Source organism: Pinus tabuliformis, chromosome 7, assembly GCF_031772625.1.
Source record: "Pinus tabuliformis cultivar Carrire ecotype Pingquan chromosome 7, CPIR1, whole genome shotgun sequence".
NCBI lineage: Eukaryota > Viridiplantae > Streptophyta > Pinopsida > Pinales > Pinaceae > Pinus > Pinus tabuliformis.
Genome location: NC_142293.1, coordinates 175,033,694 through 175,105,782, shown reverse-complemented (window position 1 = coordinate 175,105,782; position 72,089 = coordinate 175,033,694). Strand labels below are relative to the sequence as shown.

The 72,089-nt window shown below is 35.2% G+C and overlaps 1 protein-coding gene and 1 long non-coding RNA gene across 3 annotated transcripts; both read left to right on the top strand.

The window, feature by feature from the left end:
• Positions 1–35,660: 35,660 nt before the first annotated feature.
• On the top strand, positions 35,661–39,465 carry LOC149246408 (uncharacterized). 2 transcript variants are annotated; one of them, XM_089455686.1, is made up of 5 exons: positions 35,661–35,753; positions 35,861–35,915; positions 36,758–36,812; positions 38,365–38,412; positions 38,741–39,465. In XM_089455686.1, the coding sequence occupies exons 2-5, from the start codon at positions 35,895–35,897 to the stop codon at positions 39,316–39,318; spliced, it is 702 nt and encodes a 233-aa protein (XP_089311812.1). In that variant the 5' UTR covers positions 35,661–35,753; positions 35,861–35,894; the 3' UTR covers positions 39,319–39,465. The 2 variants fall into 2 exon arrangements, with proteins under 2 accessions (XP_089311812.1, XP_089311811.1); XM_089455685.1 differs by lacking the exons at positions 35,661–35,753; positions 35,861–35,915; positions 36,758–36,812 and having other exon boundaries at positions 37,177–38,412.
• Positions 39,466–61,903: 22,438 nt separating this feature from the next.
• LOC149246407 (uncharacterized) lies at positions 61,904–62,416 on the top strand. The gene is made up of 2 exons (XR_016265561.1): positions 61,904–62,128; positions 62,256–62,416. It is a non-coding gene; the product is annotated as an uncharacterized LOC149246407 (long non-coding RNA).
• Positions 62,417–72,089: the final 9,673 nt, after the last annotated feature.

The following is a 72,089-nucleotide window of genomic DNA, read 5'->3' as shown; positions in this document are numbered from 1 at the left end:
AAATAAAACAAAACAAAAAAAATTACAATTAAAAAAAAATACAATCGGCTTGCCCCAGGGTGGCCAGGTGGTAACAATCTGATTCCCGGAATTGACCGGCGGCCCCCCACAGGCGGCAGAGGGCGAGGCCCATTGTATTTTATTTTATTTTTTTAAATAAAATATTGAAATGGTAAAAAAAATTAAGCTTTTATTTAAAAAAAATAAAAATAAAAATGCTTATCGTTTTTTTTTTTTAAATTAAAATATATATATATATATATATATATATATATATATATATATATATATATATATTTAAAGGTTTAAAATAAAAGATTTATGTTTAAAAAAAGAAATTAAATGTTTATGTTTTAAAAAATTCAAATAAAAGAGCATAATTTTTATTTTAAATAAATACATATATATTTTAAATATATATATATATATATATATATATATATATATATATATATATGTTTATTTTTTTAAATAAAAAATGCCACAATTTCTTTTGTTTTAAGCAAAATATATATATATAATCTTTATTTTTTCTTTTAAATAAAAAAAATGCACACAATTTTCTTTTAAACAAAAAATATATATTTTTTAAAATTTAGTTGCTTTTTGGTTTTTTTTTTGAATTTGAGATTATTTTTCTTTTTTTGGTTTTTTTTAAATGTTTTTAATCTTAGTTTTAGTAGTTTTTAAATTTTTTTGGGGTTAATTTTCTATTTATTTTTTTAATTTACTTTTTTTTAGTTTTTTTTGTTAATGTTTTTCTTTAATTTTTCTACTTTTACTTACTTACTTTTATAGTTTTTTTTTTTTTAATTTCCAAATTATTTTATGGTTTACAAGATATTTTTTTTTTTACATTTTTTTTGAAAATATTTTTTCGTATTATTTATTTTTTTATTGTTTTTTCTTGGCTTTTTAATTATTATAGGTTACTTTGTCTTTTTTAACAATTTTATAATTGATTTTTTTTTGTTAATTTTTTGTTTTATGCTTGATATTTTTTTTGTGTTTTTATATATTTGATTTTTTTTGTTTTTTTTTTAATTTTATGTTTTGTTTTTAATATATATTTATTTAGGTTTTGTTATTTTTTTAACTTGGAAAAAAAAAAAAATTGTTATTCCAGCATCAACACTTTTAGTTTTGCGGCTATTTTTTGCACAAAAAAATGGTTTTCATTGCCGTTTTTAAAACATGTTGAAATTTTACCCTAGAAAAATAATTGTTACTCGAGCATCAACACTTTTCGTTTTGAAGGTGTTTTTTTGCACAAAAAATTGGTTTTCACTGCCATTTTTAAAACATGTTAAAAATTTACCCTAAAATAATAATAATAATAATAATAATAAAATAAAATTGTTATTCCAGCATCAACACTTTTCGTTTTTAGCACTATTTTTCATGTTTTTTTCTATTTTTCATGTTTTTTGGGGGTTTTAGCTAGAGTTCTTGTTTTGAGTTTATAGTTCCCGTTTCAAAGTTTACAATGTTTCTATGTTTGGGAATAATTTTAATCATATAAACATAGACTTGATACAAGGAATCCTTAGAAAAATTCCATCTCCCCTCTGACCCTCTTAAAAATTGGGCTTCAAACTTAAGTCCAACAACTACAGAAATGTGGACTAGTTATGGTTGATTACTAAGGTGGATCTTTTTATTAGAAATTGGTCATATAGATGGCTCTTGAGATTAGGTACTCTAATTTTATGCAAAGCAGTGCTAGAACCTATTCATGTTTATTGGAGGCTTGGCTCCCTTTGGGTATCCTAGAAAAAATAAGATAGTTCTCTCTCATATATCTTTGGGCTAGAAAATTTGGTCATCAACCTTTCACTCTCACAAGGCTAGTCTTCTATTTCTCTCCCAAAGGCTTTTGGCGGTTGGGGCTTAAAAAATATAAAATGGTTTCCAAAGCCTTAGCCACAAAGGGTGCTTGGAAGCTCATAAATGGTGAAGGTCTGTGGTCACAAGTTATGGAAAAGAAGTATATTAATCCTTCCTTTGTTCTAGACTAGTGGAGGTCTCCATGCTAATCTGTGTCGAATGACTCTATTGTATGGAGGGTCATGATAAACTCCATTGATCTCATAAAATTATGACTATAATAGAAAATTGGAGATGACTCCAATGTGTTCATTGTAAAATCCTTGGATTAGAAGCAAGGATAACCATTTTCTTCCAATTCCCCTCATCAATCAGTGAAATGAGCAAGGAATATACTATTTAGACCAAGCCTCAAAAAAACCAAGGAAATCTAAGTTGTTGAACCTAGAAATGCACTCGTACTCTTCATCTGAAAAGGGATTTTGTTGACTAGTGGAATCAATATGTCTCACTACTTGATCTGAGTTTTGTCTCCCTCTCTCTAGTGGAGGATCAACTAGTCTGGTCTTTGGCCCCCTCTGGTCTATACAACCCAAAATTTAGGTATATAGCCCTAGCTCATCCTCATGTTGATCTCCCTCCTCCGTGGTGGGAAAAAAAACTTTGGAAGCTTAGTTTCCCACCAAAGTCCAAATTATTCATGTGGCTACTTATAAGAAATAAATCTCCTACATGGGATATCCTCCAAAAAGGTTCCTTTCAGACCTTTGACAAGTGTCCCCTCTTCCTAAATGATACTAAATCGATTCCACACATTTTCATCCATTTCCCCTTTTCCAAAAATGTATGGAAGGAATTGAAAAGAAGTGTTAGAATGGATCTTGTTTGGGATGGGACCTCAATGAGGATTGCTTAAAGAATTATATAGAAAAAAATACATAGCATCTCTCAGAGCCCTTATTCTATTTTTATTTTAGGGAATATAGCTTGAAATAAACATAGTTCTTTTCAAAGAGCAGTGTCAATCATATCTAAGAGTTGCTCTAAACAACCTAGCAATCTAGAACTCTCTCCTTCCAAATAAAATAAATAAAGACCCCAAAGATAGGATTCCTACCATCATTAATAAGAATAATCCATGGGCCTTTTTATGGGGCTTCTCAGCACTCTCCATCAGTGGGAGGTGTATGGGGTCGTTATATCTATAAAAATCACACTACATCTTCTCATGTAGCATTGGGCACTATACAAACAACTTAGTTGAACTCTTCAAAATCACACTACATCTCTTTCTCATGTAGCATTGGGAAGTATACAAACAACTTTGTTGAACTCTTCACTTTAAAGTTTCTTTTACAATTGGTTGAACACAAGTAGATCAGAGAATAATTTTATATGGGGATTCTCAGATAGTGATAAAATGGATGAATGGAAGCTCTAGATTAAGGAATCACAATCTCTTTCCATTATATCAAAATATTATACTCAGAATTCAACATTTTTCACACAAATCTTTTACTCATGTTTAAAAGTAAGAAAATCAAGAATCATATCATCTATCAAAAAAATGGATTGGAAATGGCTATAGGTATCTGGAAAATTGAATAAAATCAAGAAGGCTTGCTCCACCTTCTCTAGCTACACCCATGAGACTTATTAACAAAATTCCATGATGCTATAGTTACTTTCTGTGAACTCGCTGGATCACTTGTGGACAAGTTTATATGTGGTAGCATTTTTCTATTTATATACAACACCCTTTATATATAATGGAAAATATTGTGGTCTTTGAATATATGGCTGATACAAAATAACATACGTATAGGATATTTTGCTCCCATGCACCAGAAGGGAATTAAAAACGCTTTGTATGGTAGTTCTACATGACATTATATTTGGACTTTCTCCTTCATCATGGAGTATTCATGGGACCGCTGAGATATGTAATTTATGCATACCTTCTCTGGGTTTGTTATGTTGTATCTGCCTTTTAAGGCATACTTTTTTGGGCAAAAAGACACCTAAATGTTGGATAGCATCCACGCCATGTATTTTATGTATTTCATCTATAAGTAGAATAGAGACATTTTCCTTAGGAAAAAAATGTAGAATCTCAAAAATGTTTTGTTTATATTTGTCTTTTTTTAATTGTATACACCACTTGGTTAATAATAGGGAAATTGTGCAAATGTTGTTCTTGCGAAATTGAATAATGATAAGAATAATAGACAAATAAAAGCATAGAAAAAACATAAAAGTTATAATAAGTATTTTATTAACACTTTTAATTTATGCCATAAATTTCATAGATAAAATAAATATTCAATGGGTACACAATTTGATTAGGTCAAAAATTTCATAAATCAAGACTTCAACAAGAAAGTGTGAAAACACATTATGCATTGATATATCAACATGTATTTGGTAATATGGACATGTATATTTTGATCCTTCAAATAATGGAAATCAAGCACATATATGTTGGCATTTTGACTCAGATTTGGCATTCTGACACAGGGTGTTGTCCTTGATGGCAACTCACTCAGACGACATATCACAGTTCAGCAGGTTAACAGCACAGAGTTACAGATCAGACTTCACAGAATGAGGAAAGAGAGGTATACGCAAGTTCACCTTGACAAAGTAGCATATACACGTGGGTTAACAAACCAAAAGGAGTGTATACGTACACATGCACTTTCACAGAATGAAAGGTGCGTATATCTTGGAAAACTAAGTTTTGGTCCAAGGTATTTGGTCCATGGTATTTTGATCCATGGTATTGGTCCAAGATATATGGTCCGAGGTATTGACCCTAAGTATTTGGTCCAAGGTATTGGTCCTAAGTGGTTTTGGTCCATGGTATTGAGTAAGGCCTAAGACTATAAAAGGATGAGAAGATCATTAGGCAAAGGCACTCAAGAATTGAATATCTGATGAAGAGCAAGATCTAGTATACAGGTTATTGGGTTATGGTGCATAGCTGGATCTGAACCAAGGATGAACCTTAGCACTTGATGAAGGATAAGATCTAATGTTGGGTCAAGATCTTAAGGCTTGAAGTGAATTATCTTTATGTGGTTTGATCATTTATCTGAATAACTGGCGCATGTTGTAGTCTATAAATATGATGATCTGGGTATAACTGAAGTTTGGAATTGTTGTAATGTTTAAATCATCATTTACAGATCTGTACGCAGGTTCACTTTAGAAAAGGCACGTATACACGCTGGTTCTGCATATCAAAATAGCGTATACATCTTAAATTTGATTTGCAGATCTGTACGCAGGTTCGCCTTGAGAAAAGAGCGTATGCACGTAGGTTCGACACATGGAAGTAGCATATACCTTATAAAATATGTTTTAGCTGCTTATGTTTGTTGTTGCAGTGTTCTAGGTTCTGGCTTGGGTTCTACTAACTGCATTCTAAAAGATCATATTGAAGGGTTATCAAAGTGATTGATTGATTCAGTTGTGGTTGGTGCAAAGGAGATTGGTTGATGCAAATATATTTGATGATTGAATGATGTTATTGATGGATCCAGTCTGAAAATTTATAAAACATGGTCCCTAGAAGAAAAGAGAAGGTTGTAGCCTTCTGCAAGTAGAAGCCTCCGTACTGGTATAAGACTGCACTAGTACAAAAATTGTAAAAAGAAGTTTCTTATTATTAAAAGAAGATAGAGACGATTGCAGTAAGTGGTTTTCAACCACATTGGGTTTCCACCTTATATCTTGTGTTCATGTGTGTGATTGTCTGTTCTATTTTTTACTGCACCTGGTTACTGTTTATATGGTTCTAATGCACTGATTAAAGATCAACATATGATGAATTAACTAAATCATAAGTTTGTTGGATATACGCTAGTTTCCTTAAACACAGTTGTGTATATACGCAAGTTTCATTAACTGAAGTAGCGTATATGACTCTGATTATGGAAGTGAAAAGTTATTGACTTGCTAACACTGATTCACCCCCCCCAGTATTATTTCCAACAATTGGTATCAGAGAAGGTCCTCAAGAAGAAGCTTGATCGCTTGAAGGAAGATTTATCATCATGAGTAATCAAGAAAGAGAGGGATCCATCAGACCTCCAATCTTTGATGGAAGCAACTTCATTTATTGGAAGGTAAGAACCACAGCCTATCTTCAATCTCTTGGAATAGATGTATGGGAAATTGTGGAAGGAGGATATACATTTCCATCAGCAATTCCTACAGATGCAGCAGGTAAAAAGCAATATGAAACCAATGCCAAGGCTGTCAATACATTATTGGGAAGTCTATCACACTCAGAGTTTGTCAAAGTTATGCAGTTCAAATCCACAAAGAAATATGGGACAAAATCGTTCTAAGCTATGAAGGAGACTCTCAGGTAAAACGTGCAAAACTGCAAACTCTCAGAATTCAATATGAAACTCTCAAGATGCATAATGATGAAAGTATAGCTAGTTACTTCTTACGTATAGATGAGATTGTTAATTGCATGAATAATTTGGGTGAAGAGATAAAAGAAGTTACTTTAGTTGAAAAGGTTTTAAGATCCTTGTCTACTAAGTTTGAATCAAAAGTATCTACCATAGAAGAAAAGCAGGATCTTCAGACTATTACTATGACACAGCTGCACAGAATCTTAACTCCTTTCAAGATGAGAAAAGGAGGTCCATCAAATATGAGAGAAGCCGCATTTAAAGCTTCAGGAAAAGAAGAACTCAATGAATCAGGACATATTTCAGAAGGAGAAGAAGAAGCAAACTTTGTCAAGAACCTTCAACAGGGTTCCGGAAGATTCAGAGGTAAACTACCTTTCAAATGTTTTGCTTGTGGAAGAGTCGGTCATTATGCTGCCAAATGTCCTCATAAAGATAAGTTTGATAAAGGTAAGGAATCTGCAAAATGGAATAGAAAACACAGTGTAGGTAAGAAGAGCTACTATACGCATGCAAATAGCGATGGTTTATCAATCAGTGATGAAGATGAAAATAGTAATGACTATAGACTTCTGATGGCTTTTGAAGATGATGATTTCTTGGATGCTTTAGATGAGGATGACCTTTATGAAGAAACCTCTAAACTCAAAATCTGTTTAGCAGAAAAGAATATGATTATAGATACTTTGACATTCCAACTTGCTGAAAGAGAAAAACACAATGAAAAACTAGAATGTGAAATTTTGGGTCTAATAAAGGATATTGAGAAAACAAAAGCTCTCAATCTTAGATTTGCTAAAGGATCAAAAACCTTAAATGAAATTATCAAAGTGCAGCGTTCTCCTTTGATAAAGACATGTCTTGGATATATTGAAGAAGCATCTCAAGCACAGAAGCTGCCAACCTCCACTAAAAGCTATCTTGATGCAACAAAGAGCAATGAACAGCTTGACAATCATCAGCAAAGGCATAAAGCAGATCACTAGGTAAATTAGGCTCAATTTACTTCAAGGATGAATAGAAGCTAAAACCAGCCTCATATAAATCATACTCAATCTGCTTCAAGAATGAATATCAATAGAAACTATAATCACCAGGTCAGTAGATTCGATAATCGCAGGAACTTCTTTAATGGCCAATGTTTTTCATGTCATAACTTTGGACACAAAGCTGCTCAATGTGTTGCTTACAAGACCATCATTACTAGAGAAGCACGAAATCAAAGGAATGTGACAGGGATCATGAAAAGGTCCTACAATAACTTTTCTCTTCTTGAAAATGAAATAGAATGCTCTATCTGTAACAACTTTGGTCATGAAGAATCTGAATGTAGGAGTAAATTTCGGCAAACATCTCAGAAGGAGCAAACTCCATTAATACCCAAAATATGGAGAAAGAAAGAACCACAAATAGAAAGATGTGGCATAGACTTGTATGCAGAAGGACAAGAAAATCAGTGGTACATCGACAGTGGATGCTCAAAACACATGACAAGTGACAAAGAAAAACTTCACTCATATAATGCCTTAGAAAAGGAAAAGAATGTCTCATTTGGAAATGACACTCCTGCTGTCATAAAAGGTAAAGGCTTTGTTCTCTTAAAAGAAAAAGTTAAAGCTGGGAATGTTATGTATGTTGATGGTCTAAAGCATAACCTATTAAGTGTCAGTCAAATGTGTGATCAAGGAAATGAAGTAGTATTTCGATCAAATGGATGTGTTGTTTGTGAGATTGATACAGGAGAAACCATGATCAAAGGTATAAGAACTCCAAACAACTTATACATACCAAAGGGAGGACAACAACAGTGTTATCTAAGCAAAAATGATGAACATTGGCTATGGCATAGAAGATTGGGGCATCTAAGTTTTTCTCAAATAAGAAAAGCATGCAGATTTCAGGTTGTTCGTGATCTTCCTGATATCAGCATTCTAGAAAATACAATATGCAAATCATGTCAATTTGGTAAGCAAACCAGATCACACTTCCCTAAAAAGGAAGGATCAGTTAGTAAACCTCTTGAACTTGTTCATACTGATTTATGTGGACCATCAAGGAAAAAGTCAGCTCGTGGAGAAGAATACTTTATATTGTTCATTGATGATTTTTCCAGAATGTGTTGGATAGGACTTCTAAAGCATAAATATTGAGCATTTGAAAAGTTCAAAGCCTTCAAAGATTTGGTTGAAAATGAATCAGATCGCAAAATCAAATGCCTCAGATCTGATCGAGGAGGGGAATTTACTTTGGATGAATTCTTTGAATTTTGTGAAGAACATGGAATAAAAAGGCAATTCTCCACCGCAAGAACTCCTCAGCAAAATGGATTGGTAGAAAGGATGAACAGAACTGTTCAAAAAATGGCTCGTGCTATGCTAGATGAGTCTGGAACTCCTGCAACCTTTTGGGGTGAAGCTGCATTCGCTGCCATCACTATTCTCAACCAAGCAAATGTTCGGGTAAACAACACTCAAACTGCACATGAACTTTGGTATGGTAAGACTCCTATAGTAAAATACTTCAAAGTTTTTGGAAGCAAATGTTACATCAAAAGGACTGATGAAAAACTTGGTAAGTTTGAACCCAAAGCAGATGAAGGTATTCTCCTTGTTTACTCTTCCCGAAGTAAATGATATAAATGTTATAATAAAAGACTTGGGAAAATTATTGAAAGTATTGATGCTGTGTTTGATGAAGCATGCAAGAATCCAAAACAAATAAAAATCGAAGATTATGAAGAAGAAGATGATTATCCTTCCACATCAAATCACACTAATTCTGAAGAAGAAACCAATGAAGCACCAGAAGAAGAGATAACGGTAGAAGAAAAGACTCCGTCCAGGTATGTTCAGAAAAATTATCTAGAGACTCAAATTTTGGGACAAAAAGAGGCAGGTGTGCAGACAAGAAGAACTGTTACAAAAGCTTCAAGCTATCTAGCATTGCTATCCTCCACCGACCTCAAAATGTAAATGAAGCACGCAAAGATGAATGTTGGGTCAAGGCCATGAATGAAGAACTTGATAAAATTGAAAAGAATAATACTTGGGAATTAGTTCCTAGACTTCATGATAGGAATATCATAGGAACTAAATGGATATTCAAAAACAAGCTGAATGCAAATGGAGAAGTTATTAGAAACAAGGCCAGACTTGTTTGTAAAGGATATGTTCAACAAGAAGGTATAGATTTTGAAGAAACTTTTGCACCTGTTGCTAGACTTGAAGCCATAAGAATGTTCCTTACTCTTTCTAGTTTTTATAAATTCAAAGTATACCAAATGGATGTAAAATCTGCCTTCTTAATGGAGACTTAGAAGAAGAAGTATATATTGAGCAACCAAACAGATTCATTCTTGGAAATGATGCAAAACTTATATGCAGACTCAGAAAGGCTCTCTATGGTCTAAAGCAAGCTCAAAGGTCCTGGTATTACCGTCTTGAAAAATATCTCCATCAACAAGGTTTTTCAAAAGGATCAGCTGATAGCAATCTATATACAAAGATTGACAATAATAAATTGCTAATACTTGTTGTGTATGTTGATGATATCATTTTTGGAAGCAATGAAGAAGCCATGAGTCATAATTTTGCTTCGGTAATGCAGCAAGAATTTCAAATGTCCCTGCTTGGTGAGCTTACATATTTTCTTGGTCTACAAGTTCAACAAAATAAAGATGGTATTTTTCTGTCACAAACAAAATATCTCAAATAGATCTTGAAAAAATATGGCATGGAAGATTCTAAACCAATATGTACCCCAATGGTAACAGGATGCAGTCTCAGCTCAAATGATGAATCAACAGCAATACATCAACCAACTTACAGATCCATGATTGGTAGTCTGCTTTATCTAACAGGTACCTGACCAGACATCATGCATGCAATAGGAATAGTTGGAAGATTCCAAGCAAATCTAAAGGAATCACACCTTCAGGCAGTCAAAATGATTTTCAAATATCTTCAAGGAACACAGAATTTTGGTTTATGGTATCCTAGAGATATAGATCTTACACTTCATGGATATACAGATGCGGATTGGGCAGGAAGCGTTGATGACAGAAAAATCACTAGTGGTGGTGCATTCTATATGGGTTCCAGATTAGTGTCTTGGTTCAGCAAGAAACAAAGTTCAATTGCATTATCTACAGGTGAAGCAGTATATGTGGCTACTGCATCTTGTTGCACACAACTCCTTTGGATGATGAAAACATTACAAGATATTCAAATCACATGTACTCCACCCATCTCCATTCGATGTGATAATACAAGTGCCATCGGTATTTCAAAGAATCCAGTCATGCATTCCAAGACCAAGCACATACCCATCAAATATCATTTTCTACGCGAACAAGTGCTTGAACAAAAGGTCAAATTGGAGTATGTTCCCTCCAAAGAACAGGTTGCTGATATATTCACCAAACCACTACCCAGAGAGACATTTGAATATCTCAGACAGAAGCTGGGAGTAGTTGATGCATCATCCTGCTGTTAAAACCTATCTGTTTCAGAGAAAGGTGGTTATACACGAGTTTCATGAAGCGTAGTCGTGTACATACGCCGGTTTTTGTGGATACAGTCACGTATATGTTGGTTTGAGGAAAAGCAGTGGGCCAGACTCAAGAAGAAAGGGGTCTGATATGGTTCAGTGAATTATCTGCTCTGCTTGATGATGGTTACAGTCTGTGGATGACATATGGAAATATGTTGGCTCTCATAAGTTGTTGATAACTTGATGTATATCTGATTGATGATGATGCCTTGATAACTCTTCTATTATATGAAATGATCAGATCTGACAGTGATAATCTGACACGGGTTAAGGGGGAGAACATGGTTGCTGCACTAGATGCTGATTGACAAATGTTGTTGATGATAGTTGCGGATGACTATCATGTTCTTGTTTAAGACATTTGGTCTCTGTTATATATGTCATGTATATCTTTTAATGTAAAAGTCATGAAACGACCTATTTTTTTACGCCATTATGCATGGGATAGATGATGTAATGTTTTTGTTTTGACATGTATAAACAATTGGTATATCCCCACTTGGTTGAGAGATGGATGTATGTATGAATCATTGGTGATAGGATGGTCATTTATGATGTATGTCTGGAGTCATGTTCTTCTTCTAGAACATCTTTTTGTAGACCTTGCTTATATTCAGGGGGAGCATGGATTCGTTCATAGACCCCAATCAGCACACTTCAGCATATCAAATAATTCAGCATGTACTCAGGGGGAACATGACCCTTTGCCCTTGATGACAAAGGGGGAGAGTGACTTGGGGTTGCCATCAAGTCCAAAGGGGGAGATTGTTGGCATTTTGACTCAGATTTGGCACTATGACAAAGGTGTTGTCCTTGATGGCAACTCACTCAGATGACAGATCATAGTTCAGTAGGTTAACAGCACAGAGTTATAGATCAAACTTCACATAATGAGGAAAGAGAGGTATACGCAGGTTCACCTTGACAAAGTAGCGTTTACACGCAGGTTAACAGACCAAAAGGAGCGTATATGTACACATGCACTTTCACATAATTAAAGGCACATATTTCTTGGAAAACTAAGTTTTGGTCCAAGGTATTTGGTCCATGGTATTTTGATCCATGGTATTGGTCCAAGATATATGGTCTGAGGTATTAACCTTAAGTATTTGGTCCAAGGTATTGGTCCTAAGTGGTTTTAGTCCATGGTATTGAGTAAGGCCTAAGACTATAAAAGGATGAGAAGATCATTAGGCAAAGGCACTCGAGAATTGAATATCTGATGAAGAGAAAGATCTAGTTTACATGTTACTAGGTAATGGTGCATAGCTGGATCTGAACTGAGGATGAACCTTAGCACTTGATGAAGGATAAGATCTAATGTTGGGTCAAGATGTTAAGGCTTGAAGTGAATTATCTTTATGTTGTTTGATCATTTATCTGAATAACTGGTGCATGTTGTAGTATGTAAATATGATAATCTAAGTATAACTGAAGTCTGGAATTGTTGTAATGTTTAAATCATCATTTACAGATATGTACACAGGTTCACTTTAGAAAAGGCATGTATACACGTTGGTTCTACATATCAAAACAGCGTATACATCTTAAATTTGATTTGCAAATCCGTACGTAGGTTCACCTTGAAAAAAGAGCGTATGCACACAGGTTCAACACATGGAAGTAGCGTATACCTTATAAAATATGTTTTAGCTGCTTCTGTTTGCTGTTGCAGTGTTCTACGTTCTAGCTTGGGTTCTGGTTACTGTATTCTGGTTACTGCACTCTTAAAGATCAGATTGAAGGGTTATCAAAGTGATTGATTGATTCAGTTTTGGTTGGTGCAAAGGAGATTGGTTGATGCAGATATATTTGATGATTGAATGATGTTATTGATGGATCCAGTCTGAAAAATTATGAAACGTGGTCCCTGGAAGAAAAGAGAAGGTTGTAGCTTTCTGTAGGTTGGCACCTACGTACTAGTAAACATATCAGCCAGTACAAGAGCTAGGGGATTGTAACTCCCTTCCAGGAGAAGCTGGAGAACGAGAGAAGGTTGTAGCCTTCTACAGGTAGAAGCCTGCGTACTGGTATAAGACTGCACCAGTACAAAAATTGTAAAAAGAATTTTCTTATTATTAAAAGAAGATAGAGACAATTGCAGCAGGTGGTTTTCACCCACATTGGGTTTCCACCTTATATCTTGTGTTCATGTGTGTGATTGTCTGTTCTGTTTTTACTGCACCTAGTTACTGTTTATATGGTTCTGATGCACTAATTAAATATCAACATATGATGAATTAACTGAATCATAAGTTTGTTGGATATACGCTAGTTGCCTTAAACACAGTTGCGTATACACGCAAGTTTTATTAACTGAAGTAGTGTATATGAATCTTATTATGGAAATGAAAAATTATTGACTTGCTAATACTGATTCACCCCACCTCTCAGTTATTTCCAACAATATAGAAAGTAATTTTTCTAAAACAAGGGGAAATTAGTTTAAAATGGAAAATTGATTCTAATAGAATCGGTCTTGGAAATGTGAATATGCAACAAAACTTCCAAAATAAATTTATACTTGGAGTAAATCAGAGTAGTACAAAGAGACATCCATAAGTGTACCATTCATTTTTAGCGTCAAATTGGAAATTAACAAAGAATCATAATTTACATATCCATAATTGAGTCTTTTTTTTCACCACAAGTATGCATCCTTCCCTTTTTTCTGATCTTCAAGCTTTGCACATATGCATCCTCCCCTTTTGTTCATATTTTCAAGCTATGCATGTATTCATTGTCCCCTTCCATTCAGATCTCCAAGCTATGCATATATTATTTGAAAGTGGTTGCTTCAATATTATGTATTTCATTTGTAAATTTTTTGTTATTGTTAAATATGTGATAAGATAGGAAAAACATGGAGTCATTTCTCGAAATTATTGCACCAACAGTCATTCTACAACCTAGTATAGGATACATGTGTAAACGTTATAGGTAGTGTAGGAAAGATTATATGTCAACATTTTTAATGTCGGCCATATTATAAATAATAATAATAATAACTTTAAAAAATGAACATATCTCTTTTGCTCTCTTTAGTCCTTAGTGAAATAAGCCAGTTTGAGCTAAGTAATAAAAATAATAAAATTTAATTTATTACATTTTAATTTTATTTTTGTTAATAAATTTAATACCATGGGCCATCTAGGCTTTTGATTGTTATGTTATGGATCTAATATTTTAATTATTTTGTTACAATACCATGGGCCAATACCATGATTTGTCAAAACCACATGCCCAAAAACCATAATTGTTTCACAATCAAAATATTTTATAAATATTTTAATTTAAGTTAATTTTATGAGATTTTTTAATTAAATCTAAAAGCTAAAAGGTTATAATTAGTTTTGAGATATATCTAAGCCCTCTATCCCCACAACTACTAAAAATATTCCCATATAGATTAAATCGAGGTTTTAATAAAATAAAAAATGAGAATACTTTCATATATACATTTGTGATATTTATATAATATAAATATTATTGTAAAGAACTAGGATAGATGCATATTAATCAATTATCCAAGTGAAGAGAGAGAAAAGTGACTAAGAGTGATAGAGGAAATATAGTGAACGAACCTTGACGTTTTTTATTATTGTATTTTCTTTGACATGATTGATCCAAAATATAGGTTTACCATTTTACAACCAATTATATATTTTTAATTTAGATACTTTCTCAAATACAATACAATAAGATCAAATTTAAGAGAGAGAGGGAGGGAGAGAGAGAGGCATAGGTGGGAGGAAGAGGGAGAGAGAGAGGAAGGGGGAGAGAGAAGGAGAGAGAAATGGATTTGGAGGGGGAAAGAGAGGGAGGGAAGAACAAATACATTGAGAGATAGAGGTGGAGAGAGAGAGGGAGTGACAAGGGAGAGAGGAAATGAGGGAAAAGAGAGAAAAGGAGAGGATAGAGATAGGGAAAGAAGGGGAAGAGAGAGATGGGTAGATATAGATATGGAGGGGGGAGAGAGAGGGGGAGATAGAAGAAGAGAGGGAGGGAGATAGTGACAAAGTTGGAGGGTAGCTAGGGAGAGAAAGGGAGAGAGAGGAAGGAAGAGAGGGAATACTTGAGAGAGAGAGAGAAGGAGAGAGAGAGGGAGAGAGAGATGGAATTTGAGGGGGCGAACGAGGGAGGGAAGAATAAAGGTGTAGGGAGAGAAAGGTGGAGAGGGAGAGGGAGTGACAAGGAAGAGATGGAGAGACATTCAAGGAGATAGGAGAGTGGGAGGGAAGAGAGAGAGAGAGAGAGAGAGAGAGAGAGAGAGAGAGATGGAGAGACATTGAGGGAGAGAGAGAGTGACAAGTAGAGATGGAGAGACATTGAGAGAGAGAGAGATGGAGAGACAATGTCTATGTTTTGGGGGTGAGAATGAGAGAAAAATGAGGAAAGACAAGGGTAGATAGAGATATATATGGAGGGGGGAGAGAGGTTAGAAGAGAGGGGGAGAGGAGGAGATATAGGTAAGGAGGGAGAGAGAGAGAGTGAGTATGTGCGGGGGGTAAGATAGAGAGACAAATAACGAGAGACAATGGGAGATAAAGATATAAATGGAGGGGGCAGAGAGGGAAGAAGAGATAGACAAATAGAGTAGGGAGGAAGATAGATATATATGGAGAGAAAATAGGAAAATAGAGAGAGAGAGGGAGAGATAGATAGATAGATATGGAGAGAGAGAGTGTGTGTTTGTGGGCTAATATAAGGAGATAAAGAAGGAGAGATAGAGGGAGATAGAGATATAGATGGAGAGGGTGAGAGGGAAGAAGAGATAGATAAAGAGAGGGATGGAGGAAGAGAGATAGATATGCAGAGAGAGTGATCATGACATGTGTTTAGGGGATGAGATAAAGAGATAAATAAGGAGAGATGGAGGGAGGTATATATATAGATGGTAGGGGGAGAGAGGGAATAAGAGAGAGATAAAGAGAGGGAGGGAGGAGTGGAGATAGATATGGGGGAGAGAGGGGGGGTGAGGGAGGGGGATAGAGAGAAGGAGAGAGGAAGGGAGATAAACACAAATATGGAAGGTGGTGAGAGAAGGAAGAAGAAAGAGACACATAGAGAGAAATACAAACATAGAAGTTAGATCTAGAAGGTCATGAATATTTTGGGTTTTCACTAAAATAGATGTATTTATTTCAGTGTAGTTGTTGATTTCTAATCCTATTTGATAGCTTGCACTAGATGCATGCATTGGTTTCAGTGTAGATGTTGATTTCTACTCCTATTTGATTACTTGCACTAGACACATTGGTTTCAGTGTAGATATTGATTTTTAAGCATATTTAACTGCGTGCAGTAAATGCATTGATTTTAGTATAGATGTTGATTTCTAATCCTAATTTATTTTTTGCACTAGATGCATTGATTTCAGTTTAGATATTGATTTCCGATTATGTATTATGTACATTAATTTCAAAGTAATTAGATTAATAGTGTACATTGATTTTAGTGTAAGCACATAAAAATTATTGATGATGTGCATTGACTTTTGTGTTATAGTAATTCAACAATAAACACAATACTTGAATTTTCATCCTAAATGAAATGTTCACTTACACGGAATGTTTGTTTTTATTTGTAATTGAATTCTTTCTTATTATTCCCATTTTCTATCTTTCAACATTGTTAATCGCTTTGCATTCAAACTAGGTAATAGAAAACGACTACCATTGAAAAGTAATTGGGGTTTAACACTCCATAAGTCGCAATGATTGAAATTGGAGAAAGCCACTATTAATATTGGAGAGCATGAGAGACAATGTATGATGTTTACTATAGTAGCTGGAGTTAAATATTTGAATACTCAATTATTTCAACTACCCTTTTCATATGATCGAAATGAAAAGATGGAAAACTATTAAGTGTGACAATAAAAATAGTAGAAGAAAATTGATCACAATGAAGATTGTTTGTAATTGACTACATTTTTATTATTCACATTTTCTATCATTCAACATTGTTACATTGTCACTCTACATTCAAATTTTTATTTCATCATTTTTCATCAAAGTTACTAATAGTCTATCTCCTCTCAACAAACTAAAGTAACTAAGCCAATTTGAAATTAAATTGACCAAATTAATCTTAGATATATTTATCTTATTTAAAATTATTAGAATAATTAGATGTTCAACAAAGTTTGTATGACCATGCACAACTAAAACCAACTTAAATCCATCTTAACCCTGGATCTATCAAGTGCTAAAAATGATCAAATCTCTCAAGAAAATCTAATATAATGTTGATACACTACGACCTTGTAAAATAATTTTTAAAAATAAATTTTATATAAATATTAATGAGAAATTATTACACAAAATTCTAAAGATTATGATATCTAGATATTAGCTTATAAATATTAAAATAATATCAAAAATCGTGTTACAAATATGGAAGCACAATTTCAAAAATGTGATAAATTACTCATTAATACATTTAGGATTGAAAACATTAACCTTTAATTTATTCACTACTTCTTATATATATAAATGGTGAATAATTTATTTTATTTAAAAATATATAAAATTACTTTATTCCATATTAATAACATACTAAACAAATAAATATAATATATACATGATTTATAAAACCATTTTGAATTTCTGACCAATTTTTGGTATCTGAAATTGGGAATTTTGTTCACTATAGTGTTGACAAAGTCATGAAAAATTTCCGGTATAAAAACTTATCTAACTCCCTCAATTATCAATGGTAATATCAAATCATTTGAAAAAAAACGCACCAAGCGAATATAATATAGCTTTTCTCTTTACACACGAATTGATTTCACCCATATTTTAAATATTAAGTTGTAATTTCCTCTTAAAAACGAACTATGAAAATCACGTATAGATTGGAAAGTAATCACATCAAACTTTATATTTATAATCATTATATTACAACTTGCAAATATGGCAGGCTTATTGACTAAGTTATAATTTCCTCTTAAAAAGGAACTATGAAAATCACGTATAGATTGGAAAGTAATCGCATCAAACTTTATATTTATAATCAAACATTTATATTTATAATCATTATATTACAACTTGCAAATATGGCAGGCTCATTGACTAAGTTATAATTTCCTTTTAAAAGAGAAGTATGAAAATCACGTATAGATTGGAAAGTAATCACATTAAACGTTATATTTATAATCAGTATATTACAACTTGCAAATATGGCAGGCTTATTGACTAAGTTATAATTTCCTTTTGAAAAGGAAGTATGAAAATCACGTATAGATTGGAAAGTAATCACATTAAACGTTATATTTATAATCAAACATTTATATTTATAATCATTATATTACAACTTGCAAATATGGCAGGCTCATTGACTAAGTTATAATTTCCTTTCGAAAAGGAAGTATGAAAATCACGTATAGATTGGAAAGTAATCACATTAAATGTTATATTTATAATCAAACATTTATATTTATAATCATTATATTACAACTTGCAAATATGGCAGGCTCATTGACTAAGTTATAATTTCCTTTTAAAAGGGAAGTATGAAAATCACGTATAGATTGGAAAGTAATCACATTAAATGTTATATTTATAACCAAACATTTATATTTATAATCATTATATTAACCAAACATTTATACTTATAATCATTATATTACAACTTGCAAATACGGCAGGCTCATTGACTAAGTTATAATTTCCTTTTAAAAGGGAAGTATGAAAATCACGTATAGATTGGAAAGTAATCACATTAAACGTTATATTTATAACCAAACATTTATATTTATAATCATTATATTACAACTTGCAAATATGGCAAGCTCATTGACTAAGTTATAATTTCCTTTTAAAAGGGAAGTATGAAAATCACGTATAGATTGGAAAGTAATCACATTAAACGTTATATTTATAATCAAACTTTTATATTTATAATCATTATATTACAACTTGCAAATATGGCAGGCTCATTGACTAAGTTATAATTTCTTTTAAAAAAAGTATGAAAATCACGTATAGATTGGAAAGGGAGTTCTCTATAATGTGATTTTTTTGGAGATTCCGACGGAATCCGGCGGAAGAAATTGAGGTTTAATCTTGATTTGTTGCGGTTAAAATGGTTTTTTCACTGCATATTTGGATTCAGCGCCCTGAAAAACCCCTGGGACGCCCTTGATTGTGCAGAAACTAGCTATCAAGCGATTCCAATAAATTGCTGCCGGATTTTGACCGGAAAAACCCACCAAAAAGACTTCCAAAAAATCTCATTATAGCCAACTGCGATTGGAAAGTAATCACATTAAACGTTATATTTATAATCAAACTTTTATATTTATAATCATTATATTACAACTTGCAAATATGGCAGGCTCATTGACTAAGTTATAATTTCCTTTTAAAAAGGAAGTATGAAAATCACGTATAGATTGGAAAGTAATCACATTAAACGTTATATTTATAATCAAACTTTTATATTTATAATCATTATATTACAACTTTCAAATGTGGCAGGCTCATTGACTAAGTTATAATTTCCTCTTAAAAAGGAACTACGAAAATCACGTATAGATTGGAAGGTAATCACATCAAATTTCCTCTTAAAAAGGAAGTATGAAAATCACGTATAGATTGGAAAGTAATCGCATCAAACTTTATATTTATAATCAAACTTTAGAGAGAGAGGGGTTTTCTTGCCAATATTGCAGGCTCATTAACTAAGTTATAATTTCCTCTTAAAAAGGAACTATGAAAATCACGTATAGATTGGAAAGTAATCACATCAAACTTTATATTTATAATCATTATATTACAACGGAAAGCGGTTTTCTTGCCAATATGGCAGGCTCATTGACTAAGTTATAATTTCCTCTTAAAAAGGAACTATGAAAATCACGTATAGATTAAATTATAGTTTTTCCTTGTGGTTGAGGAATCTGATTTTATCGAGAATAAGCAAAAGGCATATTCTGTGGGCAAGAAAATATTGAAATTAACGCAATGGTTTATTATAAAAAAAATTTAAAGTTGATGAATTTATGAATGAAGTAGTATAAAGAATTTTATTTTATTGTTATTTATTAAGTATGTTATAAATAATTTATTTAGATATTTTTTTGTTCTGGTATTAGTTTGTTTTTAACTAAAAATTTATGATGTTTATTTATAATTTAATATTAAGAATTCAATTTTTATTATTATTTAAATTTATTTATTTTTAAGGTGATTGGTTGAGGTTTTATTATTTATCTATTATTTATTTTATAGGGATGTACTTGAAAGTCTAAAAAGGCACGAAGATAACTCAATTTTCAGGTAAAAGAGTGAATCACTCAAACTAATCTTCCAAACTTTTTCTTTTTCATTTTTATATAATAACACCTTATTTACATTATTATTATTATTTTTAATAAAATCCATACTTCAGCTCCTTCGAGATTACATCATTCTTTTTTAGCACGATAACAAGTGCTACATAATTGCTAGTTTTTGTGGCTTTGTTCAAATATAACTAAATTAAAGTAAAAACATTGAATTCAAGTTAGTGTTAAGGTTTACAATCTCGTCAATTTAGGTTTTACTGATTGGTAAATTGAGGTATTTTGTTAAATTGTAATTATGCATTGTTTGTAGGTATGAACAACTTTGTTGCTAATTTCATTTGTTGAAATATGAATTCATCCACCACCATAAGTGGATTATGATCTAAAACTACTTTTCATTGGCTTCCGATGTGAGAAAACATGTGAATAACCCAAAACCCAAAAGCATTGGGCATGAGTGAAAGGTCATCGCCTTAAAAGTTACTAGCAAAGTATTTTAGATGGTCAATTTTTGTCAACATGCACATGATGATGTAGTTGCATATTAGGATCTTAGACATTAATAGAGGATAGATCAATATGTTTGAAATGATAAAAATAAAAATAAAAACTATTAATATGATTTTTGAAATTTGATTATAATTTTAGAGTTATGAAAAATTCTACTTTTATATAGTTAATTTATGATGATAAAAGAAAAAAAATTATTATTGCAAGGCTTGTTATATAGTATTATTAATTAAAACATTTTCCTTTTTTATTAAATTTAAAAATTAAAAAAAAAAAAGTTAAAAAATATAGTGTAATTAAAAAATGTAGTTTTAACATTTTAGGAATTACTAAAATATAATATATAAATAATATGTTGTAATTAGAATGTAATTTTCACACCCTAAAAAGTAGAAATCTATTTAATTACACTAAATTGAATATGTTGCGGTTAAAATTAAAATTTTGAAATCTTGATATTTTAAGTTAGCTACAATACAAATTCGTCTGGATTGTACTTTAGGTTTCTTGCTAGAATCTCCTAAAAATGGTTCAAAAAATCAAAATGATTGAGTGTTTGAATCTTTTTTTTTCTTTTTTTTCTTTTTTTTCTTTTTTTATGGTGGAAATGGATTTAGCACCATCAATTCAAAAAATCAAAATGCTGGAGTGTTTGAATCTTTTTCTTTTTTTGGTGGAAATGGATTCAGCACCACCAAGAATCCCTTGGGCACCAAAATCCTGAAGTTTGACAGTTGTAAACCAGGTCTTAAAATTTTTCTACCGGATTTTATCATAATCGCCCAAATTCCCATTATTTTCAGGGCTAATTTGTGGGTTTTTAGAGTAGGCTAAATAATTCACAGAGACATGTAAACTTTACACTGCCTAGATTTAATATAGTTTTATCAGGTTGTATTCACACAACTTTACATGTTACATCAATCCACTAAATTAGTTGAGCAAAATGACTTAAGTTACCAGCGTTTATAAAGTTTCATCACACAACAAGTTGTCTGCAATTTAAAGTTTAATTTATCTTATATTAAATTAAGACAATTAGTTGGGGTATTTGCAAAACTTAGAGTTAGCATTCCTTGGAAAAAACTTAGACCTGAATGTGAAGTCAAGTTTCTCTAATTATAATAAACAATTCTTCCATTTTTTAGTCTACGAAGTAGCAGTCCAACATAAATGCATGATATAGATTTCAAAGCAATAGGTAATAATATGTTGAACTTAATGGCCAATCAAATTGCTAAAATATAAATAATTTTCTTTTAAAAAATAATAAATTTTAATTCCTAAAGTTAAACTTAAATTTTGATTTTTTTTTTGGATTATATGTACTACCTACCATAGACATAACAAGGTCGCATAGCTAGCATTCTTGCCACTTAGTTTAATTGTTGAACTTTGGAAAATATGAACTAGCGTTCACATTTAAATGAAGGCTACAATATAATTATTCTCGCTTAGTTTAAATATAACTAGATTAGAGTAAGAAACAATAAAGACATACAACTTTGTATTAACAAAAATTACAATTAAAATAGCAAGATACTTCATGATTGCATTATCTCTCAGACAAAGATAATAATAACTCTATTTGTGGATGATTTTTTTTTATAAACTTTAATATCATATTTGTTCATTTTAATCTATTATTTGCATAGTTTTGTATGGAAACATTATAATTTTTTTTGACAAAATGTACAATTACCTTCTAGAAAGGCTCTCATGGAAAAATATGGATGTGTGATATTAGATTAAAATATAGGTAAATAAAAATAGTTAAATTAACTTAGTTTAAATATAGTTAAATTAAAATATATGTTATTGTTAAATATGTTTTTGTTTTTTTTTGTAAGCTACAGTAGATCCTCTTTTTTATTTATAATAGCAAGTTGTTCCATATACAAAATCTGGGTGGCCTCAACTTGCCCAAATGAGAAACCAAGTCTGTTGGCCCCCTGAGTCTGTTATAAGCCATCCAGTAGCAGAATTTAACAAGTCTTTCCACCCAAGCTAGATACACTTCACAACTAGATACACAGTTTAAGGTCTTAACAGACATACTAAGACAAGAAAAATAAAAGCTATCCGCTAAAAAGTCTGGCATAACCTAGAGCATAAAATACTAATCCTTGTTATCATCCTGCTCGGAATCCACGATGGCTAGTGCTGCAGCAGAGTCTCCCGGCGCCGGAGACAGCTCCATAATTCTGTGTTGGATCCTATCCAGCTTGTTGTCCTACATAAATAAAAGAATTTGCATATTCTTCAAATCTTTTTTGAGGTCAGGCAAGCCTCGGGTAATTTTTGCCATCTCCCCTACCACCTTTTCCAGAGCTCTAGCTAGCAGTCGCTTCATGACCCAGTATATTTGCAGGGTTTGTTTAAATAGAGACATCCTGCCCCTAGTATTCCCTAGGTCAGGGATGAGGTCCCTCCAATCTTCCATATCCGGTTCAGAGTCTCCCTCCATTATGCTGCCTTCCATCTCCTGAATCAACTTACGGATGCTAGCATCCATTCCTGTTTTGTATGCTCTGGCCGCCTTATTGACTACCACATCGATGGGTCTCCTACCCTTTTTGGGATCTGCGGTCTCCGAGGTGCTAGGTTCTTTTGCAGCCTGGCTCAAACGCCCTCGACCCCCGCAGCCCCTGCCTCTACCTAGGCGAGCCATTGCATCGTTCTCAGAACCCTGTTTACAGTTATCAACATAAAACATTAGATCTAGAATATCTTCACACATCCATTCCTTCAACATCTCTTTCTTTCTAAGAATTCCCACTCAATTCAGCCCCTCTCTGTCGCTTCGGGATTTCATGGCTCTCTCCAAACGCAGTTTGAGGAGAGAGGCCGTGCAGTCTACCCTCCATTCCTCCTGAGACTTTCCATCCTTTATTTCCCAGGGCCAACCCTTTATCAAAATTTTTCCCTCCCTAGTTGCGCCTATGCCCTGGATCCTAAAATGCTACAGTTCTAGGTTGTCCCTCTGCCCCTCATCCCTATCCTCAGGCCTACCCCTTCGCAGCCCCTTCCCAACGTACCAAAGCTTGCCACCTCGCTCGACATACTATAATTCTCAGTGGGAATTACAGGAAAGAAATAGGAAGAAACATACCCGGATTCAATATGCTCAGCCAAAGAAGTCTCCAACGTATGCGCTGCCCTACACCCATCTTCCTTTCTCTGCGAGCTATTCCTTCTCCCTACTCTTACCACCCTCACATATCCCTTCGCACCTACCTTATGTCCCATCCTTCTGCCGCTGCCGTTCTCACCACCCTTTCTCCTCATAATCACCCACCTTATGTCACTTCTCTTATTAGGTTGTCCCGCGGTCATGCAGGACGCCACCACGCCCTGCTGTACAAGCATGTGGGCAGTGGTCAGCGAACCTGGCCGACCTCTCCTGCTGTCAATCATAATGCCTGTGCAAACCCACTTCATCACCCCGATTGGGGGTACATTATTTTTATTATTAATTTGTACTATATAATCGATTAAAGTAGACGACAATAAAATAAAAGATTGCAATTCATAAAGGGCTCATGGAACTCAAAGTTTCATCACAACCCTATCCATGCATGTGACTGGAAGATTATGCATGGATGGAGATGGACTTTTAGAACAATTACACTAGGCTATTGATGTTGAATGGTGATAACTAATTTAATTTTATGTGTTCTAACCATCATTTAATTTTAGTTACTCCTTTAATGTACTAGAAATTTTCAAAAAAGAAAAAGAAAAATCATTAATAAAATAATGAAAATTATCTCAACATTCTTGTTATCATATCTTTGCATTTAATAGAACTACTTCCTCCCCCCCCCACACCCCAAAAAAAAACCTAAACTTTAGAGGTTTATTAGTTGTGCTTTTACTACCTAGGTGGAATTCTCCTTAAAATTTTGTTCCAAAAAGATCTCTTTATATTGAACATAAAAACAAACAATATCAATGTCCAAGGTTATAATGGAAATTTTGTTCCAACTAACTTTAATCTTGTGAAATATGTTGTAAAATTTATTGGTAAGGTTATTAAAATTAATTTTATTTTCGTTTTTAATAATTATACTGAAAATATTGTATAATTTATAAAGAAGATTTATTGTTATAATACTTAACATTATCTAAAAGAATTAAAAAATAATAATAACAAATTCCATATCATTATCACAATAATATTTGAAATTGAAATTGTACCTCAATGTAATAAACCAAATGTAATAATATAAAGAAATTAATGAGACATCATTCACATTTCACTTTATTTACATATTTTTGTAGTTTATTTAAATTTAGATTCATTAAATATGGGAAAGATTAAAATTTTTAATTATTTAATTTTATGTTATATATTTTCTTTCTATTAAAAATGTTACACATTAATAAATTTAATTTCACTTAATATTTATAAATCTATGTTTAAAATAGATTTAGGATAATTAATTTCTTTTCAATATTATTAAATTAATTTTATTTTCTTTAAATTTTATTTTTATTATTTACACGTTATTTTTTTAAATGTAATAGTATATTATTTTTTTAATGATAATAAAAATTTTGACAGACATTTTAATTAATTGTTATTAAAAATAATTAAAAATATATATAAATTTTAAAATTTTGAAGTATCTTTATATAATTATTTTTATAATTAAAAAATTGATTATATAGAATGAAATTGCATCATATAAATTGTTTTTTTTCCTCAAGTCTATATTGCAACATGTCATATCCATCTATGATTCGATGCCAAAAAAGCAGCCCAGAATGAAAAAAGGCAACAGAAAAGAGAATGAACGCCTCCGCACAGAATCCCCAAGAGCGTTTTTTGATGGCGCTGAGCAACAAAACAATTGTGGATGCGGGGTTCACATCATAATGGACAAGAACCTTCAATACTTTATGGCTTGGAATGGAGGAAAGGGCACTAACAGTATGGCTGAGGCGAGGGCGTTAGCGGGTCTTCTCGCTTTCTGCAACTTTTTTGATATACAGGCTATTTCAATTTTTGGTGACTCCAAATCTGTGATTGATCATGTCATGGGATCGAGCCACATCAGGAGCCCACACCTAACAGGTTGGATGGACAGGATCATGTTTTACTGGGGACTCATGAAAGACAGTTCCATTCATCACATTTGTCGTGCTCAGAATCAACAAGCGGACTGCCTGTCAAAGGAGGGTCTGCTTCTAGGTATAGGTACCTGGTCCTTGAAGATAATATATGGTGAGAATTCCTGTTTTATCCAGGATTTCTCTATCCCTGGATCTTGAATCTCCTATGGTTTTTTTCAGGATTTTTCTTTATCATCTTTTGTGTTTAATCTTTGTACATGTCGTGGTATATGGGTGTCCAGCAAGCTCTGAGATCTAGTTTTCATATCTGAAATGGTCTGGTATGTGAGGCATATATGACTGGTTTTGGTTTATGACTGATGGTTTTTGAAATAGCTCTGATGATTTCTTTTCCCTTCTGGGGGAATCATTCTTCAGTTTTTGTTCTCAGTTTTTGCCTTCAAAATCAAGATCCTCCAGCTTCTGAGAGCTGATTTTCTGTACTATTTGGAACCTTTATATAGTCTCAATATAATACAATGATGCTTTTTCATTCTGAAGAACAATATAAATTGTTTTTTTGCACATCGTCAAAGTGGGCATGGATCTTGAAAGTGAGGAGGTTTAATAGGGCTAGCAAAATTGATATTCTAAAATGAATGGATAGAAAAGGAATCTGCATTTTGGCCGAAAGCTCTGAGGGCTCCCCACATGTCTCTTTGAACTTAGTGAATTAAATGCACAGGTAAACTAAAATGAATTTATAGAAAAGAATCTGCATTTTGGCCGAAATCTCTGAGGCTCCCCACGTCTCTTTGAACTTAGTGAATTAAATGCACAGGTAAATTATTGAGAAATCTAGGAAAAAATATGGGAGTCTTTTACCAAGGCCGAAGAATTGATGGTCAAAACCGGTTGGAATTAGGACAAAAAAATTTCAAAAATTTTTATAGAGGCAGTGTTTGAATAGTGTTTTTATGGTGGAAATGGATTCAGCACCATCAAAAACGACTAAGACACCTAAAATTTTGAAATTTAACAACTATAATTTGGATTTACAAAAATCTTTGCCAGATTTTCTTTAAATATGACTGGAATTTCCATAACTTTCCAAACAATTTCTTCTATTATACTCCAGCAAAATATACAAACTTGCTATGTCTACCCACTACCCACCACCCACCGCACGAAGTTTCTGGAGCTTCAGCCAGCACATTAAATACAAACTCTTTTCATGTAAATTACTGTCGAGGAAGTATGAAATTAATTGCAGTGAATTGTCGTACCACGTTTGTAATGATTACATAATAAATAAAACGTGGCAACCATGAAATGGCTGAGAATTTATGGTCGTACCACGTCTGTAATAATTACATAATAAGAGACAACTCGAATGAACCAATAAAAATTAAAATAATAAAAAATATAATAATTATTTTTTGTTTTATAATATTATCTTTATCATTACCATTTGACTATTTTTTAGGGAAACGCCTAATCAGCCATCCCCAGGGTATTTAATGCTAGGGGATATGCACGCTGCTTAGCGCGATAACACGGGAGCGCCCAATTTAAACATTAAATACCCTGGAAATGGCTGGTTAGGCGTTGCCATTTTTTAGTCCAATAGAAATTAATTTAAAATCAACCGAGTTTTTGAATACGTAATACCTGCCGGCAGGATAATAAATACGCATAGCCATCTTGTGGTCGGAATAAAAATTTGATTTGATTTTCACATATTTTCCAAAACAAACAAAACAACATAAATTCGAGTCATTAAACGGATAGAGAAGTCGAGCAAGTTGTCATGTTCTCATAGCCGTGGAGTTGTTTAGTCACAACTTCCTTAGGGTCTTGTCATGTCCTCATAGCTGTGGAGTTGTTTAGTCACAACTTCCTTAGGGTCTTGTCATGTCCTCATAGCTGTGGAGTTGTTTAGTCAGAACTTCCTTAGTGTCTTGCCATGTTCTCATAGTCGTGGAGTTGTTTAGTCACAACTTCCTTAAGGTCTTGGTGCTAATTTCACCTCGATGATGTACATAGTTAGTTGGTGGTTCATTGTATCTTTTGCAAAGTTTTCTAATTCATGAATTATGTACAAAATTCATGAATTATATTTTTCTTTTATGGAAAGCAAATAATAATGTGTATGTACAAATATAAGATGAGACGTATATATTTATTAATTCTAAAATATTTAGATTTTGTAATTTTATATAAAATTTATAATTATAAGAGAAAATATTGAAATTTAAAAATGTATTTATGATGATGATGATGGTTAACGTTTATTAAGACTAAATTTTGGTTTATCGGACCTAAAGAAACGAATTATTTAGTTTGATTTAAGATTTTATTCTATGCTCAAAAATTTGGATAGAAGCCTCCGAGCTCACTATAATTTTGACATCTTAAAAGGCTAGGAAGGTGAGTATTGCAAGAAAGATTATGAAACTGAGATCTAATGTGGTTGTAAGCGGGGCACTCTAAGAGGAAGTGTTTTTCATCGTCGATGTTCATATTCTCACAGAGATGGCAGGTCAATATTGTAACAAAGATTATGAAATTGAGATCTAATGTGGTTGTACGTGAGGCACTCTAAGAGGAAGTGATTTTCATTCTCGATGTTCATATTCTCACAGAGATGGAAGATCCTTTCCATCCATGGTGTTTTAGGAACTGCCCAACGACCCGTTTCACTGTGGAGCTCATGAGAGTTCGTTCTAATATTGGCTATATTAATTTTCTTCTTTGAGATAGTTAAAACAGAGAGATACTTTTGATCTTCTAGGGTGGGGTTGATGACCTCCTTATAATATCTTAATTTTCTTTTAGCTGCTAAATCTTTCTCACACCACATTTTTTCTTTGAACTTAGAAATAACAATATTTTTAATGTTATTAATGTTTTGCAATGCAACATTCTAGTAGATCTCCCAATGGTTTAACCATGCCCTTGTGTCTTTATACCAACCTCGTTTGAGCCTTAGGTGATTTTGGCTGGAATTTAAAGCTAGCCTATGAAGTCTATGGTCTCCTATGTTATTGAGCTTGTGCTTGGACAACAGAAGCCTAGTCATAGCTAGGCTCTCGATAGGGGAAAGACCCACTTCTATAAGGAAAACATGATAGGGTGTATTGCTTTTAATTTTGAGGTTATACGTTATAAAACGCTTCTAGATTTGCTCAATCTTTCTCCAGGATTCTCTAGAGATGCTGCAACCCCAAACCTCACATCCATATAAGATAACAGGAGTGACTAAAGTTTCAAAGAGGAACTTCTTTCTATCCCACATTAGGAGGTTTTCTGTTTTACAATTATTTTCACGACCAAAATAAGCTTTCCACCCCCCATTAATCCTTTTCTCAATGCTATAGTTCCAATTTAGCTTGTGATGAATACCAATTCCTAGGTACTTGTAAGAAGACACTTCCTCCAAGTTACTATTGTCATACATAAAATTAGCATAAGTGTCCTTCTTGGATTTGATAATAATAACTTTTGTTTTGTTAGTGTTAACCGTCATACCCATGGTAGAACAGAATTCCTTAAGAAGTCTAAGTTGCTTATCAAGATCATATGGACACTTTGCGAGAAGAACAATATATAAAATATTATGTAAATAATGAGATTCAAGACTCAAATCCTCGTGTGTCAAACCAATCAAAATTAAAAATCAAGAATTTAATTAATTTTTAATATTCAAACTATAAAAATATTTAGCAATATTTTTGTAAAAAAATCAATATTTTAAAATTTACTATAACTTTTATAATTTTTATGTGATTTTTAATATAAAATAATTTCATTTGGTAAAATTTAGGTGAATTATTTTTAAAAAATCTATTAATAATTATTTTGGTAAAAAGCATGAAAAATTAATTCACAGACAAAATTTAACTCAATTCTTATGATCCTTCTAAAATTATAATTGAATTTTAAATGAAACTAATTTAAAAAACATGTCTCAAACATAAACACTTAATATGTTTTAATTTAAGTGTATTTCAATTAATAATTTGTTCATTTGTTAATTTCATTTTTTTAATTATGATTTTTTAAAATAAAATATAATTTTTATTTCTTTTCTTTTTTTGCTAGTTGATTTGTATTTATGAGTAATGGAATATTTATAACTAGTTATTGTTCCAAAATGTATAAAGAGAGGCAGATAGATTATTAAATTGGAATTGTTGAATTTGAAAAGTTATACTTTAATTTGAAATAATAATTGTTGCATTAGATTTAGGTTGTTTAGTATGTTTGTGTTAAGTGGTTAATACACAACTTAAATAATTGAAATATTGAAATGATGAAAGTTGACTATTCTAGTGGCAACTCTTGTTAAATCATAATTTATTGATATATTTGGCTTATAGCATGCTGGTTATACTCTTACTATTATAATTTAATGAGAGGAAATTCTAACTATGTCACCATTTATAACAATTCCTAATTTACTTTCTATTATTTATAAGAAACAGAGCGCTCATAAAAATACAAAAAGATCTTCTTTCCATAGTTTGCTTCATTCAAAATTTTTATATTGTAACTTTAATTTCGCCAAGCAATTTCGTGAATGATGAATAGAAAGATTTTGAAGTATAACTGCGCATACTAGTAATCCTTTGAAGTTGCAATTTAATTGATATTTTGTTAAAGTCTGGTTTTGATTTATTTTCTTCTGTCAAGCGAAGTAAATATAGTTAGAATACTTTAATATTTTCCAATTAGAATCAGAAGTTCTTTATTTTCAAGTAGAGTTAGAATTTCTTTTCCGCAAGTAAAGTTAGAATTTATATTCTGCAAGTAGAGTTAGAATTTCATTTTTGCAAGTAGAATTAGAATTTTCTATTTGCAATAAGAATTAGCATTTCCTTTCTTCAATTAGAACTAGAATTGCCATTATGTGATTAGAATAAGTTATGATTTTGAATTCATATATATATTAAAAGTTCAGTTTTGATTTCAATTTTCTTTGAAGTAGTTTTAATGGAAATAACATGTGTGTAGAAAAACTTTGATTTGATCTGACGTTCATTCATATTTAGATCAATTTCATCTTGACAAAAAAAAACTAAAAATAGAACTACTAGCATATATTGTGCACATACACTTCATAAGTACACGAACCTTGGTTGACAACTAATGAAGTAATTTAACATCAGTTAAATTACCTAACACACCATCATGTACCTGGTTGCAATCACAACCAGCCGAAGAATTAAAAAAATTTATTGGTCTAACTGACTCGTCAAACACTTTCTGGTACAATGAATAATGTGAGGAAAGATGAAAAGACTCAGGAGAAGATATGACAGTTGTAAATAAATTAGATTGAGCTATTAAGAAGAAAGGATCAACATGCATTTTTTGTTCCACGAGATTATCTTCATCATCATAAAGATTGAGTAGAGGCATACCAATGCAACATTCAGATTGATCATGCTTTTCTTCAATAGGGTATACCAAAAATTCAACAACCCAAAAAATTACCTTTTCGGGTTTGTCATATGAAGATGAGTGGATGAAATAAAATTCAGAATCATTCTGAAATGAAAGAGCATCACATCGCATAAATGTAGATTGCGAGCTATGAGAAACATATTTTGAATTGATACCTCGTGAATATAAGCATTCAAAAGAAGGAAAGATATCATCTGGTGTACTTAGATATCCATCACCACATGTGTTAATGGAAACATGGATGTCATGGTGATGGTTTTCCAAAGTCTCAACTTGAATGAAGGATTTGAAATCATTTGACAAGTTATCAATATTTCAAGATGCACAATCAACTGAGAATATAGGATCATGTTGACAACGCTGGACCTACCAACATGTCAAGGGGATCTCCCTAGTAAGAAGTCCCAATTAGACCTCAGACCATTTGGTGTAGGAGTCCCAGCAGTGGGTCGTAAGGTATTTCCTTGACTGCAATGTCTCACAGAGGCAAGTAGGATAACTCTGTTAGCAACAAGGGTGTGACTGATGTAGTGAGTCAAGGAAGGTGTATGAGAGGTTCCAACACTTCGAAAGGGGAAGGAGGTGAAGGTGAGTTCCATTTTGAAAGGGATCAATCCCAACTCGGCTAGGAACACACAACACAAAGGACATGCACAGCTTCTGGCGGAGTAGTCCACTTGGATGTGACAATCAATTCATACAAGGTAAGATAACACGTACAACGCTCATGGATCAGTCCGAGACGAGTGCTATGGTTGTTATAGCAAGGTTCAAGTGAAAGGTATGTCCGATGTCCGACAGAGCAGTCGACACAGATAGTGACAACATTAGCAACATATGAAACACATTAACAACAAGATTCATATAATTGCATGTGAATCGGTTCATACAAAAGTACGTAAGTTAAACAACATATATCATTAAAGCAACTAGAGCAATCCAACTAAAATAACAACATATGCATGAAAATGTGTTGGCTCTTATTACATAAGGAATTGTAAGTCACAATCATACAATACATCCATGTAAACCTGTTATCCCCAACAATCGAACGTTACAGCCACATCCACCTGCTCCTCCAAAGAGATGTATTAGCTCTGTGCAGTGGAGGAGCCAAGGCTCGTTACAATACTGTCCAAGCCTTCTTCTAGATAGTCTTAGTAGAATCTTGGCTGACCAAAAGCCTCTACAATGAGTTATGAGGGACTATTTAAATCAAAGGGTGGGGTGACCCTTGAAATTCCCCTTTGTGACAGTTTAGCTACCCTCATGACTCTTCACCTACTCTACGACTGTTACATCCAACTATTGACACTTGACTTACACTTGACATGACTCAAAATTACAATGCACATGTACTCATGTGAGACAACATGGCTTGAGCAGGTCTTGCAAGACATCACTCACACTCGATCCACTTGATTAGACCAAATCTTTGACATTCTTGTGATGGTGTAGGTGGTGAGCTGATGCCAAGCTTAGTCATCCATGATGGTGTGCATGCACCTCATGGTGACATCTTGTTGAAGAAAACTCTTGCCTCTGTTGCAACTGGTGGATTGGTTCAGCTCCTTCATCCAACTCATCTACTAACATGCGCATGTTCTTCTTGGGTGTGGCTGAACCGGCAACACACTGATGCATAGTGTCCATGCTGATCTTCAAGTGTGTGCTAGTGGTCATGCGCATCAACTTGTCGAAGTACATGTTCAGCTCCAGTTAGACTTGCTTCTTGTCTTTGCCTTAGTGAGTGTGTTGAATGGGTTGGGTTGCATGTGTGCGCACAATGGCATGCACTCTGTTGAATCCCTTGCATGCGATCAACAACACTGCTCACCATGTCTGCTCTATGTTAGATGTTGGGATGGGTCTCTAACTTGTATGGGCACAGTTTCATCCGTGAGTGCACGTTGTGCCCACTATTGTTCCTGGTCCTGCTACAACTCATTCGTCTGTCTATGCAGTTTCATGTTCTTCGTTGAGTTGTTGCTTCGACACATGAAACTCCTTATTCATTCCATTATCTATCTTCGTGCGACCTTCGTGTCGCGCTGTCACCTCATAGCCTGAGTCTCCAAAGTTGCTTTCATCATCAATGGATCTGCTTGATCTTGCAACTTTGTTCCACCTCTGTGTTGTCAACAACCTCCCTCTTGCATTCACTGCATTCGATATACTATCTTTAGCTGTTCTTCGTGATGCTGCTCGCTATGATGTTGCTGCTTGATGTCCTTGTCTATGAAAAACTTGATGTCTTCGTGAGTAGGCAAGCTCATAGACACTTAATCGAATGCATCTCCAAGTGTGCTCTGAACGATGTCTTCGACTCTGCTCTCTTGGAAGCCAACCTAAATTCATCTTAATCGTGGATATATCAAGTGATGAGAGAGATGAAATATCTCGAGGTGAAAACCTTTCCTCAAGTTTTACACTCTAAAAAGAGGTTTGCACTTCAAAAAATTTGATCCTTCTCGGCACTTGATAGATCGAGGCTTAAGATGGATCTAGGTAGGTTTAATACATTGTCATACTTTTTTTTTTTCTTTCTTTTAATTCTAGGCTAAGCCTAGCCTGGGGTTAGCTTGCATGTTGGATGGAACAATGATTTAACCATTAGCAGGATGTTGTCACTAGGATTGTACAATACTCAATTGAGCCTAGATGCCCCTGTAACCCCAGAATGGGCTTATGACCTCAACCCCTCCCCATGAGATTTAATCGTATATACTAATAAAAGACTAAACCCCACACAACCAATTAATATAAACCTCATAAGTTATATTGCCATACATTTATATGAATTAATAAAATAATATTTTTGAAAAATAATAATAATAATTGTATAGAATTTTCAAATATTTATATTTATAATTAAATTATTCAATAAACATATATATTTTTAAATTAAAATTAACTTAATCAGGAAAAACATTATATAAAAGAGGTGTAATATGCAGTGTTGATGCTTAGTACCTACCTCTTTAAATGTTTATAGAGTTAAAACCTCTAAAACCATGCATATATAAATTATGCTACATACTAATGATAAATCCTAACCTTGCATATAATATCATATCTGTCATGAGAGTGAATTATTATTAATGTTTTTTAATGGTAATTTTAAAACTAAATTATTATTATTATTATTATTATTATTAAGAAGTAAAAAATTGTATTAAAAATTATAAATGTATAAATTTGGAAATGTTACATCAATATTTTTTATTTAAAAAACATAAAAAATAAATTAATTAAAAATTGTTTAGATAAATAAATTATATTTAAAAAAATCTAAATGGTTTATGTAAATAAATTAATTTAAATAAACACGGTAAGTATCAATAATTTTCATTGATAGGTGATCTGGGATGGGTGACCTCCAGGGAGTCCCAGAAATAGTGATTGACGCTATGTGATTCATTTCACTAGTCTCAATCCCATTTCTTCACCCTTGTGAGCATCACCCCATACAATGAGTGCTAAGTGAACTATTCAAAAATCATGAGAAATTAGTTGGTTACGGTTACTTCTCATGGAAATGGTCATAAAGGAATGACTTAGTTCAAACAGTTAAATCCCCAAAAAATAATATCTTAAATCTAAATGGTTTATGTAAATAAATTAATTTAACTAAATATGTTGTTGTTTATTTTAAATTAAATTCATTATCCTAATTATTAATTAAAAAAAAATAAAAACTAAAACTATCTAGTAAAATTAAATACTTACCAATCATATATACATAATTGTTTTACATAATTCAATTCATATTTTTATTTTAATGTAAAACTGCGATTTCAAGACAGTAATTTTAAACCACCTGTGATTTTTAATTTCTCTAAAATGTTTAATTTAATTATTTAAACAATTATAGTAGTCTGTCATTTAAACTTTTATTCATTCACCACGTTCGAAATTTTAAAATATTCGTATGACGTAGCTACTGTTAATCAAAGTTTTGGAATAGCTGTAATAAAAATATTTGCCGAAGAAAAAGCCGAAAAGTATGGAGAGAAAAAAACAAGAGGATAACGTCAATGTTCAGTAGGTTGAATAATATTGATAAAAGGTTGGCCATATGCAATTGTCCACATAAATATCACTGATAGTGAATAATATGGAGCAGCTAGGCTGCACACTTGAATGGAGCCATCTCATTTAAGTTCACTTCGATTATATAAATATTTTACAAAAGGCATATTCCAAGTTGACTTTGATTATATAAATATTTTACATAAAGCATATTCCATTGGACGCTTCACGCGTTTATATGGAACTTGATAACAGCTTACCAAATATTTATTTGGCAGGGACAAAATTACTTATTAATAAATTTTGTAAATCCATACTTGGAATCAAATTAAGTTGACTCTTCTCGATGTAATCAAGTAAGGAGACTATCGTTCCTTCCCCAATATACAGACAACCCTAATTAAGATAGGTGAAGGGGATTCGATTCCTTTCTCACCAATATCCTTCCGCAAATCTTTCAGCCCATATTTGAGTTTAATCGGCAAAGGATTCCACGAGGTAAGGTTTCCGGTTAATTTTGCAGGCAGTCAGAGGCCAGAGGCACGACAGAAGACGACAATCTCAAGCGTCCTGTAACCCAAGTGTTTTGAAAATAATTTTATCTAAGGAATACAGTTCATGGGTTTCATAGATATTTATCCGGGCCTTAATGGCACGTTTTTCAATATCGTTGTATTTCTGTGTGCAGACTTGGGATCTGAAAGTTCATTGCACTCGCAAGAATGTTCTCGGGAAAATCGAAGGTAAGAAAGCGTCCCGATCTGGCATCTTTGCTTATAGGTGGTTTTGTTTTTGTTGTAAGCGTAGGTCGCGCGTTCAAATCTTGTTATAGATATTCAGCAACCATATTGCTGGTGCATACTGTATCGCACGGACAAGAGGGTATTTAATATGATATGAGCTGGTCCGACCGTCAGAGTAGTCACACTCTTTTCTAGACTCTTTTCTAGAGGCTTTTTACTGAACGGCCACTGCCCTTGGCATTAAATGAGTTAGAGTTGTATATGCTTAATGGAGTTGTATATATCTAGACAGTTAAATAATTGATTTATAATGGTTTTTTAGATTAATTTTTTAATTTAAGGAGTTGTTTTTAGTGTTATTTTTCAGGTTTTTTTTATGAGTTTTTTAGGTATAATTTTTTTAAAATCGGGCAGAAATTTATTGAAATCACAAGTTTGACGGGTAATTTGCACAATCTATGTTGAAATCATAAATTTGATGAGTAATTCTGCACAATCGAAGTGCCCTATAATTTTTCACGGTACCGAATCCATATATACAGTCAAAAAACCCATTTAAATAACACAAATCAAGATTTCACCTCAAAATTTTCTACCAGATTCAAGCACCAAAAAATCTAAAAAAATCACACTAATAACCCCTCTTTTAAATTAATAATTTAGGTCAATGGCACCTTCTGGGATCTGCTCAAGTGCAGTCATGCACGCATAATGTAACTCACAATGAAGCTTTCAAAATAATTTTATTTTAGTTATGTAAGGAATACAATTCATGGGTTTATTAGATATTTATCTGGGCGTTCATGGCGCGTTTTCCAATACCGTTGTATTTCTGTGTGCAGACTTGGGATCTGAAAGGTCATCGCACTCGCAAGAATGTTCTCGGGAAAATCGATGGTAAGAAAGCGTCCCGATCTGGCATATTTGCTACAGCTAGTTTCGTTTTTGTTGTAACCATAGGTCGCGTGTTCAACTCTTGTTATAGATATTCAGCAACTATATGGCTTGTGCATACCGTATCGCACGGACAAGAGGGTATTTAATATGATATGGGTTCGTAGGACAGTCAGAGTATTCATACTTTCTCCTACAGTCTTTTAACTGAAATGCCACTGCCAATGGCATTAAATGGGCCAGAGTTGTATATTTCCACATAGTTAAATCCAAAGTGGGCATAGACAGCTCCAGCTCCGCTCATTAAATGCAAACTATTTATTTTCAGCGCTTACTGAACACCGCGTTGGGGCATTGCCCGGTATGGCATAGTCGCTTCTTTAGATTGACTTTTTAATTAAATAATTCAGGTCAATGGCACTTTGCCCTTCTGGGATCTGCTCAAGTGCAGTCATTAACACCCTCTTCCAGCGTAAAAGAACAGTAAAAAATGCCTGAAATAGACTGTCCTGCACAGCAGAAAAGGTCTTTTTACACATCATTTTAGCAGATCAGAGAATCCACAAGAAAACACAACCCACTGCACAACAATGGCAGTCAATCTACTCCAAATACTCACAAGAATAGCAGCAACCTTTTTTTACACATCATTTTAGCAGATCGGAGAATCCACAAGAAAACACAACCCACTGCACAACAATGGCAGTCAATCTACTCCAAATACTCACAAGAACAGCAGCAAAGACAAGTCCCTGACTGGAAATTCAAACCAGTAGTTATCTATCCATTCCCTCATCCTACAGTAAAATTACCAAGATCGGTTACTGTAAATTAACACACACAGACCCCAAAAAAATGGCGTTCAACCCACTTACAATGCCCTCGAGCTTTTCTGCACAGCACTTTCTTATCGTTGGCTCATCCGAGCAACACAATCCGCTTACCAGTTACACAGGTGGGCTGGTCTGATCACAAATAGTTACCGTCCCAATTTCCTCAACCGAAATACCTTAAATTCCTAGATTCAAGGCCAGTTGGAGTGAGCCCACTAGCATCTAAGCTGCCACCATTTTGGGAATTCGAGATTCACTTTAAATGCCTATATTTAAGGCCAAAGTTGGAATGACATGACCACTAACATTGAAGTTGCCACAATTTCAGCTTGAAGATTGGCGATACGCCAGTTTGGCGGTATTGCAAACTCGTTTTTATTAATCACTATGTAATAAGTTGTTAATGGGTTGGAGAAGGGCTTTAGGTATTGCAGACTGGTAAGTATTAAGCACTATGTAATAACCTAGGTTAATGGGTTGGATAAGGATGGAGTGATAAATAAAATTAAAAAGTAATAAATCAATCCAATCCAATTAATTCAAATCCCCACTTCAGCTCAGAGCACGCTTGCAGGTAGAATGTTTTCATTTATGTTTCTGGATATTGTTATTAATAATGTGGTCATCTCACAGAAGGCCCCTACGATTTTACAGTAAGCTGCCATCCCCGCATGGTTCTGCAAGTGATAATACTAATGTTAATGGTGATTGTGATTGTGCAGAGAGTGGTCCCTTTTCTCAACCTCTTCCAGAAGCGTCCCATGATGAAGGTCCATCCTCTGGATCTTTGAATGTTTCAATGAAATGAAATTTGATATAGATTAGAAATTTTAATTCAATAACTATGTAATAAATTAATTTCTTGATTGGAAATAAAATAATAAATAAGATGTAAAAGTAAGTTTATAATAAGTTTCCCCGCCATCAGGTGCTTAAAGCACGCCTACAAGTAGAATGTTTTCATTTATGTTTCTGGATATTGTTAATAATAATGTGGTCATTTCACAGCAGACCCCGACGATTCTAGAGTAAGGGGCCATTAGCGCATGGTTTTGCAAATGATAATACTAATGTTGAATGGTTATTGTGATTGTGCAGAGAGTGGTCCCTTTTCTCAAGCTCTTCCAGGCGCTTTCCATGTTGAAGCTCCCTTCTCTGGATCTTTCAATGTTTCATTGGAATCTAAGCGAAAAAAGGTTGATGTCAGCCTTAATGTTTCAGGAACTCCCCGATGCGATGAGGCTTCATCCTCTGGATATTCTGATCTTCCAAAGAGATCTGAGGGACAAGTTGTCGATGTCAATCTAAATATTTCAGGAGCCCCACGGTGCGATGAAGCTCCATCCTTCTCTTCTTCCAGTGGTCCAACGAAATCCAGATCCGATCTCATCAGACGCAAACGTAAAGATAAAGTCGAGGATGTCAATCTCGATGACCTTTGGATACACATATATGAGCTTCTGGGGGTAGATAACAATCTGTCATATCCATCTGATAATAAATGCGAATTATATTACAAGGAGAATATGAATTATGTAATTAGATTATATTATCATTGTAGTCAGATATCTGATTTGAATATATTTCATTTCTTGCATTTTCTTAGGCAAGTCATGAAAAAGCACGTAGTCTCGGCTGTTTTCCTTGGCCCAACGTTCCAGACTTGCGGGAATTAAAAGTGATTGTGTCATTTGGATCTCTCCTGCCGATAAAGGACATGCATGGAGCTGTTAAAGCAATCCTAGGGAGGGTAAATGTTGCTACTGTTGCACCTCTTGTGGTTGCCCATACTTTGGAAAATTTACGCGCTAGTATCACCAACAGAGAAGACATTTGGTATCTTACAAAAGCAATGTATGATCTTGCCCTTCCTCTAAAAACATTGAGCGAAAGCCCCGAGGGAATGCAGGATGTAATGCAAGAAGCTACATCATTGATAGTTAAAGGCGCGCGCGTGTTCTTTCTTCTTCAGGGTGCCTGTCGTAGGTAATACTCAACATTCCGTAGTTATTCTTATCTACCACCCTGTCTGTATAGTACAGGTCAAATGCAGACAGAGGCCATTGTTAATATCCAAAATAAGTGATGAATATCTAAAGATGGGAAATAAGTGTTTTCACAAGGCAAAACTTTGTTTTCTAAACAAATATTCTTTAATTTTTATTTTTTCTAAAAATTATTTGCTATGGTATAAAATTATTTTATTTTAAAAATTGCCAAAATTTTATATAAAGACTATATAAATTTAAATACTTTACAAAAATATTGCCAAACATTTTACAAATTGCATAATAAGTTAGAAATTACATAATATAAAAATAAAATTTACAAAAATTTCTAAATTTAAAAATAAATTTCCATCATTAAAATTTTCACTGATTTTCATTATTTGATTGCATAGACTCATCAGCATCACCATTCAACACAGAGCTAAGGGAAATAAAAAAAGAGTTAAATACTATGCAGATGCATATTAATAACCAAATCACTTTTCGTGTTTGCACTTTCATCGAGGATCAGTGGAGGTCCCATCTTTCGAAAGTATACCCTACCCATGCTGGTAGGTATATTACCAAGTTAATTTATTTAATTTTGAAGTTTCTTTAGGAAGAAAATTAAATATACTTTTGTGATTTCGAAAAGGATTAATTTTTTTGAGTTAGATATATTTTTAGAGTGAAAAGAAATTTAAATTTGATTTAAAATAGTTAAAAAGAACAGTGAAAAGAGATTTGATCTTTATTTAAGATGTGTTGATTTGAAGTTAAAATAGATCATGTTAGTTTAATTTTTGATTAATTTATTATTATTTTTTCAGTGATTTTAAAGTTTATATTAATTCTTATAAATCATATATCTTTGATAACTATTCAAAATCATACAACCAGCCTCATTCTTACTTGTTGGCCACCTAGTAAAGACAAAAAAAAACATTTGACCAAAATAACAAAAAAAAACTTCAAGTGCAAAAATAAATTGCCCATCTTGATTAGAAGAGACAAACTATCCAAATACAACTCACTATCATAATCAATCACATACTTATAATTATAATTATAATAATAATAATAATTATAACTAGCATTTGCACCAGATGTTGCAAAGGAAACGCGGTAAGGCATAAATTGAAGAAAGCAAATAGAGAAAAAAAAATATTTTGATAAAGAATAAGAATATATTGAACACTCAAATCAATGCCCCATTAACTGGAGCCACTTAGTAGACATTCCATACAAAATGGGCATATGATCCAAGAACATTGGTGCATAAGAGAGCCAATTAGTCAGGTAAAATAAGTATAAATGGTTTCATAAATTAAAATCCACAAGTCTAACAAATCTTGCTTAGCCATTTAAGATATAGAAGCTATCTTGTTTAGCCATTTAAAATATAGAAGCTTCGAAACCTTTGTATATGAGCTATTGTCAAAGGACTGCCCTTGTCCTCAGAAGCATTACCCTTGTTCATCAGTGGCAAGGCCTGTTGTGTTGTCTTTCCCAATACTTTCTCATATAGTGCGATGGCCAGGCTTTCCATCATGGCACTGGTGCTAGCCGAATTTGACAGAATGGAGAGGAGAAGAAGCAAGTGGCTCCTCCTTTAAAAATATTTGAACAGTGGATTTTAGTGAAAGCTATTTTTTCAATGGAACGAAATGTAGGTAGAATGTGCAAATGCCTTTTTGGTTCCTTGTTTGTTATGGGTCCACTTCTCTCTGCTGCTTAAATGAAGATAAACTTTACGATGGAAGATAAGTCAAATTTAGATATAAATTGGCTTTGAACCAAGCTTTTGTATGATGTGGATGGAACATTTATATTCTGGGAAAGGGAAATTTGTCATCATTTGTGTGTGCATCTTTTGAACAGGGACATTCTGTAGTCTATATATCCTCAGGGGCCTCGGTAACCAAAACAGGTTGATTATGCTGGGGAGGATAAGAAGAAGATGCATCAATTGCCGAATCTGATGCGCTGGATTCTGAGTGGTCATATCTCTCAGAGGCATCTGCAGTTTCCATGTCTCCTGCTGTTTTGTATCTTCGAAGCAAATGCAATGGAGAAGATCCATGGATTGGAGTTGTTTTTCAGCTTTGAAATCCCGAAAACACAGTTGATCTGAGTGTAAAACCAGGGGAAGAATGCTTTGAATTTCTATCTCGTTTTGTTTTTTTCTTAGCATTTTGTTGCCATCTGTTCAAAGCATTGGCCGTCTGTTCTTCAAATATTGCCTTCTTCATGTGAGATCCCATCTGCATAAAAATATCCCATCATATTTTAAGAGCATATTCCTTTATACATGATATTTAACCAGAATAGAGTGTTTTTTGAACGATCCAAAAGCTCACTAAAACATTTGTACATATTGGAAAAACAAAATTTGCCCCAAAATGGGATGTTCTCTATCTATCAACAAACAAGGTAAAATGAATGTTCTCTATCTATCAACAAACAGGGTTATATCAAGAAATAAAATTAAAATGATTTAAAGAGAAATCATCATTTCTATTTCTCTGCTTTTCTAGTACTTACTTCTTGGAATCATATAGACACATAATAGTAGATTGTGTAGAATGGAATAATTCTCCATAAACTTGAAGTTGTTGAAAGATGCAGTGTGTAGGTGGCTAAAACAGAAAAGGGAAGAGTTTATTGGACCCTTAGATTGTATTAAAAGGCATATTTCAAATATGGTCTTCAGAGGAGAGTGACTTTTGATTAGCCCGGAAAATTTTTTTGTCATAGAGCAAGAGATTCATGGGAAGGTAAAGGGTAGAGCTACATGGGTTGCATAAGGAGATACTAAATCAAAATTTTTCCATAAGTATGCGAGCCATAAATGGACAATAAATGTGAAGTTTGTATGGAATAATGTGATTCCATCCTTTAATTTATATAGTTGGTGGATTGGTTCTTCTATGGAAGAGTGTTCGTGAGATTCAATTCTTCATCTTTAAGGTTTGTTCCAGCATTTGCTTTTCCAGGAATTTGATTAGGCCTGAATGGAGCTCTCTTTCAAAATTGAGTTGTCTTTTCTAGTTTAATTACTCATCACATAAGGTTTTCTTACCTTGAACAAGTGAACCCTGTGAGAGAAAAAAAGAGAAGGTATGTGAGGGAGCTGGCAATTTCTAATGGAGCTGTGTGAGGTTTGTGGGTTTCTTTTAGGGAGTGAGTGAAAGGGAGGGTGTGGAGCAGGAGCTGTTTTATTCTTGTCTTAGGATGTGATAATCTAGTGCAAACTTGGAATAGGTCAAAGAAGCAACTTCTTTGCAGAATTAATAGTAATGTGAATTAGAAACACTTGATGACATTCAAGTTTCTAGGTGATAGTAGATTGATTAAATGGAAAAATTGAACTCAAAATTCTCCATTTGGAATCATGGCAGAGGAACCTTTGTTGTAGCTATAGGGAAAACAATGTTTTACCAAATATGCTCTCAAAACAAGATTTGTTGCCAAATTATGGAGTCTGCTCATATGCAGAATTTCATAATCATTTTTTAGTTTCTGAATTTTCTCTTAATATGTTTTATTCTATGAATCCATTAAGAAGATAAAAAGTTTTATGAAGATAGAAAGTTTTATGTAAGGGTTAAAAAATGTGCTGCTTAATATCCCTGACATTATATATATTTTTTTATTTCTGTTCGAATAGCACAAGTATATTTTTTCTCCCAAAAAAGAGTCTATAGCCAGCAGAACTTCTGTTTACGTCAATTACTCGGTTCTCACCCCATTTTCTCTACCGGTGTATAGATAAAGTGATATCTCTCTCCGCACATTCACACAAAACTAATTCTTTGACTTTGCAAGTAAGAATACTAAATACCCAAATCAAGGCACAGATACAAGGACAGAACGGGCGTAGAAATGTGAAAGGAGCTATATATAAATGGGAATGGAGCCATCTTTCTATATCCTAAAGAAGGAGGTCCTACACACACTTTCTGTAAATTTATTTATTTATATGCATAGTGGAATTCTAATTAATAAAAAAAAAACGCGTGAAGGAGTCTAAAATTAAAATGAGCAGAAAGGAGTGAATGGGACAAAACTAAGATTGATGAATATTATTGCCGCGGCTCAGCAGAGAGTCGATGACTTCATTATAGTACTTGACCCCGCCCATATTGATTTCTCCACGGCCGTCTGAAGAAAAAAATTATAAAACAAAGATAGCACAAGTATGATGTTCGAATTTGGATCAAATTCACAACCCCATGAATTCACACCAGAAAAAATGCGCGCCCAAGATATGGAGAAGCGGTATGAATCCAACCCAATTTCCGACATCATCTCCACATCTTCCTGCAATATCATAAGATGAAATTGGCTGGATGATTCAAGGTTTTTGGTCTTTGACAGTAACTATCAGATTTGATGATGGATTGAGTAATCATCTAAAATATAGGTTCCACAATTTTTTTCCGCAAATCTCTAACAATACGAAACCAAGACAAATCAAGAGTGGAATGCAATATAGAGAAAGAAAATATATACCTTATAGCGGTGATACTCGTCATCTGTTACGTCTGCGTTCATTCCATCGGCAATTGTTCCTGCACCTCCCAGTACAAATTAACCTTTGATTTTGGAATTTGATTTTGAATCTGAAAGTAGGGTTGGTAATTGATTCTGAATATGAAGGTAGGGCTGAAATAATTACAGGTGTATGCGAGAACACGTCCCAGTTGCTAAGTCCTTTTCCATCGGCCAGATAACCTCCCTCCACCTGAAATTAAAAATAAATTAATGGCGGCCCTCAAAATTGAAATGATCGAGAGAAGATATCTTGGGTGCGTGCGTGCGTGTACCTGATAAGTGGAAGAAGCCACGCCGAACAGAAAATCTGATGGGAAGTCGCTCCTGCTCAACTCAGATTTCTCCACAGATGATCCCTTAACGAAGCAGGAAAACCAGAGCAACAGAAACACCATTGAGGTGAAGCAAGTACCCACCTGAATCTTCATTTTCTTTTCAGGGAACCTAACAAAACAGCAAAGTCCACGTAGCAGCGCCTGGAAGTAGCGTAGCGTCGAGCAGGACAAGCGCCCATCGGCTGAGTCGCATCGCATCCACTGAGTCGCATCGTATACCGGTATAATCAATTGGATGGCTAAGATTCATTTCATCGTCTAACACTTAAATCAAAGGCTAAGAAATGTACACGTAATCCAAGAGCAAAGTTGATTCCAAAGGGAAACGCCTTACGGCGTAAAAAACGCCTTACCGCGTAAATATAATTATTAATCTTTTATTTTTTATTTTAGTTTTACTGGTATGTTGTTTGATATTGCCAAAATGTTTTATTCATAATTATAATTAATATATATGTATATATAATTCAATTTTAATTTTAATTTTTATGTAATTTGATAGAGCCAAAATATTTAAAAAGACATTACATTATAACATTTCTGAATCTTTTGTAAAGCAATTATTTTAATATTTTTGAAATTGTAAAATGAATTTTTTTATTTAAAAGTGTATTTTGTTAGAATGTTTTTAAGTTAGAGTAGTACATTTTGTTAAAATGTTTTTGAGAATATAATTTTTGTAAATATTTTTAGAGAGGTATGTCAAATGATTGCAAAGTCAAATTAAATAAAAAAATGCAAGAACTTGTTAAAAGAAAGTGAATTTATGAATATATATATATATATATAAAGTTAGTCATCGATGGCTACATCATGGTCATGTTAAAAAATAACACCTAAATAGGGTGGGAATTGGTAACTTAACATCTAGGAGTGCATAATAATTATTTACACTAGAAAACTTTATTTTAAAAGAAAATCCCTCTATATAAAAAATTATAATAATTGTTTATTTTATAAAAACATTCAATTTAATTTAAAAGATAAATTAAATTTAATAATTTGATGTAAGCCCAAAATTTGAGCCTCTTTCCCACAATGCCCAGTCCTACTTTGGCCAAAAAAACGTTTCCTTCAATCCTTCGAAATCAACTTTATCGGGATATAAATCCCTTTAATAATACAGTGGGATGAGTTGAAAGAGTTGTACCAAAACCACCAAGTTCAAGTTCTATTGTATATAGCCTCTCGGTGGAAATAATTTACTTACAATCTCGTCTTTTTAGCCCCTGTTTTACCCTCTTGGCGCTTTTATTAATTCTGTTGTTTCAACCTTTCCTTTTATTTTGATAGCCCCTGAAGTCAGACCTTCTTTAATATAAACATTGGTCTCTTATAGATGTGATCCAATACAATGATAAGGCACAAATTTTATACATATATCCCGCTATCCAAAGCCCAACTTTTGATTACACAAACTTTTGGGCTTCTTGGTGTTCCAGGATTCCAGGTATGTCCACTCCACATTGTCTTTCCGCTATCGTAACCTCCCCAACACACTCACTCTCTTTGAGGACCCCATAATCTTCGTCGCTTAAAAGATCTGGGGAACAAAAAGTATTTACGTTGTCATCACTTGACGGTCCCTAGTCCCTTGCGCTTAATTAAAATAACTTGTGGGATTTCACATTTCTGGGTTCTCTGATCCAAATTTATGTTACGAGGTTTCGTTAATAGACAACCCTTGCTCCCACAACTCGCGAACTTCACTTGGAAAGCGAAATTGGCCAAGTGTTGTGCATTTTCAAGCTTATGCTCGGTTTTGCCTCTCCAAATGCTCTTGCCTTGCGACTTCCGGATTTGGGTCCCACTGGCTCGAACTCCAATTTTGTGGAACCTTCGCTTGTTTCTACTTGGTTGAATTCTCCGTCTATTGCTACTTTTATGATTTCACCTATCGACCCCACTCAATACCCGACACTTAATTATGAATTCCTTTAGGATTTAATGGAATAGGGCAACTGGAAAATCCCCGTCAACTGCCACTCTGTTTAACGAGCCTTGGTGCCCGACGGGTTTTAATATTTATAATTCATAAGCCCTTACGGGCTTTTGACCTTCCGGCCCAACGCTCTTGGTTCCATTAATTGTCATTCCCTGGTTTTGTTATCTAACGGGCTTCCATCTAAACTTCAAAAACTAAGTGTGTTTCACCTCGATGCCTCAAATTTTTCCTCTAGCTTAATTTATGATCTCTAACTCCTCTGGTTCAGTCTCATTCTTCCATCTTGCTCTGTGTGTGTGTGTGCCGATGCTAGATACTTTCAGAAGACTCTTGTAGCCTCCGTTAATGGATCATTGATCTTATAGTTGATAAAAAATCAACACTATATCTCATGAGATTATTATCACTACGGTCTCGCTGAGCTGGTCCGCTCTGGCGATAAGATGTATATATATACCCACAGATCCCTCCTAAGCTTCATCCATGCCTACAATATTAGATGATTGTGTGTTCATACATATTCATGATGTATAAGCAATTATGTGTCATCCAATAATAAGCAGAGACTCGTACTATAATTGTACTTGAAACAATGTAGTTCCATATTATATACACAAAATTAAAGTACCTTTGGACTGAATTTACATCATTTGGACCTCTAGGCCTTGAAGCCACTTTTGGCCTTTATGCCTCACTAGCTTTTTCTTGGATCTCTTTCTATTCATCCTTATGATAAATATATTTTCTACAAATTATATATAAAAAGGGGATCCTGAACCAGAGTTAGTTTATATCCACAATTCCATCAACAATCTCTAAATCTAGCCTCTCTAGATCCTCAAAATCCTCTAAAAATCGAATTAACTCCTAAATCTCTCTAACTCTCCAAAATACTCTCAAGATCTCTCATTTAGAGAAGATATGATTACATCAATCCTCACTATAATCACTTACATACAACTATTCCAAATATAGGAAAACACATTAAATTAAACAAATCCACTCATTCAGGGAATCAACTCCTATTGTAATTGAAACCCCTAGGTCTATTCAAAAGGAGTATTGACTTGAGGGTAAGAGGCTCCTTCATCATAATTTCAAGGTGAAAAAAAAATCATGGTCTTCTAACCATGTGTTGGTGAAATTATGCTTTCCCAGATCTCGAACTTTGTTCTGCAGCTGGTCCTTCTCTCTGTTATGTTGCTGCTCCACTATTGTCTTCTTCATCCTCCCAACCTTCCATACTTTATGTTGTAGTTCTCATAATTCCTTGTTGATGTAATCTTGATCCATCATTTGAAATATATTGTTCCTTAATTTCCTTTGCCTTAAACACCTCTTATGATGAGGTTATTTCAACATCTAACATCCTCATCTCTTTAATCTCCATGTCCAACTGATCTTTAGGCTGGTTCATACTTTTCAATTCTTTGTGGCTTTCTTGTTGAACTATGTTGGTGTTATTCCTCATTTGTTGTTGCAATAATTTCTCCTCATCTTCCTTAAAACTATTGGAACTTGTTTTGTTTGCACTTCCTTCTTTAGTTGGCCTTGGATTTTCCAACCAATCCTCTAAAAATCCGAGCTTTCTTGCAAAATTACTTCCCACGCTAATTTTCAATTTTGATTCCTCTGTCATGGAACTGGATCCTTTTGCGCCAACATTATCATTATCATTTTCTATAGAAGTTTTCAATAATTGTCCATCTCTAACATCTGCAAAAATTTGCTTAAGTAGGAATTCCTCGATCTTATCCATCTCATCCAATAGCCTCATTTCTTCATTAACCTGCAAAAATATGTCAGTTAAATGTTGTTCATTACCTGCATCCACACAGAAATCATTAGGCTTAAGAGTATAAGGTTCCTTTGCATTGGTTGATGCCTCAGTCAACACATCCTTATGTTAGTCTTAACTAATATAGTAGTTCACCAAATTATCAAGAAATCTTTCTTCCACATCTATGTACACATCTATGGCTTATCCTTTAGCAATGTAGAAGCCTCATCCACAAACAATCAAATTATACTTAACTCCTCTGAATTTTTTTCTCACTTTAACATGCACTCTTTGCCTCAACTCATTTTATAATATAGGCCATCACACTTTCTTCTGTCTCGTCATCCAACCATATCCTTGGTCTCGTAATAGTTCTCTCAAATGATAAAATTCTCCGTTCAACTCCATCATATCTCTCTTGAACTCTTTTTCACTCATCCTCCCTATGCTAGCTGCTTTGGCATTCCTTTCTTGTTGATTGTGAGCCTTTCCTGAACCCATCATATGACCACCAATAATCATTTTACCTTCTGTTTCCTCTTCTTGTAAACTCATATTGTTCCTCTGTGAGTTGCAACAAGCCTTCTTCTTGCAACAAGTCTTGTACCTGCTATAAACACTGTTGTAAATAACAACAAGAAATGCTAAAAGTAGAAGTTCTAAAAATAGTATTTTGGGATACCTTCTTATTTTAGTTAGTCCCTAGAGAAGTAAAATTTGAATTTGATCTTAGCAGCTGTTTGTAAAATAATTAATTAATTCATCTTGAGTTAATTAGTTATAGGAAATCAAACATGAAGTCTATGTGAAGACATGCAAAAGTTTCTCCATTGATTGAGGAACTTATCCCTTGATTAAAGGAGATCAGGATGAGTTGTACTTTGAGTTGTAATTAGTTAGCTCAGTTAACTAAGTTAAGTCCAATTATATTAGTTCAAATAGTTTGTTGAACTAATTGTGAGTTCAGTTAGTTAATGCATGCATGCATGTAACTACTGCACTTCAGATAACTGAATATTCTCTCATAAATAACTCATGCATGTCAGTTCAGTCAGAGACCCAATTGAGATCAGATAATGGGATAGTGTACTATCAGTTGTAGGAATATTCCTTGGAGGATATGTTTTGCATGCAGAAGGAATTCATTCCTTGGGGATTGTGTAGTTACTATTGAGGTTGATGGTTGTGTGATGAGGCCAATTCACACAAATGGCATCATTGGACCCCAAGAGAAACTGCGCAAGGAAATAGGAGGCTTGGAGGGTTGGAGGAAGACATATGTTGTGTCTATTCAGTCTGTGAGCATTATTGTTCGATTGTACTGAGAGCTAGATGGCTTGTGAGCTGAAGCTTTATGTAATCTGAACATATTTCCACTTGTATGATACAACAAAGATCAGGGTTTTAGGTTGAGGCTTTCCCCAAAGTATTCTTCTGTGTTCATATTTGATTTCTTTCTCATTCTCAATTATATGTGTTTATTTGATCTTGCTCATATTCGATTAAGCTTCCACAAAGTTTTTTGTAGAAGTATATCTTGTATTTTTCTTTAGTATATTGCATAATCTGTTAATCTACAGTGAGAAATTCTATATGGTATCAGAGAAAAGGTGATCAAAGGAGAGAACAGTATACAAGAAGGGAGCAGTTCAAAGTTTGAGGTTCCTGAATATAGAAATCGAGTTCTTATCACATCTCAATTTCACCACTGGCGTTCAACAATTTAAGACTCGAGTATGCCCTTGATGGAATCTTGAATTATATAGCCTGGAAGGATCGCATGGAAGCAGTATTAGAGGATAATGGTCTAAAGGACTTCATTGATCAAGAAGTCCCCAAGCCGCCACGGCTAATGCTACAAAATTGGCAGAATGGAAGAAATGTGTGGCTAGAGCAAGGAGAATCCTTCTAGAGGGAGTTCGAGACCACATAGTCTCGAGTCTCCATGGGAAGGAGACATCGTTTTCAATGTGGAAAACATTGAAAGATCTATATCAGAACAACAACGATCAGAGGAAGCTGGCGCTGAAAGACAAGCTTCGGAAAATCAAGTGTGAAAAGGGTGACACGATCTCTACATATCTGAACAAGATCACCACCTGCAGGGATGAGCTTGGAAGTGTAGGGATCACGACAAATGATGATGACATGGTGAGTCTTGTGCTTCTCGGTCTTCCTAAGAGCTGGCATAGCTACCAAGACTTGGTAAATGGAAGAGAAAAACTGTCAGATTGGGAATGACTTTGGTCGGATCTGATGCATGAGGAGATAAGAAGAAGCACCAGAGATGGATCCTCATCAAAGAAAGATGATGAGGAAAATATAGCCTTAGCGAGTAAGGTGAGGAAGGGGAAAGGGAGGGCGTCGCAATCCAAATCTAGTTCTTCCCATGGTGGGAAGAAGTTTGACAAATCAAAAGTGCGATGCTTTCATTGTCATGAGTGGGCCATTATGCTACGAATTGTCCACAGAAGAAATCCAAGAAGGGATCCTCTAAGGGATCTGATGGTGAAGCACTGGCTTCACAGTTTGAGTTGGATTTCTCTCTTATCACATGCATGGTTTCATCCATGGTGGGATGTGTTTGGTACCTGGACAGTGGAGCTTCATTCCACATGTCAGGTGACAAGAATATTTTCAGTACCTTGGAGGAGAAGGATCTCCAGATGCAGATTGAGATGGGCGACGATGGAAAGTACCATGTTTCAGGTGAAGGTACGATTGTGTTTCAGAGGGAGCATGGAGCTCCTCTCACCCTCACTGATGTAAAGTATGTACTAAGTTTGAAGAAGAATCTTGTGTCCGTTGCTATGCTCGAAGATAAAGGCTATGATGTAGTCTTTAGTAAATGAAAGGTATTCATGAGGCATATCGACATTGGATAGACCAAGAGGATAGGGATTCGAGTTAAGAATCTCTACAAGCTCGAGGTAGATGACTGTGCTGCATTGAGTTCCAAAGTTGAGATAGTGCAGAGCCAAGATGTTAGCGAGCTATGGCATAGAATATTGGGCCACTTGCACCATGGAGCCCTGAAGAGCATGGTGCAGATTTCTACCAGACTTCCCAAGGGAAAACTGGAGCAAAAGAATACATGAAAAGGTTGTACCTTGGGTAAGTATGTGAAATCTTCCTTTCCGGATCGAGATAGTAGAGCTAGAGAAATCCTGAAGCGAGTTCACTCAGATGTTTGTGGACCATTCTCTATAGCCTCCACCACTAAACAAAGGTATTATGATATTTTTATTGATGATTTTTCTCATCGATGTTGGATCTACTTTATGCAAAAGAAAGATCAAACCTTCTCAAGGTTTTGTGAGTTTAAAGCCTTGGCAAAGAAAGAATCTGGAAAGAAAATAAAAGCCTTGTGTAGTGACAATGGTGGAGAGTATGTCTCCCAGTAGTTTAAGGACTTTTGCGCTGCAGAAGGAATTAAATGGAGTTGACGGTACCCCATAACCCATAGCAGAATGGGCTGGCCGAAAGAAAGAACAGATCGATTGTGGGAGCAGCTCGAGCGATGTTGCATGACCAAAGCCTACCACTGCATTTGTGGGCTGAGGCATGCAATACAACAATATACTTGTAGAACAAAAACCCACACTATATAATGGGGATGAAGACACCTATGGAGGCCTTTTTCGAGAAGCGACTAGATGTGAGTCACTTCCAAATCTTTGGATCATCGGTTTACTGCCATGTGACCAAAGATGCCTGGAAAAAGCTAGATCCAACAGCTAAATTGGGAATACTTGTGGGGTACACGGATACACCCCACAACTATCTAGTGTTCTTGCCTACTAGTCAAAGGACTGTGGTACGTAGAGATTTGAAGTTTGACGAGGAGAAAGCCATGCGAGTATCACTTGAGAGGGAGTTCAAGTTGCATGCAGATGAGGAACTTTCAGTGCCTAAGGAGGAGGAGCCTCAGATTGATGCAGAGCAGCCGCATGTAGAGGATCTGGAGTGGAAACATCCACTCATGCTGAGACTTCCAGAGATGGGCGGAAATGATCAAGGGAAGCTAATAGGTTGATGTTCGATGTGCGGGAGAATGTGGGACAACCATCTTCTCAGCGCACACAAAGGAGGTCGCCCAGGTAGTACACTGGTTACATGGCCCTGGTTGTGGAGTGTGTAGAGTCTGAGCCTTCTTCATTCGAGGAAGCAGTGCAGCAACCAGTCTGGGTTGATGCAATGGTGGATGAGTACGACTTCATCGTTCAGAACTGTGTTTGGGATGTTGTCCCAAGACCTCAAGACAAGTCAATAGTGAGTTCTATGGCTTTACAAGGTAAAGCAAGTAGCTGATGGCAGTGTTGAGAAGCATAAGGCAAGGTTTGTTGCCTGTGGTTTCTCACAGGTCAAGGGGATCGACTACGATGAGACATTTGCTCTTGTAGCAAGGTACTCATCTATCAGATCGATGTTGGCACTATCAACTCGGATGGGTTGGAAGCTCCATCAGATGGACATGAAGATAACATTCCTCAATGGGAAGATTGAGGAGGAGGTGTAGATTGAGCAACCAAAAGGTTTCGAGACCTTCAATCGTGAGTCGCATGTGTGCCAACTCAAGAGGGCTCTGTATGGGCTGAAGCAAGCACCTTGTGCTTGGTACACCAGGATCGACAGCTATTTCACCGGGTTGGGCTTCACCAAGAGTGAAGCAGATGCAAACCTTCACCACATCATGGTAGAAGGTAAGCCATTGATAATTGTTCTTTATGTCAATGATTTGATTTTGCCAAGTGATGATCAGCTAATCCAGTCTTGCAAGGAGGACCTCGCAAAAGAGTTCGAAATGAAAGACATGGGTCTTATGCACTACTTTCTAGGCATGGAAGTGTGGCAGAGAGATGGAGAAGTTTTTGTGTCTCAAGGAAAGTATGCCAATGAGATCCTCAGGCGGTTCCACATGGAGAACTGCAAACCCATGCAAACTCCTCTCACTAGGAACTGGAGGAAGGAGGATGCTACTGCAGTATACCTATGGGGATAATATGGGGTACAAAGGGAAGTACCCAAGGGAATAATGTAATAATGGGATGGGCCATAGTAATAAATAAGGTGGTTAACCCGTATCATGTAAGCGACCACAAGTAGTTAGCAATAATCTAATAAGCCCATGGTATTAGATAGATGGTATTGAAGGAACCATGGTAATGACCCATGGTATTGTATGTATGAGGCCTATATAGAGGCTAGAGACTCCCCATTGAGAGATGTCAAGGATTATTGTATGAATAGGCATATGGCTTGTGGAGTGTCCTCCTTCTTTAAGGAGTGAATGTATGGTGTTGCCCTACCTTAAGGGTTTGATTAATAATAAAGAAGCATTTCTATCTATTTATATCATATTTTTTTGGGTATATTTGTATTTTCATATATTTTCAGGTTAGATCTATAACAAGTGGTATCAAAGCACTTTCTTGGGCAAAAGTGGAGAATTTTTTTTAATTTTTTGTAGGAACTTTCTAGGGCGACGAGTTTGCAGATCAGATCTATATGTTTTGGGGCAAAATCCGCAAAAATTAATTGTAGATCTCAATTCTTTGTGAAAAATACCTAAGTTCAAAAAAAAAATCGGCCAAATTAGAGTTCGGATGAAGGAGATATTGCTGATCTAAAAATCAGTGGTGTTGTAGACATTTTTCGGGGCGTCGAATTTGCAGATCATATCTGTATGATTTGGAGCAAAATCTAAAAAATCTAATTGCATATCTGAATTTTTTGTGAAAAAATACCCAAGTTGAAAAAAAAATCGGCTGAATCAGAGTTCGGATTAGGGAGATATCGCTGATCTAAAAATCAGTGGTGTTGCAGACATTTTTTTGGGGTAGCGAGTTTGCGGCGCAGATCTGTACGTTTTGGTGCAAAATATACAGAATCTAATTCCTGCTCTGGATTTTTTGTGAAAAATACCCAAGTTCAAAAAAAATTCAGTTGAATCGGAGTTTGGATGAGGGAGATATCGCTGATCTAAAATCAGCGCTTTTTTCAGAAATTTTTTGGTGACGGCAGGACAATTGCAGTGCGGATCTAAAATTCCAGTGCCTAGATCAGGATTTCTACCACATGGGAAGATGCAGAATGGTTGTTTCATTTCTGAAAATAGGTCATAATAGAGATTCTAAACAAGATTCTAAGAAATATTGATGGAATTGTGGCCATTTCAAATTTTCGCCAAGTAAGTGATTTGTTTTACAAACCCTTTTCATGGCTTATAACAGTAAGTTATTTAAAGGAAAATATGATTGGACTTTTATTGAAAATTTTATAGCATATCATAAGTTGGACCATCCAGGGTGTTGGAAGGACAAAATAGGGTCTTATTTGAGAAATGACGCCGTTATATGGTGGGAATCACTTGATAGTGAGTTTTTGAGGTTATGTAGCACTGATGTAATAGAAGAACTACTTTTGAACGAATGGTCTCATACTAGAAAGGAGAAAACCACAAAACCTAGCAAAGATTTTATTGGTACAGGAAAGAAGGAAACCAAGAAATCTAAAGGGTTATTTTCTGCTAGTATCTCCTTATTGCAGGTTCATGGATTGATTTAGAAGGAGAAGATCATTATGTCTATAAATCCTAGTTGCAAGCATAATTTTATCAATGTTAATTTGGCAAAAAAATTGCAAGTTCCAGCAAAACACATTGAAAACATACAGGTGGATAATGAAGATGTTCAAGTTTATAAAGATTTGAAGCTTTCTATGGATAAGTATGTGTTGCATTGTGACTTTTATACTTCAGATATGGATAACATGGATGTTGTTTTGGGATATCCTTGGATAGAATTTGTGGGGACTGTTAATATCAATGTGCAGAAGAAATTCCTGAAGCTCTGGTATAAAAAGAAGAAAATTACATTGTAGGATATTTCCATTAAGACCCAAGCAGAGACTATGGAGGAAGAAGCACAAATCTCTAATGACACTTAGACATTAGATGATGAGCCTTTGATGGTCGACAATCAAACACAAACAGAGGCTAAAGCAGAAAAGGTTACAAGTACTGATACATTAAATGAGGACTCAGTGGTTGAAGTAATATTGGAAGATAAAAAACCACAGCAAGCACCACAACATGTACCAGATAACTATCAGGCTCCATTAGGTGGTAAATTAAAGAAAGATACAATGTTGGTTAAAACTTTAGCATATCACCACCCACATCACCAAGCAAGAAAGCAACCAACAAGGTGGCAACAAATTAGCTACAAGGACAACAGCCCCGACATGGCATATAGAGAGGGGCGACGATCCACCTACTATACATCAACACAGAAGAGCTACGAGGATCAAATTCCATCTTAAGCGAGCAAGGCACCAACTAGATCGAGAGTTCACCTTTCTCTTGGATGGCTAGATGCACGTGCATGGTACCAGTGGATTACTCTTTTGAGTAGATTTTATTATTTGTTTTCTTCCCATGTTTCGGGGACGAAACATGTTAAGGGGGTGGAATGTAGTATACCTAGGGGGGATAATATGGGGTACAAAGGGAGGTACCCAAGAGAATAATGTAATAATGGGATGGGCCATAGTAATAGATAAGGTGGTTAACCTGTATCATCTAAGCGACCACAATTAGTTAGCGATAATGTAATAAGCCCATGGTATTAGATAGATGGTACTGAGGGAACCATGGTAATGACCCATGGTATTATATGTATGAGGCCTATATAGAGGCTAGAGACTCCCCATTGAGAGATGTCAAGGATTATTGTATGAACAGGCATATGGTTTATGGAGTGTCCTTCTTCCTTAAGGAGTGAATGTATGGTGTAGCCCTACCTTAAGGGTTTGATTAATAATAAATAAGCATTTCTCTCTATTTCTATCATATTGTTTCTGGGTCTATTTGTATTTTCATATATTTTCAGGTCAGATCTATAACAGCTACTTCAAGTGAGGTAGTGGCTACTACTGTTTATCGGTAGCTGGTGGCTTCATTTATGTATCTGGTGAACACACAACCCGACTTATGCTTTGTGGTGAACCACCTGAGTCAAGCTATGGTTCAGCCTACTAAGCTATTTTGGAAGGCAGCGGAACATGTGCTGAGATACCTCAGAGGCACATCTCAGTATGGTTTGTGGTACAAATGGACAGAGGGAGTGAAGCTTCAGGGCTTCACAGATGCGAATTGGGTAGGGAGTCCATCAGACCGAAGAACACTTCTAGAGGAATCTTCAACCTTGGTTCAGTTGCAGTTTCCTGGTACAACAGGAAACAAATATTAGTTGCACTTACCTCAGTAGAGGTTGAATACATGGCTGTTAGTCAAGCTGCATGTGAGGCCATTTGGATGTGGAAGATTCTAGTGGGATTGTTTGGTCAGAGGATGGATCCTATAGTGATCTACTGTGATAATCAGAGTTGTATCAAACTCTTTGAGAATCCAATTTTTCATGACAGGTCCAAGCACATTGATATCTGGTATCACCATCTTCAAGACTGTGTGGTCAAGAGGATCATGTTGTTGCTGTATGTTTCGACCGAGGAACAGGATGCAAATATTTTGACGAAAGCATTGTTAAAATCCAAGTTCGAGTTTCACAGAAACAGGATTGAGGTTACTGATAATCCCTTTCTTGTTGAGAGGGAGTGTTGAAAATAGCAACAAGAAATGCTAAAAATAGAAGTGCTAAAAATAGCACTGCTATAAATAGCATTTCGGGATATCTTCCTATTTTAGTTAGTCCCTAAACTAAAATAGAGAAGTAAAATTCGAATTTGATCTTAGCAGCTATTTGTAAAATAATTAATTAATTCATCTTGAGTTAATTAGTTGTAGGAAATCAAACATGAAGTCTATGTGAAGACATGCAACAGTTTCTCCATTGATTGAGGAACTTATCCCTTGATTAAAGGAGATCAAGATGAGTTGTACTTTGAGTTGTAATTAGTTAGCTCAGTTAACTGAGTTAAGTCCAGTTAGATTAGTTCAAATAGTTTGTTGAACTAATTGTGAGTTCAGTTAGTTAACGCATGCATGTAACTGCTGCACTTCAGATAACTGAATATTCTCTCATAAATAACTCATGCATGTCAGTTCAGTCAGAGACCCAGTTGAGATTAGGTAATGGGATAATGTACTATCAGTTGCAGGAATATTCCTTGGAGGATATGTTTTGCATGCAGAAGGAATTCATTCCTTGTGGATTGCGTAGTTACTATTGAGGTTGATGGTTGTGTGATGAGGCCAATTCACACAAGTGGCAGCATTGGACCCAAAGAGAAACTGCGCAAGGAAATAGGAGGTTTGGAGGGCTGGAGGAAGACATATGTTGTGTCTATTCAGTTTGTGAGCATTATTGTTCGATTGTGCTGAGAGATGGATGTGAGTTGAATCTTTATGTAATCTGAACATATTTCCACTTGCATGATATTATAGAGATTGGGGTTTTAGGCTGAGGCTTTCCCCAGAGTATTCTTCTGTGTTCATGTTTGATTGCTTTCTCATTCTCAGTTATATGTGTTCTATTTGATCTTGCTCATATTCGATTAAGCTTCCGCAAAGTTTTTTGTAGAAGTAGATCTTGTATTTTGCTTTAGTATATTGCATAATCTGTTGATCTATAGTGAGAAATTTTACAAATACCTCACTAAGCTTCCTCCCAATCTTAGCCTTTTGGTATCTCTGGTTCCTCCTCTGGAACTTCTTCCTCTCTTTTTCCAAACAATTCTATCCACACTCACTGTGGAATTACCTTCTGTGACAAATTTTACCCAATTGTTACTTTTTGGAAGTCACCCTTCTTCTAATTCTTTGCAGTAGAACCTCTTCTCCTTCTGTAGAGCATGTCTTCTCCTCAACTTCAAAAGTTATTAGGTTGCTGCACTTTCCCCTACTCACTTCTCTCTTCTCATTTACTTCCCTTACTTCATATCCTTGCCGGGTTTTGTCATGATTCCTCTTTCTTCTCAGAGTCTATTGTTTCCTCTTCTCTTCACAACATTATTGGCTTTCTTCCTAATGTCTATTCCAACCTGCAACCACAGTGCTTTATGACTAGAGTTAACACAAAATAAAACATTATAATATATGTACCAAGATCCTCAATAATCTTCTTGTTGGTCCACTCCTTTGAACCAATTCTCATCCAAAAGTATATCATTGCTTACATCTCCCTACTATGTCTCCACACTGTTGTATCATAATGCAAGCCTGCTCTAACTACTACCTATCCTTCCTTTCTTAAAATAAAACTTCAAAACATCTCTCAAACTTCAACTTAATGTAAAATATATACAAAACAAATTTTGATATAATCTTACTCTGTTTCCCTTTTTAAGAGCTCCGTATGTACCAACTTTTCCTCCACTACTACAGTTCTTCAATATCCTTGACTCATAACGTTTTTCTCTCTCTTCTTCCAAAATTTCAGCGTTCCTATTTCAAGCTTTACCCTGTGGTCCTCAATCCTCAAGCACAAATATAAATTGTAGAACAAACAAATTAACCTTCTTTAGATTCCTCCAAATTTGATCCCGCTACAAATTCACTTTCTGTTTTCTGTACTCTGAGATTTTCAGAGTATTCAAGCTTTGATGCCAACCCAAAATTTGAGCCTGCTTACCCGCAATGCCTAGTCCTACTCTATCCAAAAAGCATTTCCTTCAGCCCTATGAAATTAGCTTTATCGATATATAAATCCCTTTACTAATACAGTGAGAAGAGCAGAAAGAGTAGTACCAAAACTACTGAATTCAAGTCCCATCATATATAGCCCCCGGGTATAAAGACTTTATTTGTAGTGTTACCTTTTTAACTCCTCTTTTACCCTCTCTCCGCTTTTATTAATTCTATCGCTCCAACCTTTCCTTTTATTTTGAATAGCCCCCGAAGTCAAGCCGTCTTTAATATAAACCTTGGCCACTTATGCCGAGAGCCCCAACTCTTGATTACAAAAACTGTTGGGCGTCTAGTGTTTTGAGTTTTCGTGTATTGTCAACTTCACATTATCTTTACTCTGTCATAACCTCGCCAACACGCTAAATCTCCTTGAGGACCCCACAATCTCCGTCCCTTAATAGATCTAGGAAATGGAAATTATTTATGTTTCCGTCACTTGATGGACCTTGGTCCCTGGTCTTCGAGGCTTAATTAAAAGAACTTATGGGATTCCTTCCTTCCAGATTCTCTGGTCTAGATTTCTGTTACGAGGTTTTGTCAATAGATGGTCTTGCTCCCGCAAGTGACGAACTTCACTCGGAAAGAGAAATTGGCTAAGTGTTGGGCCTTTTCAGGCTTATACTCGGTTTCAACTCTCCAAATCTTTCCGACTTGCTTCTTCCGTGTGTGGGTCGTGCTAGCTTGAACTCCAATTTTGTGGAACTTCCGCTTGTCGCCACTTGGTTGAATTCTTTGCTTATCGCCACTTTGATGATTTTTCCTCTCAACCCTAATTAATGCCCGACACTTAATTATGAACTCCTATGGGCTTTAACTGAACAAGGTCACTGAATATCCCCATCAATTGCCACTTCGTTAGATAACAATCCCTGTTGCCCAATGAGTTTCTCAGCCCTAATCAATGCCCGAAACTTAATTATGAACTCCTATGGGCTCTAACTGAACAGGGCCACTAGAATATCCCCATCAACCGCCACTTCGTTAGATAATGATCCGTGTTGCCCAATAAGTTTTAATAATTATAATTCATAAGCCCTTATGGCCTTCTGATCTTTAGGTTTGGTGCTGTTCCATTTCTGGACTCCATCAATTTTCATTCCCCGACGCTATTATCAAACGGGCTTCCATTGAAACTTCAAAAAATAAGTGTGTTTCGCCTCTATGCCTCAACTTTTGCCTTTAGTTTAATTTATGATCAATGGCTCCTTCCGATGCTGGATACTTTCAGAAGATTCATGTAGCCTCCATTAATGAATCATTGATCCTATGTTGATCAACAATCAACGATATCTCTCCTGAGCTTATTATAACTATGTTCCGATTGTGATACACTGATATAGCAATAATATGTATATATATACCTATAGATACCTCATGAGATTCATCCACACCTGCAATATTAGATGATTGTGCATTCATACATATTGAGGATGTATATACAATTACGCGACATGTCCCTGACTGGAAATTCAAACCTGTAGTTATCTATCCATTCCCTCATCCCTACAGTAAAATTACCAAATTTGGTTACTGTAAATTAACACACACAGACCCCAAAAAAATGGTGTTCAAACCACTTACAATGCCCTTGAGCTTGTCTGCATAACACTTTCTTATCGTATGGCTCATCCGAGCAACACAATCCGCTAACTAGTTACAAAGACAGGTTGGTCTGATCACAATTAGTTACCGTCCTAATTTACTCAATCAAAATGCCTTAAATTCCTAGATTTAGGGCCAATTGGAATGAGCCCACTAGCATCTAAGCTGCCACCATTTTGTGAATTCGAGATTCACCTTAAAGGTCTATATTTAAGGCCAAAGTTCAAATGACATGACCACTGACATTGAAGTTGCCGCAATTTCAGATTGAAGATTGGTAATACGCCAACTTATCCTCGTGTCGAACACACCTGTGCTTCGGGTATTGCAAACTCGTTATTATTTATCACTATGTAATAAGTTAATGGGTTGGAGAAGGGCTTTATGTATTACAGACTGTTAAGTATTAAGAACTATGTAATAACTTAGGTTAATGGGTTGGATAAGAATAGAGCGATAAATAAAATTAAAAAGTAATAAATCAATCCAATCCAATTAATTCAAATCCCATTCTAGCATCCCCTCCTACTTTGCTTTTCATCCTCAGTTGAGAAACGACTCGATTCCACTTCAGCAGGTGCTTAGAGCACGCTTGCAAGTAAAATGTTTTCATTTATGTTTTTGGATATTGTTAATAATAATGTGGTCATCTTACATAAGGTCCCTACGATTCTACAGTAAGCGGCATCCGCGCATGGTTCTGCAAGTGATAATACTAATGTTGAATGGTGATTGTGATTGTGCAGAGAGTGATCCCTTTTCTCAACCTCTTCTAGAAGCTTCCCATGATGAAGCTCCCTTCTCTGGATCTTTGAATGTTTCAATGAAATCGAAGGGAAAAAATGTTGATGTCAGCTTGTACGATGAGGCTTCATCTGATCTTCCAAAGACATCAGAAGATTTCGATGTCAATCTAAATATTTTAGGAGCCCCCCAGTGTAATGAAGCTCCATCCTCCTCCTATTCTTCCAATGGACCAACTAAATCCAAATCCGATCTCATTAGCAACATATGTAAATATATTGATAAAGTCGAGGATTTCATTCTCGATGACCTTATGAAGCACATGTCTGAGCTTCTGAAACTACGAGAGAAGGTAGATAACAATCTGTCATATCCATCTGATATTAAATGCGAATTATATTACAAGGAGAATACGAATTATATAATTAGATAAGATTATCATTATAGTCAGGTATCTGATTTGAATATATTTCATTTCTTGCATTTTCTTAGGGAAATCATCAAGAAGCATCGATTCTAGGTCATTTTTCTTGGCCCGACTTTCCAGGCTTGCAAAAATTAAAGGAGATCGTGTCATTTGGAACTGACCCGTGGATAAAGGATATACATGGACTTGTTAAAGCACTCCTAAAGCAGGTAGGAAGGGTAAATTTTGCTACTATTGCACCTCTTATGGTTGCCCATACTTTGGAAAGATTAGATGTTAGTATCACCAACAGAGAAAAGTGTTGACATCTTATAAAAGAAATGTATGATCTTGCCATTGTTCTAAAAGTATTGAGAGAAAGCGCCGAGGGAATGCAGGATGTAATGCAAGAAGCTACATCATTGATAATTGAAGGCGCGCTCGTGTGCTCTACTCAGACTGGCTGTTCTGCCTTGACAAGGTAATACTCAACATTCCGTAGTTAATCTTATCTACCAGCCTATGTGTATAGTACAGGTCAAATGCAGACAAAGGCCATGGTTAATACCCAAAGATAGGAAATAAGTGTTTTCATTATTTGATTGCAGATTCTTCTCAACGTCACCATTAGAATTTGAAGGAGCTCTGAGTAACATCAGACAGAAGTTAAATGCCATGTATATGAAAATTAATACCGAAATTGCTTTTCGTGGTTTCAATCTCATCGAGCATCAGGAGAGGTCCCCTCTTTCGAAATAATACCCTCCCTGTGATGGTAAATATACTACCAAGTTAATTTATTTAATTTCGAAGTTTCTTTATGAATAATATTAAATATGCATCTGATTTGGATTTAGATTTAGATTTTGAGAAGGATTAAATTTATTGAGTTACAATTTTTTTTTAGAGTGAAAAGAGATTTTATCTTTATTCAAATTTCTTGAGTTACAAATCTGTTTACAGTGAAAAGGGATTTGATCCTTATTCAAGAGTTGTAAATTTGAAGTTAAAATCAGGTTGGTTTAATTACTAATTAATTTATTAATATTTTTTTAGTAATTCCTAAGTTTCTATTAATTCTTATAAATGATGCATCTTTGAGAGCTATTCAAAATCATACCACCAGCCTCATTCCTACTATGAAAAACATTTGACCAAAATAACAAAAAGCCACAGGTTCAAAAACAAATTGCCATCTTGACTAGAAGAAACAAAGTACCCAAATACAACTCACTATCATAATCAATTACATACTTATAATTATAATTTTTATTATTATTATAAATATAATCATTAATTTTTTACTTTTTATTTTAGTTTTAATTTGATGTTGCCAAAATGTTTTATTGATAATTATATATATATATATATATATATATATATATATATATATATATATTTTAATCTTAATTTTATTTTTTATGTAATTTGATAGAGTCGAAATATTTAAAAAAACATTACATTACAACATTTGTGGAGAATCTTTTGCAAAACAATTATTTTAATATTTTTGAAATTGTAAAACGAATTTTTTTATTTAAAAGTGTATTTTGTTAGAATGTTTCTAAGTTAAAGTAGAGTATTTTGTTAAAATGTTTTTGAGAATGAAACTTTTGTAAATAAATTTTTAGAGAGGTCTATCAAATGATTGCAAAGTCAAATTAAATAAATAAATTCAAGAACTTGTTAAAAGGAAGTGAATTTACCAATGTGAAAACTATATATATATATATATATATATATATATATATATATATATATATATATATATCAGTTAGGCATTGGTGGCTACATCATGGTCATGTTCAAGAATAACACCTTCTCTCTCTCTCTCTCTCTCTCTCTATATATATATATATATATATATATATATATAAGTTAGGTATTGGTGGCTACATCATGGTCATGTTCAAGAATAACACCTAAATAGGATGGGAGCCGGTAACTTAACGTCTAGGAGTGTGAAAACCCCAATACCCATGGAAAATTAAATAATAATTATTTATACTAGAAAACTTTATTTTAAAAGAAAATCCCTCTATTTAAAAAATTACAATAATTGTTTATTTTATAAAAAAATCAATTTAATGTAAAAGCTAAATTAAATATAATAATTTGATGCAAGCCCAAAATTTGATCCTCCTTACCCACAGTTCCTGGTCCTAAAAGCGCTTCCTTCAGCCCTGCAAAATCAACTTTATGGGGATATAAATCCATTTAATAACACATTGGGAGGAGCCGAAATAGTTGTACTAAAACCACAGAGTTCAAGTCCTATCATATATACCCGCTAGGGGGAAAGACTTTATTTACAGTCTCATCCTTTTAGCCCCTCTTTTACCCTCTCGGCGCTTTTATTAATTCTGTTTTTCCAACCTTTCCTTTTATTTTGAATAGCCCTCGGAGTCAAGCCTTATTTAATATAAACATTGGCCACTTATAGATGTGATCCAATAGAATGATAGGGCACAAATTTTATACATATAACCTCCTACATAGAGCCCAACTTTTGATTACAAAAACTTTCGGGCTTCTGGGTGTTCCAAGATTCCAGGTATGGTCCACTCCACACTGTGTTTCCTCTATCGTAACCTCGCAAACACACTCACTCTCCTTGAGGACCCAATAATCTTCGTCGCTTAATAGATCCGAGGAACATAAAGTATTTCCGTTGTTGTCACTTGACGGTCCTTGGTCCTTGGTGCTCAATTAAAATAACTTACCCGAATTCACCGTTTTGGGTTGTCTAATCCAAATTTATGTTACGGGGTTTCGTTAATAGACAACCCCTGCTCCCACAACTGGCAAACTTCACTTGGAAAGCGAAATTGGCTAAGTGTTGCACCTTTTCAGGCTTATACTTGATTTCGACTCTCCAAATCTTCCTGTCTTGCGACTTTCAGGTTTGGGTCCTGCTGGCTCGAACTCCAATTTTGTGGAACCTTTGCTTGTTGCCACGTGGTTGAGTTATCTGTCTATTGCCACTTTTATGATTTCACCTATTGGCCCCACTCAATACCTGACACTTAATTATGAATTCCTTTGGGCTCTAATAAAATAGGGCAACTAGAAAATCCTTGTTAATTGCCACAATGTTAGTTAATGATCCATGGTGCCTGACAAGTTTTGATAATTATAATTCATAAGCCCTTACGAGCTTTTGACCTTCCAGCCTAACGCTCTTGTTCTGTCTCTTAGATCCATCAATTGTCGTTCCCCAGTGTTGTTATCTAACGAGCTTCTATCCAAACTTCAAAAACTAAGTGTGTTTCACCTCGATGCCTCAACTTTTGCCTCTAGCTTAATTTATGATCTCTGACTCCTCTGGTTTAGTCTCGTTCTTCCATATTGGTCTCTCTTTCTCTCTCCGTGTTGATACTGGATACTTTCATAAGACTCCTGTAGCCTCCATTAATGGATCATTGACCTTACGTTGATCAACAATCAACGCTATATCTCCTGAGCTTATTATCACTACGGTCCTTCTGTGCTGCTCCAATCTGGCAATAATATGTATATATATACCTACAAATCCCTCTTAAGGTTCATCCACACCTACAATATTAGATGATTGTGTTTTCATACATATTCATGATGTATAAGAAATTACGCGGTATCCATTAATAAGCAAAGACTCGTACTTCAATTGTAATTGAAATGACATAATTCCATATTATATACACACAATTAAAATACCCTTGGTCTGAATTTACATCATTTGGCCCTTTAAGCATTAAATCCACTTTTGGCCTCTATGCCTTTCTAGCTTTTTCTTGGATCTCTTCCTATTCCTCCTTATGATAAATAATTTTTCTACAAATTATATACGAAAAGGTAATCATGAACCATAGTTAGTTCAGATCCACAATTCCATCAACAATCTGTAAATCTAGCCTCTCTAGATCCTCAAAATCCTCCAAAAATCCAACTAACTCCTAAATCTCTTTAACTCTCCAAAATACTCTCAAGATCTCTCATTTAGAGAAGATATGATTACATCAATCCTCACTATAATCACTTATGTACAACTATTCTAGAAATATAGGACAACACCTTAAATTAAACAAATCCACTCATTTAGGAAATCAACTCTTGTGGTAAATGAAATGCCTAGGTCTACTCAAAAGGAGTACTGACTTGAGGGTAAGATGCTCCTGCATCATACTCCCAAGGTGAAAAAAAAATCATGGTCTCCTAACCATGTGTTGGTGAAATTATGCTTTCCTAAATCCCAAACTTCGTTCTGCAGTTGGTCCTTCTCTTTGTTATGTCATTACTCCACTGTTGTATTCTTCATCCCTCAGGCTTCCATACTTTATGTTGTAGTTCTCCTCCTTCTTTGTTGATGTAATCTTGCTCCATCATCTGAAAAATCTTGTCCCTTAATTTCCTTTGCCTTAAACACCTCTTATGATGAGGTTATTTCAACATCAACGTCCTTATCTCTTCAATCTCCATGTCTAATTGATCTTCAGGCTGGTTCATACTTTGTGACTCTTTGTTTCTTTCTTGTTGAACTTTATTGTTGTTATTCCTCATTTTTTGTTGCAGTACTTTCAGCTCATATTCCTTAAAATTATTGGAACTTGTTTTGTTTGCACTTCCTTCTTTTGTTGGACTTGGATTTTCCAACCAATCCTCTACAAATCTGAGCTTTGCTGCAAAATTATTTCCCACACTAATTTTCAACTTTGATTCTTCAGTGATGGAATTGGTTCCTTTTGCTCCAACATTATCATTATCATATTCTATAGAAGTTTTCAATAATTGTCCATCTCTAACATCTGCAAAAATTCACTCAATTAGTAATTCCTTGATCTCATCCATCTCCTCCAATAGCCTCATTTTTTCATCAACCTGCAAAAATATGTCAGCTGAATGTTGTCCATTACCTGCATACACACACAAATCATTAGGTTTAAAAGCATAAGGTTCCTCAGCCTCGGTTGATGCCTTAGTCAACACATCCTTATGTTGGTTTGAACTAATCTAGTAGTTCACAAAATTATCAAGAAATATTTCCTCCACATCTATGGCTTATCCTTCAGCAACATAGAAGCCTCGTCCGCAAACAATCAAATTATACTCAACTGCTTGCAGTTGTTTTCTCACTTTAACATGCACTCTTTGCCTCAACTCTTTTTATAATATAGTCCATCTCACTTTCTTATGTCTCATCATCGAACCATATCCCTGGTCTTGTAATAGTTGTCTCAAATGATCAAATTCTTCGTTCAGTGCCATCATCTCTCTCTTGCACTCTTCTTCACTCATCCTCCCTATGCTAGCTGCTTTGGCATTCCTTTCTTATTGATTGTGACCCTTTCCTGAACCCATCATATGACCACCAATAGTCATTTTACCTTTTGTTTCTTATTCTTGTAAACTTATATTGTTCCTCTGTGAGGTGCAACAAGCCTTCTTCTCGTAGCAAGTCTTGTACCTGCTATCAATACCTCACTAAGATTCCTCCTGTGCCTAGCCTTTTGGTATCTCTGGTTCCTTCTCTGGAACTTCTTGCACTCTTTATCCAAGCAATTCTACCCACGCTCACTATGGAATTACCTTCATTGACAACTTTTACCCAACTGTTACTTTTTGGAAGTCGTCCTTCTTCTGGTTCTTTGCAGTAGAACTTCTTCTCCTTCTCTAGAGCATGTTTTCTCCTTAGCTTCAAAAGCTATTAGGTTGTGTTGACGATGCTAGACCTGCCAACATTCAGGGGATCACCTTGTTATGAAGTCCCAACTAGACCTCATATCGTTTGGGTGGGAGTCCCATTTGGTATGATGGCCCGGTTACCATTATTTTAAAGATTTGCCTCAACTCTTGCTTGTCAGCACAGGAGATTGGTCTACTTTGTCTTCGAGAAGTGAGGTTTTCCTGTGTACTAGTGTCACTTGTGACAATGGTTCTTTCACTCTAGAGGGAGAGGGTGGGAGTGAGTACCAAGCCAGTTGGGAGGAACCCCAAATTCTGTTAGGAACACACAACACAATAGGACGTGCACAACTTTTGGAAGAACAATCCACATGGATGTAGAAGTCACAACACACAAGGGAAGATAACACATACAACACTCAGTGGATGATTCCGCACGAGTGCAATGGTTGTTATAGAAATTTTTATGTGAAAGGTATGTCTGATGTCTGGGGAGGTAACCAACATGGCCGAGACATTGTTAACAACATATACAACACATTTTCACTAACATATATGTATTACAACAAGTGAATGAGTTCAAGTGTTAAATATAGGTTAAAGAAACATGCATTACAAGTGTTCAAGATTAGTCTTATAACAGTTACAATGCATGTGTCAAAACGTGTTGGCCTGTTAGCAGGCTTTTGAATTAAGCAAAAGTTCTACGACACATCGTTACACCATACATCACTAATGAGGTGAAAATTCCTTTACATGTACAAATGAGGGGGTATTTATAGCCAAGGGTGAAACTGACCCTTGTGGTTGTTCGACTACCCTCATGATTGTTTGACTTCCATGACTTTTTGACTTTACATGACTCTTCATACAACAAGTGGGTCTCTTGGACTTCCACGTTACATTACATTGATTGACAGTATGGCCCACAGTTGAGATGTGGACGACATGACTCATGACAAGACCCGACATGACAATGCTAGTACATTCGTGATGATGTTGGTGTGCATGTTGAGTTGCAGTGTGACTAAGTGATGGATGTCCTCATGGTGTGTCACAAATTCACCTCCACATGGCAAAGTGCGCAGAGTCTTCGATTGTCATCGGTTTGCTTGATGTTGCATTCACACATTTATCATTGCTTGTATGTTGGTAATCTTGACAGGTTCATCTGTTTGCGAAAGGTGCATGTTCGTCCATCCGTGAATACATCTTGCATGTTTGCTCATCCGTCCATCTGCGAACACATATTTGCATGATCATTCATTCATTAGCACATCTCTTTGCATGCATCTTTTGTTCTTATGTTGGCGAACATGTCCTTCTCCATGTGCTCCCTTTGTTCATCCCATCCATCATCGCGCCATATTTATTTGTGTACCTGTATCTGTAGTCATTCATGATGAGACAACATCAAATCAATAAACCTCCTAGTCTACCATGATGCATGATCATTTCAGATGCAAGCGACCAAGAGAGGATACAAGGTTGTGAAATGCGATGGAGGCTCTGGACATTGCTGATGAAAACTGTGCAACAATCATTGGGTGATGGAGATGGGCAATCCAGATCGACAGTGACTGTCCTTGTGATCTGCATCAGTTGGAAGACAAAATTTCGTAGTTTTTTAGAGGAATAGTTTGCGTTGCGGGAAGGAGGGGCAGGAAAATATGCATAATTTCTAGGATCAGGCAAGGGGAGCTTGGCAACAAAAACTATCCAGTTCCTCAAGGGAACTGGCAGTTCGTTGTTGGGTCACTAGCAGCAAAAACTAGGCAATTCCTAAGGGGAACTAGCAGTCAGCTGACGGGAGCTAGGAAGAAAAAACTGTGCAGTTCTTGGAGGGATCTGGAAATCAACTGCTATAGTTTGGCAACAAAAATTGCGTAGTTCCTAGAGGGAACTGCAGTCAGCTGTTGGAGCTTCGCAGCAAAAACTGCGCAGTTCCTGAGGGAAACTGGCAGTCGGTTTCCGGGAGCTTCTAGCTTGAAAAACTGCACTGATGCTGGGAGGCTAGCCTGCTGATCACCCTCGTGTAGTTTTTGAGCTAAGAAGACTGCTGGGTAGCAAAGGGATTTCTCATGAAAATTGCACAGTTTTTTGGGTGAGTAACCAGTCAACTGGTTGGAGGGATCACTGGAAAAATTGCGCAATTTTTGAGGGAGACAGGGATAGGAACTTGGTGTCTGTTTGGTATGTATGCATAGTTTTCTCAATGAGTGGAGTGGGCAAGATTTGCAGCCTCTCCACAATTTTTAAGGGGAGTCAATCCTAGAGTGGTTGCTAGGTCAAACTCTCTGGTTGACTAACATGAAGGTTGATTGATTTGCTTGCGGGCAACACAACTTAAAATGGCTTGCTTGGTGCTTTTGCATTGTTCTGGATGACATTCGATGGTAGGGTGATGGTCCAATTGTCAGAGGGGAATCCGGTTGTCAGAACTTCAACAAAGTGACTAAGTGTGTGAATGAGTGAAAGATTCACACGTGATATTGCAAACCCACACATGACTAAACGACGAGACGACTCAAACCATCTAGAAAAACATGCTGAACATGTCTAATCGACGGTGTGAGCGACAAGTGTGACACTTGGGATTGATCATTGGTTGACCATGATGACGCTTGCGTGACAATGTATGTGACTTCTTGTGTGAGTGCGACAGATGTATTCATAGTGAACACAACATGTACACACGAAGCAAAGACCTTGAGTATAACTAGAACTCGGTCGTAAGCATGACAGTGACATCAACATGCAAAAGCTTGGATGGAATGATCAAGCAAGGTGGGTGCAAAAATTGACATGAGCTCACGGAGTGAACTTGAGTGCATGTAGTCATCAAGTAAAAATCTCAAAGGAGGCTCCGAAATTGGATGCAGGCCAAAATTTTGGAGGGTGGTTGTAGCCGCTACAACAGTTGACGACACACTGGTAGAACTCCAACTTCTCTGTTTTGGTTCATTGATAGCACAGGGCCTTGGCATTTCAGGGAGTATTAAATCGCTATGCGGGTTACTTTGGATTCCCTACTTACCCCATGGACATACATGGTTCACCTTTTTCCAACTCAGTCAAACACAATCAAAAGTTCAACTTGATCACAGTGTTTCGAAATAGGGAAGGGCAGTTTAGCTCGCAAGTTGAAGATTTCAGAGTATACGTTTTCATCTTTGGTGTTGCTCCACTGCTAGCATCCTGGACAGTACCCCGACGGAGTCACGCAGGAACACACACATTTCTCCACTCCCAGCGAGCCTGGTCAGTGCCCCGTGGAGTTGCATGCTTCACCTCTCTGCGCAGAAAGCCTTTCTTTTCTTTCGCCTTTGTATTTTTTTCAAGGAGAGTGTGCATAGGCACTTATTTATTTTTGGGGTGGAAGTGGGATCTCAAATTATTGAGAGAAGAAAAGTTTGTTCCTTCAGTGAATCATTTAAGACCTCTAACATAGGTTTGCTCGTTTAGCTTTTCCCCTTCTCTGTTTCTACTAGTTAGATAAGATTTAACACAGAGAGCAGAAAGTTGAGTGCAGACATGAGGCTTCCCGGTGTGGACACATGTTCATGGTTGGACCAAGACTTCCCTTGCAGACGACTCGTATTTTCCATCAAGACTTCATCGGCCAAAGGTTAGAACCAAGCACATAGAAGATGGACACAAGACTGCCCAAGTGCTGCAGTGTCACAAGTCTCTTCAAATCTCAGCCACATACTCATTCAAAAGCCAGAACGTTGTAGTTGGCAACATTTATTTTTGGAAACAAAAATAGTAAGGTATCAAGCAAACAAAACAAATGTAAACAAAAATAGTAAGCATAACAAACCAAATAAAAACAAAGATAGTAAGCAAAGCAAACAAAATGAAAAAAACATGAAACAAGCAGACTATGTACATGGCACGGGGCGTAGCCCGACCTACTGAAAGTAGTGTTTGAGATCTTGGTCGTTGACAGGAAGTTTTTTAATCCTTCCGCCAAGTGATTGCAGACGGTACATGTGTGAGCCAAGCTTCTCATGGACTGTGTACGGACCAATCCACAGGGACTGGAACTTCATATGTTTGCCTTTGTCTTCATGGGACTTATCCCATTTAAGAACCAAGTCACCAACACCGAAGTTAGCTTTCCCTACAGAATTCTTATCGAACCATCTCTTGATACAGTTGTAGTGGAGTGTGAATTTTTCTTTTTCTTTCATCATTTCTTCCTAAAGATTATGCAGAGCATCCATCCTATGCTGAACTAGCTGACAAGGCTTGCCTTGGGATTCTTAGGAAAGCTGAAGTGCAGGCAAGTAGATATTGGGTAGAAGGATGGATTCTTTACCATAAACCAGGAAGTACAGTGAGGTATTTAGAGAGGGTTTTGATGTTACACGGTGAACCCATAATTCATTTGTCAGGGTGGTATCCCAGTTGCGCTACTCAAAGAAAACTGTATTTTTGATTATGTGAATGAGGTTTTTATTTGTGGATTTTGCTAGACCGTTTCCTTGCGGGTGGTAGTTAGATAAGCGTTTGAGCACAATACCATTCTGTAATGCAAAATCATAAAGTTTCAAAGACAAAAAGTACGTTGCAGTATCAAATACAAGTGATACTGGTATGCCAAAGTGTGAGATGATGTTCTGCTGGAGGAAAATGATGACCTCATGGTCGTTCACTTGTTTGAATGGAACTGCTTCTATCCACCGCATGAAGTAATCAGTTGTTGTTAGAATGTAGCGGTGTCGCTTTGACGAATGTGGGAAGATTTTCCCAATGATGTCTAGGCCCCACTATTA

Bases quoted from the DNA above. Each gene is read 5' to 3' on its own strand.
- LOC149246408 (XM_089455685.1), top strand. From the start codon at position 38,259: ATGTGGTCATCTCACAGAAGGCCCCTACGATTTTACAGTAAGCTGCCA. The intron at 38,413-38,740 runs GTCCATCCTCTG...GTGATTGTGCAG, and splicing joins AGAAGCGTCCCATGATGAAG to AGAGTGGTCCCTTTTCTCAA.